This window comes from Bos indicus x Bos taurus, chromosome 13 (genome assembly GCF_003369695.1).
Source record: "Bos indicus x Bos taurus breed Angus x Brahman F1 hybrid chromosome 13, Bos_hybrid_MaternalHap_v2.0, whole genome shotgun sequence".
Lineage (NCBI taxonomy): Eukaryota > Metazoa > Chordata > Mammalia > Artiodactyla > Bovidae > Bos > Bos indicus x Bos taurus.
The window spans coordinates 30,346,723-30,417,654 of record NC_040088.1 but is presented as its reverse complement, the minus strand read 5'-3'; the positions used below and the strand labels follow the sequence as shown (position 1 = coordinate 30,417,654).

The 70,932-nt window shown below is 48.6% G+C and overlaps 2 protein-coding genes and 1 non-coding gene across 4 annotated transcripts; all 3 read right to left on the bottom strand.

Moving 5' to 3' along the window:
* Positions 1-20,679: 20,679 nt before the first annotated feature.
* On the bottom strand, positions 20,680-64,461 carry STK35 (serine/threonine kinase 35). Of its 2 annotated transcripts, XM_027559276.1 has the most exons (4): positions 63,724-64,460; positions 62,532-63,132; positions 50,497-51,246; positions 20,680-25,123 (listed from the first exon to the last, which is right to left on the bottom strand). In XM_027559276.1, exons 1-3 carry the CDS (start codon positions 64,027-64,029, stop codon positions 50,534-50,536), a joined length of 1,620 nt encoding a protein of 539 aa, XP_027415077.1. In that variant the 5' UTR covers positions 64,030-64,460; the 3' UTR covers positions 20,680-25,123; positions 50,497-50,533. The 2 variants fall into 2 exon arrangements, with proteins under 2 accessions (XP_027415077.1, XP_027415078.1); XM_027559277.1 differs by lacking the exon at positions 20,680-25,123 and having other exon boundaries at positions 50,208-51,246; positions 63,724-64,461.
* Positions 31,016-31,394, bottom strand: LOC113903313 (60S ribosomal protein L10-like). The gene has a single exon (XM_027559278.1). It carries the CDS (start codon positions 31,361-31,363, stop codon positions 31,031-31,033), a length of 333 nt encoding a protein of 110 aa, XP_027415079.1. The 5' UTR covers positions 31,364-31,394; the 3' UTR covers positions 31,016-31,030.
* Positions 31,422-31,556, bottom strand: LOC113903795. Its single transcript, XR_003514328.1, has one exon. It is a non-coding gene; the product is annotated as a small nucleolar RNA SNORA70 (small nucleolar RNA).
* Positions 64,462-70,932: the final 6,471 nt, after the last annotated feature.

Below are 70,932 nucleotides of genomic sequence, written 5' to 3'. Positions count from 1 at the left end.
AGCCTCCGCTTGTGTTGCGTTTGCAATTGTCCTACTGGCCATACCAAGTCACATGGTGAACATGGACAGAGGGAGGGGCACCGTGTTTCCATTCTCAGCATCTGCTGCTGGAGAGGATTGTTAGCGGTGGTGATCACCATTGTCCAGAGGAGGAAACCAAGGCGCAGAGCAGCAAAGTGACGCTCAGCCGCCCTGGGAACTGGCAGAGCAAGGATTTCTCAGCCTCCTGGAATCTCTTGTTTAGATCCTCTGGTTAAAGCAGGGCCTGCTTCTTTCTCTCTGATGTGAAACAAACTGATACAATAATCCTTCTTGCAATAAAGAAAAGCTACAGTGAGACATTTGTTGTGCAAAATTAGTGAGTCCCATTTCCTGTATGGAGAGCTGACCTGGAATAATTGCCTTTATGCACAGAAAAATAAGAAAGGGACCTGAGATCGCTTTCCAGGGCCCAGAAAGGTCACTTTGCTTAAAAAATCAATTACCTATTCCCACTTCAGAGAAAACACTTCATACACGCATTTTACATTCTAAGTAGAACCCAGTGCTCCCGGCTGAAACCTACCTGAAAATTCTTTTCAGGGACTGAGTGGCCAGACAGAGGTCCCCAGTTACCTTGGCTATTGGTGTTTCAGGTGGTGGAACGCAGTGGTCCCCTCAACAATGAACTACTTTTTCTATCCAGATGAAAACCCCAAAGTGTAAAATAAGCCTTGGATTTGGTTCCCCTCCGTCTGCCTGGTCGGCTGCCCCTTCCCTCTCCCCTCTGCACACACTTACTGGTCCTCTGGGTCTGCATGAGCTCTGCTGTCAGACAGATGCAAGTCTGATCCCTGTTCTGCCTCTAATTGTTTGAAATTGGCTAACGACGCTTGCTCCTTGGAAGGAAAGTTATGACCAACCTAGATAGCGTATTCAAAAGCAGAGACATTAGTTTGCCAACAAAGGTTCGTCTAGTCAAGGCTATGGTTTTTCCAGTGGTCATGTATGGATGTGAGAGTTGGACTATGAAGAAGGCTGAGCGCCAAAGAATTGATGCTTTTGAACTGTGGTGTTGGAGAAGACTCTTGAGAGTCCCTTGGACTGCAAGGAGATCCAACCAATCCATTCTGAAGGAGATCAGCCCTGGGATTTCTTTGGAGGGAATGATGCTAAAGCTGAAACTCCAGTACTTTGGCCACCTCATGCGAAGAGTTGACTCATTGGAAAAGACTCTGATGCTGGGAGGGTTTGGGGGCCGGAGGAGAAGGGGACGACAGAGGATGAGATGGCTGGATGGCATCACTGACTCGATGGACGTGAGTCTGAGTGAACTCCGGGAGTTGGTGATGGACAGGGAGGCCTGGCGTGCTGCGATTCATGGGGTCGAGAAGAGTCGGACAGGACTGAGCGACTGAACTGAACTGAATGACTTAACAGCTCTTGACCATGGTTTTCTCGTCTGTAAAATGGGCACTGCCACTGCTGCTGCTAAGTCACTTCAGTCGTATCCGACTCTGTGCGACCCCATAGACGGCAGCCCAAGAAGCTCCCCTGTCCCTGGGATTCTCCAGGCAAGAACACTGGAGTGGGTTGCCATTTCCTTCTCCAATGCATGAAAGTGAAAAGTGAAAGTGAAGTCACTCAGTCGTGTCTGACTCTTAGCAACCCCATGGAGTGCAGTCTACCAGGCTCCTCTGTCCATGGGATTCTCCAGGCAAGAGTACTGGAGTGGGGTGCCATTGCCTTCTCTGAAATGGGCACAATAAGAGCAAATCTCAGAGTCAGGGACTACAGCGTCTTAAGGGGTCTTCCAGGTGGCAGTGCCCTGTACGGAGGCACAGAGGAGGGATCAACATCAGTTAAGCACTCTCTGTGGCCTCAGCCTCCCTGACTGTTGTTGAGGCTAGGTTTAGGCTCTGGAGCAGAACTGCTTGGGTTCAAATCCCTCACCAGCTGGCAGATTTTAGGCAAGTCATTTCGATCTTTGCTTTGATTTTCTTATCTGTACAGTAGCGGTGCCTGCTTTAAAGAGCAGACATGTGGGGGAGCAAGTCAACTAATACCTGGCAAGTGCTGAGGCAGAGACTGGCTCCTCGCCCTGGGGGTGGGAAGAGGATGGGTGAGAGAGGGCGTTGGCTCCACTGCAGCACCAGCCTCCCACCTACCCAGACAGCCCATTCAGGGCCTTGGCGCTTGCTGCTCCCCTCCCCAGCCACCCACCTGGCTCACCCCTCACTCCAGCCAGGCCTCTCCTCAATGATCACCTCTGCACGGAACCTGTCCTGCTGCCCTGACCCCTCCACCTCATTGTTCTGATTGCTTTCCTTCCCAGCACTCATGTTCCTTTATATCTGTCTCCCTGAGCTGGGCTCTAAGAGCCAAGAAGGCAGATGACAGTGGGATGCACAGATGACTCTGGTCCCCAGCAGCTGGCCTGGGCCTGGTTTGGAGTAGCCCCTCCATGATCATGACCCTCACTCACTGACTCTGAGAGGGAGCCCGGCCCTTGACATGTGTGCGTGGTGCTACGAGGCCAGTCACCATTACCATTGCCTAGTAGCAGAAGAGGATGACAAGGCTGGCAGAGCCCCCGCCTAGCCTGGGTCACACTGTGGGCAATAGAGGCTTGGGCCTGGGCTGTGCCTCACCCAGCAGCTCAGGCTGTGAGCCCTAGTGCAGGAAAAGTCAGTGGGCAGACAGGCAGAGTCTCAAATGAGGCCTTCAGCCCAGGAGTATGTGGGCAGGGGTTATAGGTGGTGACCTCTTGGTGTCCCCACTGCCCAGGTTGGGCGAGGCCCTGGACATACCAGTGCCCCAGATCCTCCCAGGCCCTGGGTGTCTGTGCAGCCTCCCTTCAGGGCCAGTGGGCACGGTGAATGGGCGGTGGGGCCTGTCGAGGCGATTAGGGAGCACAAAGCTGAAGGGTTGGCAGCTCTGGATGTGGCTGGGGAAGCTTCTCCGGGCAAATGCATAACAAAGGCCCTGCCTGCCCCTCTCGCCCTGCCTGATGCCAGATTATGTAATGTGTTGATGCCGCAGGTGGCACCCACCCAACCCTCTGAGAACTCTGCCTACGCCCAGGAGATGGGTCTCAGGAGAGTACCCACCTGGCCCAACAGGCATGCATACATTTGCACACACACACCACTGTCCAAAGGGAAGCAGGGACTGGCTTTGGCATCAATGACTCCAGAAGTCTTTATTGAGCACCTGCTCTGTTGCAGGCACCCTTCTAAGTGCTGAGAATACAGCAGTGATGGGACAGACAAACTGACTGCCCTGGGGACATGGCATTCTGGTGGGAGAGATGGGCAAAAAACAGGACAGATAGATGGCAGGTGAGGTGGTGAGAAGTGCGCAGGAGAAAGACAAGACAAAGCCAGATGGGAGGGGAGCGGAGGGAGGACCCTGGGAGCTGGCCCAGAGTGGAGTGGGGAGACATTTCCAGAGAGAAACAGTGCAAAGCCCTGAGGGAGCATGGCCCTGCTGTGTGTTCTCAAAACCGCCCAGAGGCTGGTGGGGCTGGAGCAGAGTGAGTGAGGCCAGGAGGAGAAGAGACTGGCAGGGTGGGGACGGTGGTAGACTCAGGGCCTGTGTGCCACGGTAGGATCTCAGCTGGCATGCAGGGTTTCTGAGGGCGAGCCAGGCTGTAGGCACACGATTTCCCAACTACAAGAAGAACTGGTGGCCTGGCACCTCTTGAGGCCGTGGCCGGGGCAGGAGACGATGTCCTCAGCCACTGGGCTGCTTCTCCACACCTGCCCCCTTCCTGAGACTCACCCATGCTTTATTCTGAGCTCCACCGGGGGTGGGGGGCTCCAGGAGAACAGGGGCAGCAAGAGGAGCCGAGCAGGAAGTGACAAGTACCCTGCCACCAGGGGCCCAGGCTGGACAGGCCAGGTGGGACTGTGGCTGAGAAGAGAAAGAAGTGCCAGGGACCCCTGGTGCTCAGAGATCTGAGCCCTAAGCTGACTCGCCCAGCTGGAAGGACCCCTCTGGGCCAGCTACCCGTACACTACCTGTTCTCCTTCAACTTTTAACTCTAGCTTCAACTTTACACTGACAGAAAAGTTAAGAAACATGCTACAAACACCCATATACCCTTCAGCTAAACTCACCAGTTGTTAGAATTTGCTGCAATGCACACACTCTCTCCCCTCCTCCCCTCTTTGCTTCCCTTCCTTCTTCCTTCTCTCCTTGAAGGGGGCTGAGGACAGCTAGGATGGAGGTATATAGATGGAGCTATCATACCATTTCACCTCTAAATACTGCAGCGTGTACCCAGGTATGGCCCAGAAACGAGGGCATTCTTCTGTACAACCAAAACACCAAACACCAAAATAACCAAAATGTTTCATGTTCTTACAATACATTGTCATCATCCATTGTTACAATAAAATCAGCATGTATAATAACTTCATAGAGCCCAATTCTGAATTCCCCAAATGTCTTGATAATATCCTTTATAGCTGTTTTATTTGGACTTTTTTCAACCCTAGATTCCATCAAGATTAGGAACATCACTTGCTTGTTTAGCTCCTTTAGCGCCTGACCTAGAATGGATCCTGTCCACTTCAACTCCCACACTGCCTATTTTTTCTTTCATGACGTTGATAGTTTTAAAGAGACAGCCCAGTTGTCACGTTGAATGTCTCTTCATTTGAGCGCATCTGATTGTTTCCTCGTGATTAGATTCGGGCGGAACATTTTGGGCAGTAACACTACAGAGGTGAGGTCGTGTCCTCTCCAGCATGTTATGTAAGGATGGAGCCACGCCAGTTGTCCTGTCATCAGTGATGTTAAATGTAGATCTCTGCACTCTCAAGTTAATTTTCCACTTTGTAAACAATTAATATGGGTAATGGATGATGATATTTGATACTGCGAATATCCTGTGCAAATTTTCCCCAAATTTTCCCCCAGTGATTTCAGCAGCTATCGATCTCATGCCTGAATCAATTATTGCATTGGTGGCTGCAACATGGGAATTTTCCTATATTGGAGTATAATTGCTTTACAGTGTTAGTTTCTGCTATACAACTAAGTGAATCAGCTGTATATACACGTATCCCCTCTCTAGGACTTCCCTCCCACCCTGATCATCCTATCCATGTAAGTCAACACAAAGCTCCGAGCTGAGCTATTACTCTTTGTACGTTTTTCTGTAAAGAAAAGTTTTCCTCTCCTTCTTCTCCTCTCCCTCTTTTCAAACGACATTTTGTAGTATTACCACGCATTTATGGATTCTTTTATTATTACTACTGTTCAATGTATTAAAAATCCATTACCATCATTGTTCTTTTTGATGTTCAAATTGTTCCAAGTCTGACCTGTGGGAGTCCTTTCAAGCTGACTCTTATATCCCCCAACTTCTTTAAATAGCAATTTTATTGAGGCATAGTTGACACAGAGTAAATTGCACATATTCAAAATGTGCAATTTAATAATTGCTGATGTATGTACATAGCCATGAAGCCATGTTTATAGTCAAGATAGAGAGCACATATACCACTCCCAAAGCCACCTGCTGCAGCCCCATTTTCATTTCATAGCCGTCCCTCCAGCCCTCCACCATCCCCAGGCAACCACTGATCCTGCTTTCAATTACTATTGCTGAGTTTGCATTATCTAGAGCTTTATAGATCCTGTGGATCATAGAAAAAGCAAGACAGTCCCAGAAAAACATCTAATTCTGCCTTATTGATTACGCCAAAGCCTTTGACTGTGTGGATCACAACAAACTGTGGAAAATTCTGAAAGAGATGGGAATACCAGACCACCTTACTTGCCTCCTGGGAAATCTGTATGTAGGTCAAGAAGCAACAGTTAGAATTGGACAAGGAACAACAGACTGGTTCCAAATTGGGAAAGGAGTAAGTCAAGGCTGTATATGGTCACCATGTGTATTTAACTTATATGCAGAGTACATCATGTGAAATGAAGGGTTGGATGAACCACAACCTGGAGTCAAGATTGCCAGGAGAAATATCAATAACCTCAGATAAGCAGATGACACCACCCTTACGGCAGAAAGCGAAGAAGAACTAAAGAGCCTCTTGATGAAGGTGAAAGGGGAGATGAAAAATCTGGTTTAAAACTAAACATTCAAAAAATGAAGATCATGGCATCCGATCCCATTACTTCATGGCAAATAGATGGGGAAAGAGTGGAAACAGTGACAGACTTTATTTTAGGGGGCTCCAAAATCACTGTAGATGATGACTGCAGCCAGGAAATTAAAAGACTCTTGCTCCTTGGAGAAAAGTGTTGACAAACCTAGACAGCATATTAAAAAGCAGAGACATTACTTTGCCAACAAAGGTCCATCTAGTCAAAGCTTTGGTTTCTCCAGTAGTCATGTGTGAATGTGAGACTTGGACCATAAAGAAAGCTGAGGGCTGAAGAACTGATGCTTTTGAACTGTGGTGTTGAGAAGACTCTTGAGAGTTCCTTGGACTGCAAGGAGATCAAACCCATGCCCTAAAGGGATGGATTGAATATTCATTGGAAGGACTGATGCTGAAGATGAAACTCCAATGCTTTGGCCACCTGATGCGAAGAACCGACTCATTGGAAAAGACCCTGATTCTGGGAAAGATTGAAGGCAGGAGGAGAAGGGGACAACAGAGGGTGAGATGGTTGGATGGTATCACTGACTTGATGGACATGAGTTTGAGCAAGCTCCAGAAGAAGGTGAAGGACAGGGAAGACTGGCAGGCTGCAGTCCGTGGCGTTGCAAAGAGTCACACATGACTGAGGGACTGAACTGAACTGAGAGCTTTATGTATGAGAAATAAAATACTGCCTGCCATATCAGAAAACAAAGGATGTTGCAGCCATTGAGCCATTGCATTACAGCTGCCCAAGCGGTGAGCCCTGAGGGAACTCAGAATGGAGACACACAGGGGCTGCCCACTGCCAAGCCCATCTGGCAGTCAGCCACAGAAGCCACCCCTAGCGGTGCACCCAGAGGAAACTCAGGATGACAGCCCCAGACAGCTGAAGTGAAAGTGAAAGTCGCTCAGTCATGTCTGACTCTCTGCGACCCCATGGACTATACAGTCCATGGAATTCTCCGGGCCAGAATACTGGAGTGAGTAGCCTTTCCCTTCTCCAGGGGATCTTCCCAACCCAGGGATCGGACCCAGGTCTCCCACTTTGCAGGCAGATTCTTTACCAGCTAAGCCACAAGGGATACTGGAGTGGGTAGCCTAACCCTTCTCCGGGGGATCTTTCTGACCCAGGAATTGAACCAGGGTCTCCTGCATTGCAGGCAGATTCTTTACCAATTGAGCTATCAGGAAACAGCTGAGGTGTACATCAAAGGAGTGATTTCATCGAGCCCAGGCTCTTACATCTACTCATACATAAAAAAGCACTACATCCCTTAACTTGAGATGTCTGTTTTTCTCTTATTAAACAGTAATTCTTTGATGTTCCTACTACCTGGTCTTTTGCTGAAAAAACTTCTGTATCTCCTGACTCCCCACCTAGCCTTTCTGGAACAGTTTTCTCAGCGTTATCTGAGATGCTGGGTCCTGGGCTTAAGTCTTCAGAAAGTCTGCCGAGTAAAACAACTCTCAACTTTTCAGTTCAGTTCAGTCACTCAGTCATGTCCAACTCTTTGCGACCCCATGAACTGCAGCATGCCAGGCCTCCCTGTCCATCAGCAACTCCCAGAGTTCACTCAAACTCACATCCATCGCTTCGGTGATGACATCCAGCCATCTCATCCTCTGTCGTCCCCTTCTCCTCCTGCCCCCAATCCCTCCCAGCATCAGAGTCTTTTCCAATGAGTCAACTCTTCGAATGAGGTGGCCAAAGTTCTGGAGTTTCAGCTTCAGCATCAGTCCTTCCAAGGAACACCCAGGACTGATCTCCTTTAGAATGGACTGGTTGGATCTCCTTGCAGTCCATGGGACTCTCAAGAGTCTTCTCCAACACCACAGTTCAAAAACATCAATTCTTCAGCATTCAGCTTTCTTCACAGTCCAACTCTCACATCCATACACGACCACTGGAAAAACCATAGCCTTGACTAGATGAGCCTTTGTTGGCAAAGTAATGTCTCTGCTTTTGAATATGCTATCTAGGTTGGTCATAACTTTCCTTCCAAGGAGTAAGTGTCTTTTAATTTCATGGCTGCAATCACCATCTTTTAGGTTGTGTATTTTTTCTATCCACAATGTATACAAAATCACTCTTTTGTATGACTTTAAAAAAAATGTCTGGTTGTTTTTATGTCTAGTTCCTTTTACTCAGCATGGTACTATGAGATTCATTCATGTTATTGTGTGTATTGCATTCATTCGTTTTTGTTGGTGAGTAGTACCCCATTGCTGGAGAAGGCAATGGCACCCCACTCTAGTACTCTCGACTGGAAAATCCCATGGATGGAGGATCCTGGAAGGCTGTAGTCCATGGGGTCGCTGAGGGTCGGGCACAACTGAGTGACTTGACTTTTACTTTTCACTTTCATACATTGGAGAAGGAAATGGCAACCCACTCCAGTGTTCTTGCCTGGAGAATCCCAGGGACGGGGGAGTCTGGTGGGCTGCCGTCTATGGGGTCACACAGAGTCGGACACGACTGAAGCGACTTAGCAGCAGCAGCAGTACCCCATTGCATGGATATATCAAAATTTGCTTATGTGTAAGTTGATAATGTTGATGGGGATTTGGGTTGTTTCCAATATGTGGCTATTACAAATAAAACGTTTATGAACATTCATGTAAGTCTTCATATAGATGTGTATTTCTTCTTCTCTTGGGTGAATATCCAGGAGTGGAATAGCTTGATCATATAGGAGGTTTATGTTTAATTCTTAAGAAACTATCAAAAGTGTTTCCAAGGAGGTGATACCATTTTCCATTCCTTTCAGCAGTGTATACGACTTCCAGTTCCCCCACATACCCACCGAGATTGCTATGGTCAGTCTTTAATTTTAGCCACTGTGTTAGATGTGTAGTGATTATCTCATTGGAATTGTATTAATGACAAGTGATTTGTCAGGATGCTATTTGTCATTTATTTTCTCTTTCATGTGCTATTTGTCATTTATTTTCTCTTGTTAAATGTCTTTTCAAATCTCTGGCCAATTTTTTATTAGACTGTTTGCTTTCTTATTGTTCAGTTTTGAGAGTTCTTGAAATAGTCCAGATACCAGTCCTTTATTAAATATATGCTTTGTAAAAATTTTTTCCCCAGTCTGTTTTGTCTTCTTTCTCTTGTGTCTTAAAATGCAGAAGTTTTATCTTTTGATGTAGTTCAATTCATCCATTTGTTCTTTTATGAATTGCGCTTTTGGAGGCATTTTTTTTTAATTGGAGGATAATTGCTTTACAATATTGTGTTGGCTTCTGCCGTACAATAACCCAAATCAGCCATAAATATACTTATACCCCCTCCGTCTTGAGCCTTCCTCCGACCCCTCCATTCCGCCCCTCTAGGTCATCACAGAACACAGGCTGAGCTCCCTGTGTTATACAGCAACTTTCCACTAGCTTTCTATTTTACACATGGTAGTGTATAGGTTTCAATGCTACTTTCTCAATTCATCTCACTCTCTACTCTCCCCTCTGGGTCCATACGTCCATGGACTTGTAGCAGTCAGCCACAGCAGCCACCCCCAGCCTCTATCCCTGTCCTGCAAATCCGTTCATCAGTACCATTTTTCTAGATTCCGTATATAGTTGGTGGCATGTCTTTTAAGAGGTACTTCCCTAGCCTACTGTAGATCACAAAGACATTCCTGTCTTCTTCCAGAGGTTTTATCATTTCACGTTTCACCTTTAAGGTTATGATTCATTTTGAGTTAAATTTTGTACATAGTGTGAGGCATACATTGAAGTTTTTTTGTTTGTTTGTTTTTGATGTGTATCCAGTTCTTCCAGCACCATTTGTTTAAAAGGCTATCCTTTCTCCATGGCACTGGCTTCATAACTTTGTCAGAAATCAGTTGTTCAAATATGTGCGGGTCTGTGTTTGGACTCTATTCTGTTATACTTATCTACATGTCTATATTTTTGCCAGTACCATACTGTTCTGATTACTGTAGCTTCATAATAATTCTTGAAATCAGATAGTGTTAGTCTTCTAACTTCGTTCTTTGTCCAATCTTTTTTGACCATTTTATGTCTTTCCATATGAATTTCCATATGAATTTTAAAATCAGTTTGTCAGTTTCTATAGAAAATTCTGCTGGGATTTTTATTGGAATTGCCTTGAATCTATAAATGAATTTAGGGCAAATTGCCATCTTAATATTGAGTGCTCTGACCCATGTACCAACCAATACAGTTGAGTCTCTTTATTCCCAGTAGTTATTGTCTATACAATCTCCATGAACACTAAATTGGTGAATCTGAGCCACTGCTCCCACGGGAAATACAGGGTTAGGTCCTGTGAGCGTCTAATCACATTTTTGTCAACTGATCAATAAGTAAACTTGCTGTATGTGTGTTTCTGTTAAAAGATGTCTTTTGTCATATCTTCTGGTGATTTATTAACAATGAATTCACAGTCAACAACATTATAACTCAGGCCTGAGTGAAGTTTATCTGACATAACAAGTTTTTGCAAAAAGGCACCTCCCAGACTTCTTGTACAGAAAAGCACCGGACAGCCTTTCCCCACTATTCTTGGGGGATCATTTTAAAATTACCAACAAATAGTACAAATGTGGAAACATAGCATCAAATAGGTTGTGAAAAGGACACTTGCTGAGGGTCTGAAACAAGAGGCAGAGCGTCACCTTGTTGACCTCAGCTGGGAACATGTGCGTCAGGCGGTCCTGGGAAGCCTGCAAATCTGCAGCAGCACCGGCATCACTGACTTGGGGTCACAAATGAACTTAAAGAGCGTGTGAATCTGCAAATGTAGAATCTACAAATACAGAAAAGCGACCTATATCTCTCCATGTGTAGATTTTCTTTAATTTCTTTCGGCAATGTTTTCTAGTGTTCACCGTACAAGTCTTTCACGTGTTTTATCCCTAAGTCATTCATATTTTTTGATGATACTGTAGATGGCATACTTTTCTATTTCAATTTTCAATTATTCATTGCTAGTATACAGAAATACAATTGATTGTTGTATATTGATCTTGTATCCTGGAACTTTGCTAAAGTCAATTTTAGATTCCATTGGATTTTCTATATAAATGTCACATGCTAATTAAGAGTTTTACTTCTTTCTAATCTTATGCCTTTTTTTTTTTTTTTTTTAAGTTTTAAAGAACCTCTTTGCACTGGCTAAGAACTCCAGTACAGTGTTGAATGGTAAGAGTGGATATCTTTTCTTGTTCTGATCTTAGGGGGAAAGCATTCTGTCTTTTACCATTAAGAATGATGTTGCTGCTGCTGCTAAGTCGCTTCAGTCGTGTCCGACTCTGTGCGACCCCATAGACGGCAGCCCACCAGGCTCTGCCATCCCTGGGATTCTCCAGGCAAGAACACTGGAGTGGGTTGCCATTTCCTTCTCCAATGCATGAAAGTGAAAAATGAAACTGAATTCACTCAGTCATGTCTGACTCTTAGCGACCCCATGGACTGCAGCCCACCAGGTTCCTCCATCCATGGGATTTGCCAGGCAAGAGTACTGGTGGTAGTTTTTTCATAAATTCCCAAGGAAGGACAAACTTGTATGATGTCTAGACTGTGTTGGAAAAGGTATAGTTCAGTCACCAGAGAGCAGAGAAGTTTGATGATTTAGCCAGCTGGAGCTGGTCTGAAACTTCTGAGCAAGTCATAGGCATCGCTCCAGAGTGGATACATGTGGGGGAAGAGAAAAGTCAAGTTGCTCGGTCGTGTCTCTTTGTGACCCCATGGCCTATACAGTCCATGGAATTCTCCAGGCCAGAATACTGGACTGGGTAGCCTTTCCCTCCTCCAAGGGATCTTCCCAACTCAGGAATCGAACCCAGGTCTCTGCATTGCAGGGAGATTCTTTATCAGCTGAGCCACCAGGGAAGCCCAAGAAGACTGGAGTGGGTAGCCTATCCCTTCTCCAGAAGATCTTCCTGACCCAGGAATCAAACTGGGGTGGTCATCAGGCCTTTAGCCAACAGTATCATGGGCTCTAGGAGACTGCAGGTGGCCTTCAGACCACCTGGGCTGCACATAGGCTTGCGGAGGGGCCACTACTGGGTCTGTAAACTCCAGGCCAGAGGCAAGTGTGCACAGACTATGAAGGGGCCGTGGTTTCAAGAGGGCTCTGGACAGGTTATCAATGGGCCGAGGCTGCAGTCACATGTGGACCGCGTTCTGTGTCCTCAGCTGGAGTTGGAATTCACCTTCTGTCCTGAGCTGGGAATTACAGGAAGACTTTTCCTCCTGCCATGTCCCTCCAGAGTCTTCTACTGAGAGCTTAAATTCATGGTCACCTTAAAAGGGAAGTGCTTAAAGGAATTCTGTTGTTTACCATAGAGCACATATTGAAGGAAAATTTAGAACTGAGAGGCAATTAATTAATACCTGACAAAGGTGGTCAGAGCTCACTGTTTTAACCACTCCCCAAAGCTGGCTGGGGAGGGTGTGTGATAGTCTCATGAACAGGGTTGGGTGGAGGAAAATGGTCATAGAAACTGCCCTGGGAATTGAGTCTGGGTCCTGAGAAAAGAAAACTGGCAGGGCTCTGAGGTGAAGGCAACTAGCTCAGCTCCACAGCATCTATGGCTGATCACCTTTTGTCCTCAGATTACTGCTCATCTGATAACCTAGGAAAACAGAGGATTACTTTTCTGTGTTGGAATTGGGTGACCTTGTCCCCTGGGTCCTGTCCACAGGCCTGACTGCCTGCCCAGAACTATGAGACACAGACGTGGGCAGGCCGCATCCCACCTGGGCCTGGGGCCAACCCCAAGTCTCTTAGCCCCTTGGATCCATCTTGCCTGGACCAAAGTTCTCAGAATACGTCCTCTGTGATCCCCTCCCCTGACCCCACACCTCTGCCTAGCCATCTTCAGGACGGTCAATGTGGTGCACAGCTGGAGGCACAGGAACATCCCTGTGATGAGGGAATCAGGTTGAGATGGATTTCATCTTTGAATCTGCAGTGCCCAGCAGAATGGTGGTTCAATGAATGATCTGATCCAGGCAGCAGGAAGAAAGCCAAGTAGGTGTTGAGGAGCTTCACGACCCACTCAAGAGATCCCAGTGCTTCTTATTCAGTGTTCAAAGCACTTTATTTGTATTAATTCATTGAACTCTCTGAATAATCTTGCGATGGTATTTATTATATTCTCTAACTTAGAGGTGAAGACAATGAAGCTCAGAGAGGTTAAGTAAGTTGCCCAGGATCACACAGGAAGTGGCAGACCTGGGACTCTACCCAGAAAGCGTATTTCAGACCCCAGTCTTAATTATCATAAAATACTGCCTCTTCAGCCATCTCTTGTCTATCCTCAGTCCCAGAATAGCAGTGGATACATAACTATTGACTAAATACCCAGCACTGGGTAGTTCCCCAGTACTACACAGGTGGCCACTCTGCCAGCTCTGAATAAGGTGCCCTTGTATCTCTTCTGGCTAATTTTTTTCTCTCCTTTTTGAGCCCAGATCTGCAGCACTGTTATTAATAATGATAATATGTGTGTGTGTGTGTTAGTTGCTCAGTCGGTCTGACTCTTTGCAACCCCATGGACTGTAACCCACCAGGCTCCCCTGTCTGTGGAATTATCCAGGTAAGAATACTGGAGTGGGTTGCCATTTCCTTCTCCAGAAGATCTTCCCCACCCTGGGACTGAACCCATGTCTCTTGTGTCTCCTGCAGTGCAGGTGAATTCTTTACCATCTGAGCCACCAGGGAAGCCCAATAATGATGATACCTTACCTTTATTAGATGAGCCAGAGGCATCCTCAGTACTTGCCTTCCCAGTATCCAGTCTTCCCTCAACCTTCGTGACAGGTCCACTGCCCTCTCTTGTCCCAGCCTCCTCGGCAGCAGATGTGGCCCTGTGCTAATTTGCCAAGTCAGTGAGATACAAGTGGTGACATGGGACTTCAGGGAAGCCTCCAGAGAAGGAAGGGCGAGCTCTTTTCCTCCTTCCCTCTTTGCTATCACTTGGATGAGGAGACAATGCCTGAAGCTCCAGCCGGCTTCCTGGACTGGAAAGTGACCTTAAAGATGAACCTGACTGGGAAGCTACTTGTGGAAGGTGTTGCAGCAGGAAGTCAACAGGAGATGGGAACCCTGATGACTCCATATCACCAGCACCATAGCCCTGGACTGCACACGCCCCGTTATGTTTGTTTCAGCTGCTGTTCTTTGGGGTCTCCGGTTTAGGCAGCCATACTGAAACCTCAGAGACACAGATGCAGCTGTCACTTCCATTTTACATATGGGGAAATTGAGTCCTGAAGGAGGCAGAGCCAGCTGGTTTGAACCAGCGGGTCTCATGGCAGGGCCTGTGTGCGGCTCCATTAACTACAGGTGCCTCCCAGCAGAACGCTAAATGCTCATCACACTGGGTAAACACTAGCTGGAGGGTGGCGGGGCTTTGCCAACATGGGGAGCAGGAATTTGAGGGCTTTGGCAATGGCTTTGGTCTGCTGGCGGGGGGGGATCTGCTCTCTGTGTTCTCACCACATTTGAGTTGGCTGAGCTGGGGCCCTGCAGCATTTTGGCAGGGTACCCAGACCGTGGTTATTAAATTCCTCATATTCTGATCTGCCCTCAAGGAGCCAGTAGACTAAGCAGAAGCAATTATTGGAGTCTTTTGCAAGAGGGAAGTGATTCTGGCCCCATGTGAAACAGGATAGGATGGCTAAAGTCCCTGGACAGGGAATTAGGATCTAAGAGCTGCAAAGATTCTCTTGTTTAGCATCTCTCAAAGTGGGCTTCAAAGCATTTTCCCAGAACACTGGTGTCAAGAGATGTCATTGGCATTCGATGTGGAAGCGCTGATGATCCACGAAGCTTGAGAAACAGGACTTCTCAGAGCCTTTACGGTGCGTTAGGACATGGAGTGGAGCATTGCTTACTGGTATCTGAACTTTGAGCCCCCTTCCTTTTTTTAAGAAGCACCTTGCAGGATGTTTCTGCTCTTTAAAAAATACCATCAATATATATTATTTATGGCTAATTTACTGCATGCCAGGTGCTATACTCTGGAATATACACGCACTGTCATTAATCCTCAGAAAAATCCATGAAGTGGGTAATGACACTACTGCCATTTTACAGATGAGGAAACAGAGGCTCAGAGAATGATACATCATGGTCACAAGGCTGTCAGTGGTAAAGGGATTATCCTAACGTTTCTGTCTGGCCCCAGAATCCACCATACTATTCAACCCAGAGAGGAGAGAATTTGCCACATCCTGCAGCTGGCAAGAGGCCACGCTGGATGTGGGTGCAGGTTTCTGGACTCCTGTTCCGATTGTATTTCATGCTTTTCTAGATTCGAGAACATATGTCCATCTCCCTGCACTCTACTTTCCTCCCCCACACCCAGAGCTGCAGCCAACAGACCAGCTAGAGATGAAGCAAAGCCTCTGGGCCTGGTTCTCCCCCATCACCCTACATGACCTCTCACTCACCCCTGTGGACATAACACGTGACCCAGGGACACAAGTCTGAGCTGGACCCATCAGTTCCAGGCCATGCAGTCTACCACAGGTCCAGCTGTAGACTGCTCTGGATATGCGGTTTTACATTTTTAAATAGTTGAAGAAAAATAATATTTTGTGACACTGTAGTGGAAATCATGTGAAATCCAAATTTCAGTGTCCATGACCAAAGTCTGATTGATTCAGAGCCACACTCACCTGATTACATACTGTGTGTGGCTGCTTGTGTGGGAACACGGTGAAGCTGAGTGGCAGCAACAGGGCCCAGGGCCTGCAAAGCCTAAAGTACTTACCTCTTGGCCTCTGACAGAAAAAGCTTAAAGATTAAATTAGTATCATCATCCACAACTGGTGATTCCTCCTCACATAGCTTGTTTTTTTCCTGCTTCTCAGGCACTGGTGGGAATGGGTGGACTGTGACTAAAACCTCAGGAGCAGACAGGAGTTGCAGGCCAAGCCACAAGGGTGGCCAGGCTCAGGAGCCCTGGTTCAAGTGCTGTGGCCTGCCCTACCCTGCAGGCCCCTGAGCAGGTTCCTCCCATGGGGCCATGTTCCTGCAGGTTCGATGTGCCCTCATCCATCTACTTCATAAACATGTGCATGCTAAGTCGCTTCAGTCATGTCCCACTCTTTGTGACCCCATGGACTGTAGCCCACCAGGCTCCTCTGTCTATGGGTTCTCCAGGCAAGAATACTGGAGTGGATTGCCATGCCCTCCTCCAGGGGATCTTCCTGACCCAGGGATCGAACTTACGTCTCTTATGTCTCTTGCATTGGCGGACTGGGTTCTTTACGACTAGTGCCACCTGGGAAGCCTATAAACATGTGAAAATGAAAGTGAAGTCGCTCAGTCATGTCTGACTCTTAGTGACCCCATGGACTACAGCCCACCAGGCCCTCTGTCCATGGGATTTTCCAGGCAAGAGTACTGGAGTGGGGTGCCATTGCCTTCTCCGTTAACAGCGGCTAGGCATATTATATTTACTTGGAGCTGGTATACTTGGTGACAGCCTTAGTGCCCTCGGACACGGCGTGCTTGGCCAGCTCCCCAGGTAGCAGCAAGCGCACGGCGGTCTGGATCTCCCTGGATGTGATAGTCGAGCGCTTGTTATAAAGCGCCAGGCGCTATGCCTCGCCAGCGATGCACTCGAAAATGTCGTTGATGAAGGAGTTCATGATTCCCATGGCCTTGGATAAGATGCCGGTGTCCGGATGGACTTGCTTCAGCACCTTGTACACGTACACGGAGTAGCTCTCCTTGCGACTGCGCTTGCGCTTCTTGCTGTCCTTCTTCTGGGATAAACATGTAGTGAACACCAACTATGGGCCATGTTGGGTCCTGTTTAATGTATTTATATACATTCACACACACGCTACCCACTCCAGTGTTCTTGCCTGGAGACTCCCAGGGATGGGGGAGCCTGGTGGGCTGCCGTCTATGGGGTCGCACAGAGTCGGACATGACTGAAGCGACTTAGCAGCAGCAGCAGCACACACACGCTTGTATATTATACACGTGTGTGACACATAAAACTTTCTGCTAGTAGTTAAGTTCTATAAAGAAAAAGAAAGCAGGTTAAAGGGCTTGAGATAGTGATGGGGTGTTTCTTTGGATAAGGGGACCAGGAGAGCTCTCTCAAGGGCATGAGCAGAGACCTAACTAGAGCAATGAAGCGATGCCTTCCAGGCAGCAGGAATATCAAGTTAAAGGCCCTGAAATGGAAATGTCCTGTGTGTGCTTCTAGGAGAGCAGTAAGGCTGAGATGGCTGGACGGTAGAGCCTGAGGGGTGCTGGTAGCAAAAGGGTCTAGGGAGGATGATGGAGCAGGGCCTGACAGGCCAAGGAGAGGGTCTGGGTGATCCCATGAATACAGTGGGAGCTCAGAGGGTTTGTGCCATGAGCTATTTTGATGATTTAAAGGGGAATCTGCCATGCAAAGGCTGGATTGAGCAGTGGGTCTCAATGCCACAAGCTCTCCTTTGGGTCCTCAGGGTGGGATATGATGCAAAGACCTCCTGGGTAGCAGGAAGATGCTGCAACTCTCCAAGTTGAAAGGCTAACAAAGGCTGGGTGCTGTGCCCACTGCAGCCTGTCAGGGCACTGTGGGCTGGGGACTGCAGTGTGGCCTGGAGAGAGCTGGGGGCTCAGGTCAGACCACAGGTTGGACCAAGTGTGGCATCAGGCCTTACCTCGTCCAGCACGTCTCCACCACAACCACCCTGTAGCTGAATGTCCATCTGCCTCAGGCCAGGCATGCCACGACGCACCTGTCTTCTCTGAGTCCTTCCTCCCCTGGATGTGGAGCCCACAGGCCCCACTTGGTTCACAAGCAACGTGCTGGTGGCTGGAGCAGCTATTTACCGAATGACTGAGCCAGAGGCTGGAATTGGAGGGACATGTGGAAGCAGGGCAGGAGGGGATGGGGAGTGCAGGCCTGGATGTGTGACCTCTCCTTACCTGGGGGAAGGGCGCCCAGATCCCCCTCTCCAGAGACCCCATGTCTCAGTGGTGTGCCCAGGTTCAGCACTCACACCCACACCCACACCCGACACAGTGAGCCTCTCAAAGCCCCTCCACTTTGATCCCAGTTCTAATGAACCCACAGTGCCTGGGAGATGGGGAAAGAAATGCTCTGGAGTGCCCACCATGAAAATGTTCAGACTTGCCAACTCTCACACGAAGGGGATGTTTACTACTTTGCAGAAGAGAAAATCAAGTCAGAAAGGTGATCTGCCTCAGGGTCAAGGAGCCAACAAACAGCAGAGCCAGTTTGTGTTCTCTGAACTCTGCCCCCCATGCCTGCTGGAGTAGTGACTGGATGGGAATCTGAAACGGAGAAGGCAATGGCAACCCACTCCAGCACTCTTGCCTGGAAAATCCCATGGACGAAGGGGCCTGGTGGGCTGCAGCCCATGGGTCGCTAGGAGTCGGACACGACTGAGCGACTTCTTTATTTTTTCACTTTCATGCATTGGAGAAGGAAATGGCAATCCACTCCAGTGTTCTTGCCTGGAGAATCCCAGGGACAGCGGAGCCTGGTGGGCTGCCATCTCTGGGGTCGCACAGAGTCGGACACGACTGAAGCGACTTAGCAGCAGCAGGGAATCTAAAGTAGCTATTCACTGTTCTCCCTTGTCCACCATTAGCGGTATAGGGGTGTAGACATCTCTTAACACCCAAGAGGACGACTGCAAAAAAAGACAGTAACAAGTGTGGGAAAGGAAGTGGAGAAAGTGAAACCCTCTGATATCGCTGGTGGGAATGTAAAATGGTGCCCCCTCTTTTTTAAAAAATTGGTTTACAGTGTTGTGTTGGTATATCCTTGTGGAGACCAGCTTGGCAGATCCCCAAAAGCTGCTGTTACCACTGGATGCAGTCTACTGCCGGGTATGTATGTGCCCAAGAGCATTAGAACACAGGTCCTCGTAAACACCTGTACACGAATCTTCATTGTGGCCTTATGTGTAATAGCCAAGATACTGGAAACAATCCAAACGTCAACCAATTGGTGAGTGGATAGATAAAATCTAAGATGTGGTATTTCCATACAATGGAATACTATTGAGCAATAAAGAGGAAGGACACCCTGGTATATGTAAATAACAGGGATGAGCCTTGAAAACATTATGAAGTGAAAGAAGCCAGACACAAAGGGCCACCTACTATGTGATCCCATTTATATGGAATATCCAAAGAGGCAAATACAGACACAAAGGCAGATCAGTGGTTGCCTAGGTCCAGAGCGGGGTGTGTGTGTGTGGGGGGGCCGGTGTGAGGAGCGTGTTTGGGAAGGGATGACAGCAGGTGGGCATGGGTTTCTTTTTTGAGGTGATAAAAATGTTCTGGAATTAAGAGGTGATGGCTGCATAACTCAATATACTAAAAACCACAGCCGTGTACCCTTCAAAAGGGTGAAATATCTCAGTAGTTATTTAAAAACAAAAAAACCAGAATGCTTGCGGGTTGTTCTTCAAGCTCCAGGTTAAGCACAGAAGTGTCCTTTGCTAGAAGCTTCATCCCCAGCAGCTGCTGGACACCAAGGCTTGAGCCTGGAATGCAGCCCGCTCACTTTCAGATTAGGCGGGGAGCCTGTCTTATCTTTTCCTCTAAACCCACATTCCAGAGTCCTGACTCTGTCCTCCTGCAGCTCTAGGACTCCTGGGCTTACCAGATCTCCTCAGGAAAAGTCTGAGTGGTAGGTCCCATGTCAAACACCAATTCTTTCCTGATTTTTAAGCTTTACAGACGCTGTGCAGTACCAGGAGTGAGGGTCCGGAGTTCAGCAGACTCCCAGAGAATCCCAACTCTGTCCCTTTGGGAAAAGGAAACTAGAGACCCATTTTTTGAGAGCCTTCTAAATGCCAGGCCCAGGACTACGTTCTTATGGAGCCCTCAGCTGCTCTGAAGGTAGCGATCACCACCGTCACTGAAGAGGAAGGGACATGCAGCCCGGCTGACACCTGTCCCAGCGACTCGTGGCACGTGGCTTTTCCTGTTCACCAAGTGTTCACCCCGCAGCCTGGATTTCTCTGGGCTTTAGTGTTCTCCTCAGCAGAGGGGCACAAACACCATGCAGGTAACCAAGCATCTGAGTTTTAATGCCAGTCCTCACTCTTCATGGAACGTGCTCTGTGCTGGCCAGGCAGAAGGCGATGGGCTGTATGCTCATTCTTCCCTTCCCCAGAACCTCCAAGGCCAACCGATGCTCTCCGCACAGGGCTGCTACCCCCACATGGCTGTTCCACCCTGCTCCTCTAAACGGCCACCTCCCGGCTGAGCTTCCCAAGAAAGTCCTCTTCCCCTTGTAGCCAGGGTTGGGAGACTCCTCTCATTTCTACGCTAAAAGTCCCTAGGGGCAGAACTTGCGGAAGCACAGAGCTGGGGCTGGAAGGAAGGGTCTCTGGCTGTCTGGGCAGCTGGCAAAGCTGGCTAGGCCTTGGACCCCTGGGGAGAGAACAGCAAGCCTGGGGTGGCTTCTGGCCCCAGGTGTGGAGGGGGAGAAGCCCACTCAAGGCCACGAGGCATTTTCTCACCAAGCAGCAGAGAATCCTTTTCTCTTGCTGCTCACCCACCAGGACCCACACAAGTTCCTCTGCACAGGAGACGACAAAACCACAAGGCACTCCGTTTCAAATCACATATGGCTTCTTTGACCCCATCAAATAACTTTATTCACACAAACGTCCCTTAATTTACAAAGCCTCAGTCATTCATACACATTAGGGGGATCCACAGTGTTCAAGGAACTTAAATATAATGTATCATACCAACCCAAGTAAACCAAGTACAAAAAATATTCATATATAAAGTTGTTCACACGTAGGTCCTAGATTACCAGCTTCTGTGCAAAAAAAAGAAAACAAAGAAAACAGATTAACTAGTCTTTGAAACTAACCTTGTGCCTGGGTTAAAACCTCCCTTGCACCCAAGCTGGCCCCACACGAGTGTAAATCACTCCAACATCCTCCCTGCTCTGATGGAAAGAGGCACCTGGAGAACAAAGACTTCTTTAAAATGTCCCTAAATGGACTCCCTTCCTCCTGAAGCCTCTCAGGGAAAAAGATGCAGGGGTCTCCTTCCTGTTTACCCCCCAATCTTAGGGACTCCGGGAGCCACTGGCAGCGGACTCAGCCCTTGACTGTGTGTGCTGACATTAGCCAACCTCACGACACATCCTGGTGCTCCACTCCCAGTGCCTTCTCTCCAGATGGCCTGGCCATTGAAGCCTGGCAGGGCAGGATCGGAAATGGCCCACACTGTTCCTAAGGCTGCGCCTCAGCCCCAAGCCGGGGGTCTGGAGCCTGGAGCCGCACAACTCAGCTCTTCTCAGGTTACCAGGTCTTGGAGACTCCAGCGGCTGGGCCCCCTGCCCAGGCTCAGGATGGGGAAGGGGCAAGAACCTAAAAGTCCCACTTAGAGGCAGAGCCAAGACAGGCAGGGAGAGGTCGGCACAGAGGAGTAAGGTGGGCGCGCATTTGGTGGGCAGGGCTGGGAGCCTGGGCGGCAGGAGCAGAGAGTTAGGGGGTGGAGGCTTGATCCTACCTCTCCAAGCTTCCTAAGGATAACCTGAGGCTGAAACCCAGATATCCATCCAAGTTAGAGCTGTTTTCTAAAAAGGTAAACAGCAACACCAGAAAAAGAAAGAAGATTCCCACAATGTCTGCTCTTTTCCTTTTTTTAGAAAAGGACTCAAGCAAAAAAAAAAAAATCTTATTGCTCCAAACACTGGTTTTCTAGGAAATAACTGATATGTTAAGGAGAGAGATCTTGGAGGAAGGGAATGAGAGGCAGGGAATGAAGGCTGTGAGGAAGGTGGCAAGTGGTCTTAGCACCGCAGGGTCAGGGGCAGAGGGCTTGTGGGGCCTGTGCCCCAGCCCTGGCCCCCTGCCTTCACTCGCTCTGGGGTCACCATGGGCAGTGCCACAAAGGAGGCCAGGAGCCGTAGAGTCAGATCTCTACCCAGCAATGGGCAAGCTTCTCCTCCAGCTGTAAACAGGGTATTTCTTAAGTAAACATTGAATACACTCCCTCAGAAAGGCAGCCATGGGGGGCATGGATCACAGTGGGTTAGGGGGAAGAATTCCACTTTTGACCCATTGCCTCTGGATGAGAGGAGGCTAAGGTCCACGGCCTTAGTCCCTGTGCCCAGGAGGGGGTCAGATGGAGCTGGCCTTGAAGGCCTAGAAGAAAGAGACGTGCATCCTTCTGGCTGGAGGGAAGAGGTGGGGATCTGCTGGGGAGTAGAGCAGAGCGCACACCCGTCTGCAGCACAGCTCTGTCCTCAGCGAAGCTGCTAGTGGTGCCCTGTGGTGGGTGGGGACACTTGGCTGGCTACAGCTGAGGAAGGGATGGGGAGGTCGCGGGGAAGCCATCCTCCCACGTGGCTATGTGTATGGGGGAGTGAGTTTAAAGGACAGATGGACACAGACAGGGAGACAGAAGCCATGTACTAAGCCAGACGGTCTGGCGGAGAGGGCAATGGAATAAGGCACTATGATCTGTCTTGTTGATTCCTCTCACTGAGGGAGAATGAAGCTCAGATCCTCCCTCCAAAGACTCTCCTTTCCACAGATCCCAGGAGAATAACCGACAGTTATTTTAAGGACTAGAGATTTCTACAACTTGCACAGAACTAATAAATTGGTGGTGCTGAGATGATGTGCCCCAGGGCAGCTGCCAGGCCCGAGACCCAGGTGAAAAGGCAGGAAGGGACAGGTGGCTGACCCCAGCGAGAAGAGATGCAGAGTGGCTGAGCCACAGGCAGCTAGCTACCCAGGCAGAGCCAGCCTTGACTTCAGGCTGCCTTCCACTGGCTGCTGGGTGCCTGAGGCAGACGAAGTGGAGAGCAGGGGAGGGGAAGAGACAGGCACTTGGGGCTGACAAGCTGGGCCTCAGGAGCTAGGGAAGGAGGTCCTGCCACCAAGCGAGGATGGGCTGGGAGTCCTGCAAGACCAAGGTACGTGGACGCTGCTACCTGACCGAGGCCACCCACCTCGCCCAAAAGGTATGGCCACCTGGGACCTTACTCAGAGCTAAGACACCTGGGGAGGGGAGAGGGGAAAGATAAGCAAAAGGTAAATATCCTGTTAGACTTGAACCCTCGCTAGGATTTCAGAGTGCGGGCTGTGGCCAGGGAGAGGTGGGGGCGCCAAGTCCAGGGACTGCTTCCCCATGTGCTCGTGGACAGACAGCTGCCCCCAGGGGAGGGCAGGGAGGTGGGGCAGAGAAGGGGACCAACTGCAATCAGGGGCTGCGCTCTTCCAGCTGCAGCTCAGCGCATCCCCAGGGGAGAGAGGGGCCTGGTCACCACCTGCCGCCTTGCCGGACCCTGCTAACCACAGCCAGCCATCTGCCCAGGAGGAGGAAGAAGCCTTGAGAAAAGGCGGAAAGAATGTGAGCAAACACATTGCTGAGTTTGCAAATCTGGGCTGATGCTGTGCTGGTCTCTTCCAGACTCCTAGGGTGGAAGGACAGTGGCTCTGGGGGGAAGCCCCCCTTGGTCACATACCAACTTAAATGCCCTCCAACATCTCCACCTATCCATTCTACACGGGTTTAGAGAAAACAACAAAGATAAACACAAAAGAAGAACTCCTTTTCCCTTCCTTGCCTTGCTGTTCTGGGGTGAGAAGCCTGTGGAGCAGCTGAAGGGGCTTCTGGGTATGGGGCAAGAGGAACAGCTCTCCTCCTGGCCAGGGGAGAGGACACGCCTCTTCGAAAGCCCAAGAGGGAGGCTGCGTGAGCACTGATGGAGAGCGGAAGAAAGGCTACACAGACAGACACTGGAGGTGGGGTCGGGAGTCATGGCCACCAAGCCCACGGTCACCTGATGGCTGTGGTCCACCCGCTCAGCCAGGTCCATCCTTTCCCATCAGACATGTTCACACTGAGGGTGGGCACCTAAAAGGAAGTCTCTGCGGGGAGGGAGACGACGCTTGGCATTGTCACCATATATGACAGCATGGGGCCTGGCTCACAGGGCACACGCTGCACTGTGAGGAGTTAACAGCCCGTTTAGGACACCCTGTTCTTATGGCAGTGGTCACAACTGGGTCTCAGGGGGCTCTGACACCCTGGACATCTGGCGGGCACATCTGGGAAGATGATCCTGGAGGCAGGAGGTGGTGGGTGCTGACTTCACAGGAGTGACAGATGCCAGCTGAAGACCCTGCTGTATCCTAGGCAGAGGTTTGGCACGACATTTTTTCCCAGGGAATCATCGTCTGGGAGGAAGATCACTGACAGAAAGGTAGGCTTGTAGAGCTGGGGTGGGCTGGCCGCTCAATTACCGGGGAGTAAGAGATGGTCACCTTCTGGCCCTCCCCCATCAGAACCCCTGGTTATGAAGGGCAGTAGAGGGAAACGATTCCCTCTGTAAGTCCTGGTGTGACTCTGGGTTTCCAACCGCTTAAAGAAGACAAACTCCAAACAGGGATCTTCTTTCTTGAGTTCTCCTGGCCAAGCTCTGGTCTTCCCCTTCTCGGTGGTTCTTGGCCTCTGATCATCTCCAAGGCCCAAGGGCCAGCCAGGAGCAGCCCACCAGGGAGTCCAGCAGTTCCTGCACCTGGTGGGGAGGCGGCACAGAGGCCTGCTTCTGTCCTCATGCTCCCTGATCCAGGAGAGGTCCCCAGATTCTCCACGGAGGGGTAGGCCTTCTCTGGGGAAGTGAGGTGTTATAAGCAGAACTAAGAGATGGGTAAAAGAAAAAAGACAGGGAAAATAAAGGACAAAAACAATATAGTTCCCTAACCCCTTATAAAAATTAAAAATGAAATTTATACATATGCTTTGTCCATATTGAGTTTCTTTAAAGAAAGTGGTGCCTGTCCACAGCATAACTTCCTGCTCTTCTGAAGTCTTAATCATTTAAATTAAAAAAAAAAAAAACAAAGGCAGGGGGACAAAAAATAAAAAATAAAGCAAAAGTAAGAGGAGGGGGAAAACCCAAACGAAAGCTTCACATTGCTGGAGACCCGGCTGTCAGGAGATCACCAACCGGCCAAGCCGCCACCTGTGCCCTCTGCTGAATTCTGTGCGAGACACGATGAGACTGTGGGTCCCGAGGGTCAACCTGAAAGACAGAAGGCAGGGAGTGGACGTGGGTCAGTGGGTGTGGGTGCCTCCAAGCTCCAGATGCCTCCCTAGGTGCCAGCACCCAACCCAGATGAATTCAGGAGCTGTGCAGGGGCGGGGTGGGGGAGTTGGTTTCACTCTCAGGGGTGAATCCAGCCTCACTACAGCCACCAGGTGCCGGACACGCTATCCCCACCTTTCCAGATCAACTGTGATGCAGGCTAAGCACCACACGTCAGATCACCTCACTGCCTGAGGGGCAGGCTCCGGCTGGAAATCCACATGTGAGGCCCTGGCTACAAATTTGAGTCCCTCTCTCCTGGCTTCCCCACCCTGTTCAGAGAAGATGAACAGGATCCTAGTCATCTGTCCCCAAGCCGTGGCAGCCAGGATGCCCTCATCCCCCCTACCCCCCCTTCCCTAGTGACTAATCAGGCTGCCCTGAGCATTCACAGCAACCCTCTCATCCCATTTCAGAGACAAGAAAAGTGAGGCTCAGGGCTCTGAGAACCTGCACTAGGCTACCCGCCCAGGTCATAAGGAAGGCCAGAGTCCCACAGGCAGTGGCGCTGTTCATCTCACAGCCACCCGCTCGGCCCTGTGCTCAGGACACTGCCGTGCTTAGGAAGGAGGCTGGAGCCAGAACTGCGGCCAGTCCACAGGCTCTGCCACTTGACTGTGAGCAAATCTGAGTCCTCTGGCTCTTTGGTCTGGTCACTGTACCACATCACAGGTATTATGAAACCCAAATAAACTAATATGTGGAAAGCTTACAACAGTGCTTAGCTGTACTGTTACTAGCTATCTGGGAATGGCAAGACCAGTGGCCTATGCTTCAGGAACCTGTTCTAGTGGAGGCCTAGAATACAACAGCCTGCAGAGATTATCTCTGGGCGGTCCCCACCCTGCCCAGCCCTACTTTCCCAGTCTGAGCCTGAACAGAGCTAAGCATAGTCTAAGCCTGGCAGGCGGGCCACCCAGGGTGGTAGTGTTCCGTGGCAACCCATGGTCTCATCAGTTTCTAAATGCCCATCTGAATGACCGAATCAGACCAGCCTTACCCAGAGTGCTTGACTCCCCCACTGGCTTCAAGGCTCCGTGAGCTGCTGCAGTCCGACAGCACGGCGTGGGTCCCAGCCCCACCTCCGACCCCCATTACCTGACACGTGTACACTCAGAGCACACTGTAATCCTCAGGTCCCGGGGAGGTGCCTGGCTATCCTCACTGGAGGCGGCAGGATATGGTGACATTGGACAATTTACTTCTCCAGGTCAGCCTTCCTTTCCTCTTCTGTGAAATGGGGGCTCTTTTTTGAGGTTTGAATGGAATACGACTGTGTGAAGTACCTGGCCTACGGCAGGACCCGACTCCTTGCCGAGCCCATCCTCTCCCAGCCATTTGTCCCCAACCAGAAATTACGAATGTGTCAGGCTTACGAGGCCATGGCCCTTGGCCACTGAACCATCCTAACTGCCTCCAGCCCCGCGAATGACGGCAAGGACATGCACACCCCTGGAAGAGTATGACAAAGCCTTCTAGAAAGCAATTTGGCAACGTTTTCAGAGCTTCAAATGTATTTAGACCCTATGATTCCACTTCTGGAAATCTAGTTTAACTGAATATACTAAATATGGAAAAGACTTTATGAATAAAGATGTCCACAGAAGCAGTATTTAAACTGAAGCAATAACCGCAAATCCAAAAATGAGAGATTGAAGCAAATGATCCATCTACTCAATGATACATTACAGAGGAAATGAGAAAACTGTGTGGCATTCTAAACAAAGTGTGGCAGAAGCATTTCCATGGGTTAACTGGGAAAAAAAAAGGCTTTGAAGTTCTGTGACATACAGTATGATCATAGCTATGTAAAAACCAAAAACCTCCAAGTATAAGAAATCTGGCAAGAAAACACATCAAAACACATCAAAATGTACTTGTCACGGGTGGATTTTCCTCTTCCTCTTCTCTCCCTCTGTATTTTTAATACTGAGTACACATCACGTTGTCACACTGTACTTTTTAATGGGAAAAACCATGTCCTTTGATGAATAAGAAAGGTCCCTGGGAGAGGTCCCTAGAGTAGTGAGGGATCCCAGAGCCCAGACCCAGGCTCTTCTCTGGGCTCCTCCACACACAGTGGATGGTGGAGAATCTCCACACCTTCAGATGAGAGACTAGACTGTGGGACCCTTCCTCCACGGCACAGGGGAGGCATGACCTGGGGTCCCTGCGTGAAGTCGTGTGAGATTGGATGATAAAGGCACTGGAGAAGTTATCTGATCTCGGAAGGAGAAGCTGGGACCTCTTTGCCCCAGCCTTCTTTTGTGCTGCTTCTGTTGCCCTGCCTATTAATCCCCCTCAACAAACCTCCACTGGTGGGTCTTGTATGCCAGTTTTTGACTTGGAAAAATACAATCATCACAAGCACATCCTGGGATGGTCCTGCAGCCATCCCCAATTCCAGCTTCACTCAGTAGGCAGAGTGCCTTCTCCCTGCTGCCACCCGTAGATGAAGCAGAGCAACCAGAAGATGGGGGAGGGAAGGCTTGGGGGGAACTTCACCATGTAAGACATTAAGTCCTTGTGAGACACAAGGCCTGGGAAGTGGTACGGTCACGCTGACATAATTTTGGAATCAGTGATGTCCTTTTCAACACTGCTTTCCTCCCTCCCCTGGCTGGACCCAAGCTGAGGACAACCTCAAACGGATGACCGTCAGTCACAACAGGAAGGTGGCCCATGGCAGCTGAGAAGCAGTGCCGGCAGGGAAATTCAGAAGCCAAAAGTCTTTTACATAAGAAACTAGTAGAACAGAGTGTGTCTGAAGAAGGTCAAACCATGTGCCCAGCACTTCGTGAGAGTGCCGGAGACACCAGCCTAATGACTGCTGTAGCCACTGGGTCCCTTGCCAGGACACGGCTGACATTTCCACAGGCTCCTCCATACTCCCTCCAGCTTTGGCACTGGCCCTCCTGGTAGGACATCTCAGGACAATCCACAGGTCTGCCTGCTTCTGCCCAGTGGGCAGGGACAAGAAAAATACGACCCTTTCTTCCATAGAGAGGATGCTGGCTTTGCACTCTTCTCCATCTCCCATAAGAGAAGGTGCGCCTTCCCCAGGGAGCCCATGGCTGCAACCTCCCTGGAAGACAGCAGGGGTGGGGGTGGGGGTGGGGGTGGGGGTGGGGTTCCCTACAGCCTGGAGTAGGAAGGGCTCAGACCACATGGTTTGAGGTAAAGCAGCAGCAGGCCCTCCCGGAACAATGAATGGTCTGAGCCCAGCCCAGTGGGCCCTCGGGATTCCTCCTAGCAGGTGCCACCCCTCCGTTCCCTGACTGCCTGGACTGCAGCCTGACTGCCTGATTCTTGGCATCAGTCACGGCTTGCCTTGTCCGTTTCGATTGGAACACTGACTGACCATAGTAGAGCCCTCCAAGTAGGCGAAGCCATCCCTCTGAGCACAGTGAAAACTGGTGACGTGGTTGGCCTGCAGGTCAGGTGCCATCGGCACTGCACTCCCGTCTCCCACCTGCCCGATGAGCTCACCCGTGAGGAGTTAACAGGGCAACAGACCCAGAGATGGAGCCACTTGCCCCACAACAGAGCAGCAGGACCAGCCCTCAGCCCCTCTTCTCCAGCCTCACAGCCCAGAGCCTTTCTACTACGAGCCTCCATTTAGTGCTTCCCAAGCCAGCTCCGTCAGTGGCTCTAACAGTCCGTATTTGAGATGTCTTCTGGGGGGAAGGTGCCCAGGAAGGTGATGGCAAATTCTTCCCCTTTTTACGTGAGCTCTAGAACTAAGTTCCCTCAGCACATCCGACTTCCTTATTTCTCTATGATTGTAACAGCAATCACTTGGTCAGCACTGATTATGTACCAGGCATGTTCTACGACATATAAATGTAGGCCACGTTCATAGGTAACAACTTAGTAAGGCTGTCAATCCTCTTACACGCTGCTTCCTACTCACTGGACACACATGTTTTACATCTATTGCCTCCTCTCACTCAACCACCATACTACGTAGGAGCTGTCGTGGCCCCAGTTTCAGAGACAAGGAAATGAAAGTCCAGAGAAAAGATCTGCATGGCTAATAAGTGGCGCAGAAAAGGGCTGAGCCTAGCTCTGACTCACTCCAAAGCTCCTGCTTTTTATTACATGTAACATCCCTCCCTAGAGAGACAAGAAGAGCTTAAGTAGAGTTTAAAAGCCATTTAATCCCTTCGCCTATAAACAGACTCACTCAGAAAAGAATTGTGGAAGGCTTGGCTGAAGTACCTCTTCTGCATGGGTCTGGGGTCCAGAGCACAAAGGGGCTGTGGTGCCAACCAGGCAGTGAGCAGCCTTCTGGCAGCTTTCTCTGCCAGCCAAGCAGTTGCCTTGTCTGTCCGAGGAAGCTGAGGAACCAAACTGCTCCCGTTAAGGCCATCAGCGGGCTGGAGAACAAAAGCTGGGGAAAGCAGAGGTAGGAGCAGGCAGCCATGGGGCTGGGGACAGAACAGGCTCACACAGCCAACTCCCTCCCCTAGTCCTCGGCTCACAGACTGGGAACAGCCGGGTGAATAGACGATTACCCTTTATCCTAAAGGTATGGCCTTCCTATGTTGGTCAAAATGTCACTTCTTTGATGAAATGATAATGAAAAGTAAATGGGAGTGGTTTAAAAAGTTGTCTTCCATATCCTATCTCCAGTTCTCAGCTTTTAAACTCTACTGTCCTTCAAAACATGTAAGTCTGGCAATCACAGGATTGAAAACTATCTGGGAGCCACAGCTACACTTTAACTTGGCACTTTCACCTCAGCCACTTACATTACCCAAACCTCTTTTTCCCTCCTAACAAACAGGGAATCTATTTGCCCTCTGGGGTCAGCTGTGAGGGGTGAGGATTCCCAGCAGTGGGGCATGGAGGGAGCTCTCTACCTTATTAGTTATCTTTCTCTCTCTAACTCATCTGGAGTCAAAGCTTAATTTGGGAACTTTCTATGTTTTCAAGTTGTTTAATGGACTTCCCTGGTAGCTCAGACGGTAAAGCATCTGCCTACAATGCGGAAGACCCGGGTTCAATCCCTGGGTCGGGAAGATCCTCTGAAGGAAATGGCAACCCACTCCAGTACTCATGCCTGGAAAATCCCATGGACGGAGGAGCATGGTAGGCTACAGTCCATGGGGTCGCAAAGAGTCGGACACGACTGAGCAACGTCACTCACTCACTGTATTTTCATAACGGAAATTTAAGAATAAGGCCAGGCAGGGTGGTGGTGGAGCGGGGAGGGTAGCTTTTCATGGCCACACCTTTGCCCCAAGGACAGGCAGATGGTGGCAAAGGTATCCTCAGCACCTTTCAACCTGCTCAGGCCTAAAGGTGGATTTTTGAAGTCCAGGGACCTAGAAATCTGAAACACAAGAGTCCTTGCTCTGTGCTGCTAAGCTGAGTGGGGAACAACTGAGCCACAGTCCTCACAATACTCTACTCTACAGACACATCTATCCATGAAAAAGGCTCTCCTACAGATGAGGGATTTTAGTCTCAAGAGGTTACATATCAAGTTGTAAAAGGTTAAATGGTTGGTAAAGGGTGGTTGTTGTTCAGTTGCTCAGTTGTGTCCAACTCTTTGTGACCCCATGGACAGCAGCACGCCAGGCTTCCCTGTCCTCTACCATTCCCAGAATTCGATCAAACTCACGTCCATCGAGTCGGTGAGGCCACCCAACCATCTCATCCTCTGTCATCCCCTTCTCCTCCTGCCTTTAATCTTCCCCAGCATCAGGGTCTTTTCCAATGAGTTAGCTCTTCCATCAGGTAGCCAAAGCGTTGGAGCTTCAGCTTCAGCATCAGTCCTTGCAGTGAATATTCAGAGCTGATTTCCTTTAGGGTTGACTGGTTTGATCTTCTTGCTGTTTAAGGGACTCTCAAGAGTGTTCTCCAGCACCTCAGTTCAAAGGCATCAATTCTTTGGGATTCTTTACGATTAGGGATGTATTTGACCCCACAGCCGTCTGGGATGAGTCGCTTTTCTGCCACCATGTTCTCAAATTCATCCGTGTTGAACTTGGTAAATCCCCACTTCTTAGAGATGTGGATCTTCTGGCAGCCAGGGAACTTGAACTTGGCCCAGCGGAGGGCTTCAATCACATGTTCCTTGTTCTGCAGCTTGGTGCGGATGGACATTATGACCTGGCCAATGTGGACCCTGGCCATTGTGCCCTGGGGCTTTCCAAAGGCACCGCGCATACCTGTCTGGAGTCTAGATTGGGAAACAGCAGGCCAGTCATGAATGCCCACTAGGAAGAGTTGTCTCCAAGGTCCCTTAGGGCAACCTGTACAGGCAGCAGGTTGCATACACTACCAAGGAGGCTGCTATTTGCAGCCACTGCACACTGGGCCCCTATGGGGAAAAGAGCACAGTCGGCTTAACTGGCTGCAAATGAATGTTGAGTTTTAAGCCAGCTTTTTCACTCTCCTCTTTCACTTTCATCAAGAGGCTCTTTAGTTTCTCTTCGCTTTCTGCCAGAAGGGTGGTGTCATCTGCATATCTGAGGTTATTGATATTTCTCCCGGCAATCTTGATTCCAGCTTGTGCTTCATCCAGCCCAGCATTTTGCATGATGTACTCTGCATATGTTAATAAGCAGGGTGACAGTATACAGCCTTGACATACTCCTTTCCAATTTTTGAACCAGTGTGTTGTTCCATGTCCAGTCCTAATTGTTTTTTCTTGACCTGCATACAGGCTTCGCAGGAGGCAGGTAAGGTGGTCTGGTATTTCCATCTTTTTAAGAATTTTTCACAGTTGGTTGTGATCTACATAGTCAAAGGCTTTAATGTAGTCAATGAAGCAGAAGTAGATGTTTTTCTGGAATTCTCTAGCTTTGTCTATGATCCAATAGATGTTGGCATTTGATCTCTGGTTCCTCTGCCTTTTCTAAATCCATCTGCAAGTTCTCGGTTCACGTACTATTGGAGCCTAGCTTGAAGGACTGTGAGCACTTTGCTAGCGTGTGAAGTGAGTGCAACTGTGCAGTAGTTTGAGCATTCTTTGGCCTTGCCCTTCTTTGGGACTGGAAAGAAAACTGACTTTTTCCAGTCCTGTAGCCAATGCTGAGTTTTCCAAAACTTGCTGGCATATTGAGTGCAGCACTTTAACAGAATCACCTTTTAGGATTTGAAATAAAAACCAAAAAGATGTAAAGGGTTGACTGGGATTCAAATTGAAACTCTGGTTCTCTCTATTCTTCTCTGCCTCTCATGTATTTATCAGAAAATAGTCACCTGACTGGCATACACAAATCGTGGTGTCATTGGGTGGGAAGCCAAGAATTCACCCTTACCTAAGCTCTCCCAACGTCCTAGCTGGTGGTCTTAGCACTGCAGTTAATGATGTTTGTGAAAAAACTAGACATCGTGCAAGGCCTGCTATACAAAGCTTCCTTTTGTTCAGGCAAAGGACCCTGTAGGAATTATCTCCATTTTATGGATAAGCGCATCGAGGCTCAGGTTATTCATTTCCAGCATATCATTCTGGGGAAGCTCAGAGGCAAGGTAATCTCAGGGTCACAGAGGGCTAGCCTCTCGTTCTAAGCAGGATTAGCTTCAAAAGGAGTCATTTTCATTTGTTTTACATACTGGACAGCTGGCTTTTCATTAAAGATATCAACATGCCAGCCCTGGCCAGCGGGGGCGGCGGGGGGGCGAGGGGGAGAATGGGGGGCTGTCAGCGGCTCCTGGACTAGTGTCTAATCTGTCAGAGGGACTGAGGCCAGGGAGCCAAGCTTTCTAGCATATCACTTCTCTGAGGCTCGGCTAAGCCAATACTGGTGCTCAGCATAGGGCAAAACCGGGGACGACTGTACTGTGGACACGTCATAGCACAGCATATGAGGTCGAGGTCCTATCGTCAGGGTAAAAGAAAATGGAGCAGACACTACAAATGGGATAACGATGTCTCCAGGTACCCAGAAAGGGCACGGTGTCAAGGAAAGGGAAAGTTCAGAGAGCACCAAAGCCTACCCAGCAGGAGCTTCACAGCAGGTTTAGACAACCTGGAAGGCCTTGGCGCTGGACTCTGTGGCCTCTGAGTCCTGACCAGGGGACCAAAACAAGGCAGAAGCCCAGGAGCAGGTCCCCAGTGTGGCAGGAGTGCCATTCAAAGAGCACAGGTTACAGACTGGCACAGTCAGTGCTCTGTCAAGGGCCTGGGTTTTAAAGTAGAAAGATCTAAAGTTTACACCCCAGCTCAGTCAAGTCTCAGTTTTCTCAACTTACAGTGTGGAAACGTCTATTTTGCAGGTGTGAAGCCCAATGATGGGCTCAGTGAGACACACAGCAGAAACCTAAACAAGCCTCAAAGACATCCCCCAAACCAACATCTCTTATCCACTCAGGCAAAAACTCCAGACAAGACGAACTGGCCTCGTGTCAGTCTTCTCTGGAGGCAACAGCGTCTGTCCTGCTCTGAGGATCCATCTTCCTTTGGGCCTCAAGAACCGCAGGTCTGGTTGTACCGCTTCCTTCCCTGCCCCTTGCTATCAGCTCAGATGGCGCATGCCTCCTCCGGGAAGCATTCCCAGGGGCCCGGCCACCTCAGGGACTCTTCTCTGTTCTCTGGTGAGCAGGCACAGGATGACCAGAGACCCTCCCACTAACCACGCTCCACATCTTCTCATCACCCCCTAAAAACAAGCTTCCTGTGGGAAAGGGGCAGTTCCGTGCTTCCCTGGAGCCTCTCAGGTTGCCAAGTGCAGAAGGATCTGGAATATTGCGTGATTGATAGGAACTGGGAGTTAGCACTTGGCAATAAAAAATTAATTTACGAACTTCATGGACTCATTCATTCAACACGACAGGAGCTTAACATAAAAATATGGCTTTGAAACCCCTGCCTCTGGTTGAGTTCTGACTGAACATCCAGCAAGCCAGGTGCAAAGATGGATGCTCACCCCACCCCAGGAGGCTGGCCACCTCTCCAGACTCCAGTGGCTGCAAAGGGACAAGCTGGGGTTTGGCTGGTGCTGTTTTTCTCCCATGCTACACTGTGCTCCCCCAGTCTGGTATCCCCATACCCTCAGAAAGAAGTGGGCACACAGGGACGAAGGGTTTTCCTGACACAACAACAGCCTATCAGCGACGGAATCAGGAGGCTCCTCCACGACTACCCCTCTTACTGACTTCACCACAGAACGCCGGCTCTCACGGGAAAGAAGACAGCCCACAGACTGCAAACAAGTCTGCGTCAACTGAGATGGAGCCTGAAACCTGGCTGTGGCTAGCTGGAGCAGCCTGGCTTCATAAAACGTCCCCAGTCTAAGTCAGTCACAGTAAAAGGTTAACGAGAAGGACTGGAAGACTTGGCCTCAACTCTGCATATTTCCCAGATCTTAAAGTCCCGCTGTAGCCTTCTTCTAGGCCCAGCCATCTGCCAAAAAACGTCCAGCAAGTCCCCTTAGCTGACATGGCTCAAGAGGCTGTGGGTTCATACCTAGCCCCTCCCATTCTCCACACTGGGAGGACATGGACTGTGGAAACAGGCGGCGGGACAGGGCAGCCCCGTGCGGAACTAAGCAGCAGCCCCTGTGCAGCCAGAGGCCTTCACTTTGCCTAAGAAACCATCCCTCCCATTTTCACATCCTCCTCGCCTACTGATGCGCATCCAGTGCAAGTGCCCCGTGAGTTCTCCGAAAGGCAGACTGTCACCCAGGCTGTGACAGCACGAACACAACCGGAGGAGCGTACCCCCACGTGGCAGTCTATTGAGACACTGACCCGCCTGGTGGCGAGAGCACAGGCGGGGAACCTGGCTCCCAGTCTCATCAAGCCCGCCCCCAAACTCTTTTCTCGGGACCCAGTTTCTCCACGTGCTGAGGGGCTTGGGACCAGGGGTCCTTCTAACCTCAAGAATGGGCAGAAACCCTCCTGAAGGCACAGGACACATCTCAGAGTATGTGAGTCATGTGAATTTTTCTGGGGAAATATCCTCAACACGCAGAGTCTGAGGAGTCCAGGACCCAAGGAGTACTGAGAACCAAGATGAGCTTTGTAGGCTCCGTCTCCATTGAGGAAACCCTCTAGCTAGAAGGCAGCATGGGGGCGTCTCAGGCAAAGGAGGACTGGGCACTGTGCGCTGGGGGTCAGGGTGGGAGGGCGACTCCAGCTCCTGCACCGGGGCCCCTCCACACAGAGCAGTGGGATGGTGAGGCCCGTCTCCTACAGGCTTTCAAGTGGAACCCAAGATGCCCTTACAGTGGACAAATGTCACTAAGAGCAGGTGGGCTCTATGCACGTCAGTCAGCTGAGCTCAAGCTGTGCCCCATGCAGCAGAACAAGGACCCATGCTCTCATGGCAGCAAGTGGCAGGCCCAATATACAGAAAGGCACAGCTACAGGGAGACAGGGAGTGAGCAGAGCTTAAAGCCAGGATGGTGTGTGGATGCAAACACAAGGCATCTTTATCTCAGGAACGTCCCAAATTCAGTCAGGGCAGCCAAGAGTACCATGCAACTGTAGCATGGAGACTCGTTCATATTACAGCAGTGTTTGTGGTGTGACCACTGCTGACCTGATCAATACTGTCTTAAACCTTCTCATTCCCTGAAGCATGCTGCTAGTATTTATATGTTTGCCAAATGTACGAAAAGAAGAACCATGGGGCAAGACCTAAGATTCTGCGATTTGGAGGTCTCTATGGATCTGCGTGCAGTCACCCACCTGGGTCTGAGGACCCAGATCCAATTAAACCCAGTCTTTTTGGCCTGGAGAATTCACTGGGCTGTCAGGGTCTGGGGGTTGGGGATCTCCCTAAACCAGCTCAGGTGGTGAACAGGTCCAGGTGGAACTCATTCAAGACAAACGAAGGGGGAACTTTTTTGTCTCCAGAAACAGCCCTGGTAATTGGCAGTCAGCTAGGGAGATACCCTAATTCCGCCCCCCTCAACTTATTAAATAAGTGCGAGGATGAAATGAAAGCTGCCGACAGCCTCAATTGGCCCCTAAAGAGACTGGGGTTCAGATGTGGCTGCTGTGATTAGCAGAGAAAGGGCTCAGGGGAGAGGGTGGGCTCCCGAGAGAGTTCTCCTCACCTCTTGGGCCCTTAGCCAGGAGGAAGATGTCTAAGGAGCTGTCAGAGCTAAAGGGGAGAGGAGGCTCACCATATGGGGATGGAACAATTTGTGGTTGTGAACGGCACAGGTCGTACCCAGAGTGGTCTGGGCCAAAGGAGACCATATGGACTCTGGTTACAGCAAGAAGTCTGAAGCCCAGTGTGTCGAGGGGAACTCACGAGGGGCACTTGCTAAAGGCTTGGCACTCTCTTAGGGAAAAGAAGGGCAATGAAAATTGTTAGTGAGAAATGAAGCAAAAACGAATGATTAGCCTGAGAGATTTGGCAAAAACAAACACAACAAGGAACTATACAGAGGCAGCCACCACTTACTGAACTCCTGCTGTGAGCGAGAAACTGCACTGGGCTCTTCATGTTTCTTGTGCATTTAGTCCTCCCAACAGTATACAGTAAGCATCAGTGTTAAAGGGGCATCATTTAATGGATAAGGAAATAGGGGCCTAGAGAAGTTAGGTGACTTGCCCAAAGCACTTCATTGATAAGAGGCAGAGCTGTGATTCAAACCTAGGTGTATCAGCATATCAGATTCAAAAGCAAAAACGGGAGCACAGGGTCTCTACTCACAGGGCAGGCCTTGTACCTTCTGAAGACAGGGACTTTTGGGTGCAGCATCTCATCTCCCTCTCTATCTCTGCGACAGACTCATCTGTCAAAACCCGAGCAGTGCACACCACTGCCACCTTTTCTGCAGGATGAGGTTCACTCTCCTTAGACCAACATTCAAGGCTCTTGGCAGACGGCGTTACTTTCCTCTCCAACTTGAGCCTCTGCATGGACCAACCCAAAGATCTGCTCCTTCTACAGATCCCCAGCGGTCTGTCTTTGCTCACACTCCTGCTCAGAAGACCTTGCCTGCTCTCCTCTCTCCAAGGGCCACCTGAAGTCACACATCCTACTGTTGCCACTACTTCTTCAACAAAAAGCCAGCACATGGTCCTGAGTTCCTGGGAGCACCGAGACACCACTGTGTTGCCACATCTTTGGAAGCTCGATGGAAAAGGGCATGGATGCCCGAGCTGTAGCCTGGAGCTGGCGGGCACTAGCCATGTGCCCTGTGGGAGCAGGGTGGACACAGCACTTAGGAAGCCGCCCATGTGAGGATTTAACAAGACAGTAAATGGGGAGGGGATGAATCTGGCAAACAGCCTGTGCTCAGTAAGTTTAGGTGAGAGAAGGCGCTCCCTGGCACCTCCCCCACCACGCCTGACAGATGATAAAGGCTCCAGGCTGCAGCAGGCCTGATGCTATTCAGAAGCAAACACAGTGCATATAAGACCAGCAGCAAGCTGCAAAAGCTCTTCTTAAGCATTTGTTAAACAAGTGCAAAAAAGGACTCAGGCTCTCTTGGGTTCCAGAAAGGAGATCTGTGGAAGGCAGGTGGGGCCCTTCTCCACTCCAAGGCCTATACAAAGTTCAAACCAAGGTGTGACAGGACAGCTGAAGGGCTGAACTTAAGGGAAGGGCCACCCCTCTGCTTCTGGTATTTGCACTTAGAAACCCGAAGGCAACAGACTACAGACCTTCTCTCTTCACCTCCTTCCTCAGTATTCCTTTCCTTAACCCCCAATACAGAGTATTTCCCAATTTACAAATTGGGTGGCTCTCAAAATCAATTTCGTAGCCAACAATCATGATTCCGATGTATAACTATTAAAAAAAGAAAAAAAGTGATGCCAGAGCTGACAAAGATGCTCTTTGTCAGAACAACCAGCCTACCCATGTGACAGGACACTGCACAAGTTTTCAGCTCTGAAAAGCAAAAGTAAATGCAAAAACAAAACACTATGTTCTTGAGACATAATTACAGCAGAGTGAAAATGCAAATAAAGACCCAGAAGAGCTAGACCCATCAGTCAACTAATCAGAAGCTGATTACAAAGAGAAGGAAGAACACAATACAGCAAGACGCAGTCACCAAATGAAGGCTGTGAAGGCGGCCCTGGGTCTATGGAGGTCACCTTGAGCCCAAGAAGGTGTTTCATTTTCAGTGTTTTTTTGGGCAGGGGCGGAGAGGGGGGACAAGAACCTGCACACATTCTGAGATACTTCTCTGTTACTGTATTATGCACAGCAAGAGCTGGTACGAAAGAACAGCAAGACTCAACAGCTGTGCGGTACCTACTGCGTGCCCAGCACCCCTAGGCTAGTTTTACATGAATTTTTCAATTTACTCCTCCTGAAAAACCTATGGGCAAGTGCTGGCAACCTCACTTTATAAGTGAGGACTCCCAGACTCAGCTGTCTAAGGTTTAGATGGACTGAGGCCAGGAGAAATTTTCATCTCCACGGCCCATGCCAGGCACACAGCAGGTGCTTAATACATGCCTGTGGAACAAGTAAGTGCAACTTCCTAGTCTGGTTCAAAGCTATGTCTACAATTCCACTCAAGAGACAGAAGCCCGTCTCCAGTGCCATCACTTCTCCCTTTCCTGTGCCTGCTGGCCCTCAACTTCCCCTTCCTCTTCTAAGAGCCACCTCCTGTCCCACAGTGGCCTCACACGATCTGTTACTCCCCCGAAGGACTCTCGCTCACTGTTACTATGGCGTGGAAGCCCCTTTTCCCAGGGTCTGGGAAGCCTGAGGAGAAGTTCAATTGCTTTCCTTCCCCCTCTCTGACAGGAGGCCACAGGGCTTCACCTCAGTCTCAAGACACACGCACAAGGAAGAAACTATGCCAGAATCTGGAGTCCCCCTCCTAGGACCACACCCACCGTGGACCTCTGAACATGCCGGAGCTGGGCCGAGTGGTCCTTTCATACTACTAGTTTTCTGGATGAGGCATCCAGGACCCACTGTGTGTGACCTGTCCAAAGCCCCACGCTAGGGTAAGTATATTAGACAGAGCCCGGATTGGAACCCGGCAGCCCCTCCTAGTTCTCAGGCCTCGATCCAAGCTTCCTGCGGGGCCGTGGCGGGGGCCGGGGAGGAGGAGCAGGCAGGTGTCACAGGACAGATTCTGGATCTGTTAAGCAGAAAACTTCTTAGCCCCAACACTCCCAGTTCCCGCCACTGAACTCCACCGGCCGTGCAGAAAGAGGCTGCAGATTCTGAAGATGCACCTGGGTCGGCCTATGCTGTTACTACCGTAACGGCATTTCATCTCATCTCAGTGAAATTCTAAAGAGCAAGTGGGAAACTGGAGTTCTGGGGGCTGCTGTCCTCCTGCTACAGGGCTTCCAAAACACCAGCCTGGAGTGATGTGCTTCCGAAGGCTCTCTGTGATACGCCTGGTAGGTGCCCGTGCCCCGAGATGCTCAGGGTGGGGGGACGGAGGATGATCTCTGGATCACGTCAGTGGTGACATCTGGATTTCAGGTTAGGCAACTGGCCTAAACTCCCAAGCAACTCTTCTTTTTTTTTTTTTTCGTGGAGGGAAGGTAGAAGTCACCCTGTTGTTTGGTTTTGGGTGTGGTATATTCACACTCATTTCTGCTGTCCCATACAAACAAACGATTCCATCCAAACATTCATCACATCCAAGCCTGCAATCTGGTTACTAACAACAAATCAGTCTTTGGTTGTGACTTCCAGCTCTCCTTACGTCTGGTACAAGGCTGGGCTGGGCTGGAAAGGCCATGCATTCTGCCAAGATCTGACAGCCCTCCCCTCTTTCTGTCCATGCCTTAGCTCTGCCCTAGACTGGAACTCTCCGGGAGGACATGTCTTAGACATGTCTGAAAAAAGCAGAAAGGAAAAACACAAAAGGGTGCTGTACACGATATTTAAGAGCTTCCTTTTTGCAAAAGGATGGAAGTAAACACAGAATGAGTCAACTGGCTCACATCATCTGTGACTCTTCCATTGGAACAGAAGGTTAATACCAAAACCCAACGTGATATACCATATACCCCGCCTGCTTTCCACTACTTCTCCAGGGCCAGGTCTCAGAATGACAAAAAGCCAAGGTTATCTACCATTCATAAGATTACCTGTCCAGGCCCCACATTTGGCTCCTTTGTGCAGTCTGGGAAAATAGAAGCATTTTCATCTTCCTCATTATGCCCTAAGGTGTGCCTGGGTGGCTCTAATCCATTCCTCCTGAGTCCCCAGACATCACTTTCTTTTACAAAGAAACAAAATACAGAATTCTGACCTGTGTACGATGCAGGCTGAGTTACAGCTTTCCCCTGGCACCTCTAACTGAAAGTGAAATTCCTTTAAAGTTAGGAAATTCATTGCAGTATTTTATGGTATTGATTTATTTTAAACTCAGCAGGCAGTTTTAAGGCCTGCCATGCCTCTGAATCCTAGAAATGCTGAAGGAGGTCTCCATTTCCTTTGATTCTGTAAAATCACAGAAGACTCACTAGTGGAAATGAAAAGAGGGGCTGAGAGCTTATATGCCACTGCCCTAGTTTATCAAGACAGACCTTGGGCATTCTCTCCAGGCCCTGGTCTCGAATGCCCCTCTAGTTGGGGATTTCACTACAACAGTCCTCTCTCCCCTCACCAGCCAAGTTCCTATACTCAACAAGGCCACAGTGTGCCAGGGCGAGTTTCAGACAAACCCTGAGATGTGATCACCTCACTTACCACCTGGCTTACAAAGTGCCCCTAAATCTACCTTCAAGAACCAGCCCAAGGCACCACCTTCTCCAACAAGCTTTCCCTCCACTCTCTGCAGGCTTCCTATATTTCTCCCCAGCCACGCCTACTACAATTAAGTGTTCTCAAGTCCGTGGCTAACTTGGGAGTCTTAGAGGACAACAGTGGGGTCTATGCTATCAAGACCACTGCTAGGCAAGTGTCTGCCATAAGAAGGCTCTTGCTCACCAATCTGACTTGGCCTCAGAAATTACTCAACACAGGGCTGCAGACAGCTGTATCAACAACAAGGACAAAATCATGAAAGCCCTCCAGTCTGGTCAGTAAATGAGCTGGAAAATGGGTCAGGGAGAAACTCAGTAACCCTTGCATTTTGCTTTAGATCCTCATCAACCTTTACCTAAAGCTCACTGAGAATGGGCTTCTTCCAGGCCCCAGGGATCAGAGACAACAGGATGCTTGTGAGTCCCATCAGAGCCCTTCCCTGTGCTGGTGTGTAGACTGTCCTGTCCCCGCGGTGCCTGTGCTTTCCTGCTGCCCCACCTGGGGCGTGCTTTGGGTCCCCCGCTTTCCAATGTTAACCTCTGTCTGCTTGTGTGGCTTCTGCCTACCGTTGCCTGGCCCCTGGTCCTATGGGCGCCTCACCATGCCAGTCTTGCCTCGCCTGCCCATGTTTGAGGCTGTGTCAATGTGACATAAGAGGAATCAACGTGCAGGTGATCTCACCTGAAGGAGAAGGTGGCCCTGCTGCGGTGTGCTGTGCCAAGGCCGTCAGGCTATGAAGGATGCCCACAGGCAGCACTGCTGCTAATACCTGGGGGCCTCTCGTGTGGAGCTAACAGGATGGGGACCCAGCATCTGCCTCAAAATATACACACACCAAAGCTGCTTTTAAAGAGGTTCTAGGAGGCAGGATTGAACAGTGGAATTTCCAGTCAGGTACCTAGTCTCAAATTCTGACTCTCAGAACTGTAGTGAATTCTCAACTTCCTCATCTACAGAATGATGGCAGAGAACAGAATAGTTGCCCAGATGATGTGATAAATAAGATACTGTACGTAAAGTGTTTAACTCAGGACTGGCGATAAAAGGACAGGGCCTCTGCCCTGCACAATCAGAGGGCCCCTGAAAAACAAGTTTTTATAACCAGAAGCTGCTATTGCTGGGGGAGTATCTGTGTCCCTGGGGTAAGAGGAAATGGGAGTTGAAAGGACCTCAACCATCAGGAGCTTGGCTCACAGCTGGAGGATTATAAGAGCTATTTTGATTTGCCCAAAGGGATGCTGCCTAGCCTAGGAGGAGCCAAGGATGCCAAGGAGGAGGAGAAAGTGAGCAACAATAGCCCTGGGGCAGGCCTGTCCCCTCATGGATTCTTTGATGTCCTGCAGAGCTTCAAGGGACAGATTATCCTTGGGGGCAACCAATCCCGTTACATAACAGACAGCTCGGCTTCCTCATGTTGATACAGCAGGAGCTCAACAGACAGAGAGGGCAACAGCAGGGGCAAAAGCTGGCACCCAGGGAGCGGCCTGGCCTTACTACCACCAGCGTTCCCCGACTGAAGCTCCCAGGAAGCACCAGCAGACGGACGCAGAGCAAGGGGCAGCCTGCACACTGCATACTGGCGGCACCTGGAGCTACCAGGTCTTCAGTGAACCCCGAGCTTGACGTTCCCGGGGAAAAGAGAAGCAAACCCACACCCCTCTGCTCCCACAGTTCTGTAAAAGCTAGTGAGACAGGGTAGGACAAGGCTGGGGCCCCCACTGATAGACAGGGACTCAAAAGAGGCTCAGCAGTTCTAGTTCTGCTTGAACCTAAGATTAACAGTCACTGTCTAAATACCCTTGCCAAAAAAAAAAAAATAAATACCCTTGCCTCCATCTCTCTACTTTAACTAAAGCTTCCATTCTTTCCAAGGACCTAATCATCTACTTCAACTTCCCTGGTGACTCAGATGGTAAAGCGTGTGCCTACAATGTGGGAGAGACTGGGTTGGGAAGATCCCCTGGACAAGGCAATGGCAACCCACTGCAGTACTCTTGCCTGGAAAATCCCATGGACGGAGGAGCGTGGTAGCCACAGTCCACAGGGTCGCAAAGAGTCGGACACGACTGAGCGACTTCACTTTCACTTTCAATCATCTACTTCAGGGTGAGGTTGGCACTTTCCTCTTCTGTTCCTCGCATCTTCTCTCAGGGCTGTTCAAGATTCTCCCAGATACTAAAAGGGATGCGCCTCTGGGGTATGAGAACCAAACTTCGGACCTTGGTCTCTTCAGCGGTTGCACTGACTCTGAGAAGCCTTCCTTGCTCACTGTCCTCTGGGCTGCCTAGTTGCTTACCAGCACACTCTGAACTTTCTCAGAGTAGAAGAAACCACCTCCCAACTGGAAACTGACTAAGTGCCAGGCACTCAGGACCAGGTTACTCATCTCAGAATGTGTGGTGCTAGGGAGGCAGCAGTGCAATCTACATGATGCTCAGTTGTTTGTTCAATTTTGAAAACATTTGAGATGTATACACAATTCCATACACATTGGCTAAAGCTATGGATTTAGACCTAGGTTCAAACCTAGGCTTTGACCCTTACAAGCTCTGTGGGCTGCAGGAAGTTACTTGAAAAGAAGTAAATGAAATAATGGTCATAAAGCACCCGGCCCAGGGATGGTCATTATCATCATCATCTCTGGCACTGCTACGCTCCATCAGAGCCTGAGACTTCTAGACTCAGGAAGTAATGCTCTGAGTGGAGGTCTCAGAAGCTAAGTGTTGTCCATGGTCTCCTCCTGCCTCTTCCCACAGCGAGGGCAGTCCTGGGAGAGAAAGGCCTGTCAGTTCCTGGGTTAGTTCTGATGCTTGGGTCAGGAAGCTGCTCTCGGGTGCAGGCTGGACACTAATCTAGTCTTGGGTTCTCAACCACTCACTTAAAATCTTTCAAAAATTTATAGCCCCACTCCTACCCTAAGACAAAGTTTTGAAGACTTTGTCATTTAAAACAAACCACATTAAATACTGCACCCCCCCCATTTTAAAGTTTTTAGTCTTATTTTTGATGAACTTGATACCTATAAGGTGACATAATTTGGGTTTAATTACAGCCAAAAGGAAGAAAATAATCTGAATGGGTTTCTACAGCTTTACTGTAAGCACGTGCTGCTGCCTGTGAGATGAGCAGATAAAACTTTTGAACCTCCAGCGAAGGGGCTCAACTAGAGCGCCGTGTTAAAAAACCTCAAATTCATAAAAGAGAAACGAAACCTGAAGGCCAGGTCAAGCGGCCAACCGGATACCCAGCATGGCAGCCCAGAGCCACATCTTAGGACTTCAGGCCAGTGAAAAATACATCATTTATTATTTCAACATTACTCTTCCCAGGTGGCGCTAGTGGTAAAGAACCCACCTGCCAATGCCCGAGATGTCAGAGAGCCAGGTTCGATCCCCCGGTGCGGAAGATCCCCTGGAGGAGGAAATGGGCAATCCATCCCAGTATTCTTGCCTGGAGAATCCCATGGACAGAGGAGCCTGGCGCACTACAGTCCATGGGGTTACAAAGAGCAGGACATGACTGAAGAGACTCAGCACACGCACACATTACTTCAAGAAATTAGGCTCAATTTCTTTCTGATGTGGAGCAGCCACCAAGATAGCATATGGTACAAAGAACATTTTCTATGACCCTCAGATCTACCAACATCTGAGTTCCTTCTTCAGGTCTGAACTGCCCACTCCACATAATGTCATTCAAGGCCCTGGCTTCAAAAGGCCCTAGTAACAGGTCTGTGTATCAGACAGCAAACTTGGCCGTGAATGCAGAGTCCCTTATCCCTCAACACCCTCCCTGGTAACATGCGGGCGGTGGCACCTGGAACATTAGTTTGGCTGGCTTCCTGCTTTGGGTAAGGCTTTTGGCTGGCTGGTAGGGACCATTACGAATTATTAAACAAAGGTGACAAATAAGGGAGTAGTAGGACCCATCACTGAATAACCTTTTACAAAATAGATACATTTTTCTGGAACAAGCTATTGGACAGTTGCCTTGACTATAGCTTTGCTTCAAAAAAGAAACTATTTATTTGGTAATCCTCAGAAGCAAGGCAACTAAAGACCACTGTCTTCAGAGATAAGACAATGCTTCCACCTCAAGCCCAAGTGGGTATCTAAAACTCTACCGTTTAGTGTTTCATTTAGACAGTTTATACAAGGCACTTTCACAGACTCTTGCAATCCCCCCAACAGCCTCACTCAGATAAATATGATCTACTCCATTTCACAGACGATAAAACCCAGAGAGGTAAATAACTTGCCTGAGGTCACACAGCCTAAAAAGCACAGATGGGACTCAATTCTAGACAGTCCACGAGGCAACACTCCTTTAAGAGGAATCCCATGTTTCCAATCCAAAGTGTATTTCCATTCAAGGTTTGCAAAACACTGAAACCATTTAGCCCCAATTTAAACATTACTCTGAAATCTACAGTCCTAGATTGCTGAGGCATTCTTTCATCATGCTGATACTTGGGACAACCGGGTTTCCGTTATGCAGCTAGAATGTGATCCATGACCACAGGTTTGGTACGAAAGCTGGCCAGGAATCAAGTCACACAAGTTCTGACCATTCATTTGGAACTTTGAATAATTTCTTCTAAGTCTCTCCTACTTCTCAGCTCCCCATCATGGTAACAGGAAGAGGCATCAAAATCTCTTCTGCTGCTTGGCAATACATGAAGACAAAACTTTTCAGTTATCTGTCTTTTTCACTTTCATTCTCTTATAAGTATATGGTGAAGTCTTCCAGAAGTTACATGATGAGTGATGTAGCACCAGGGTACACAGCGGAAGCAAATGAGAATTCAGCTGACTATCAAAGCAGATGCTGATTTGCAAAAATAGAAAACAATGCCACCCTACTGACTAAACATGGGCTTTCCCCAGTGGCTCAGCAATAAAGAATCTGCCTGCAATACAGGAGATGCAGGTTCGATCCCTGGGTTGGGAAGATCCTCTGAAGAAAGAAAAGGCAACCCACTCCAGTATTCTCACCTGGGAAATCCCATGAACAGAGGAGCCTGGTGGGCTACAGTCCATGGGGTCACCAAAGTTGGATGGAATTTAGCAACTGAACAACTCACTAAATGTTTTTGGAAAGTTGTTTTTCATAAATTATGTGTGATAGCATGTAACTAAATTATTCATTTGAAAGAAACATTTAAAACATCCTTGGCCATCTCCACACTTGTACTTCTAGACCACTCTCTCCCCTGAACTTCAGACTCCTCCACCTGCCTACTTAACTTCTGTACTTGGATTCTGAACAGGCATTCCAAACTTTCAGATGATCAAGACCTAAACTCCTCCACCCAAACCTGTTCTTCCCCATCTCATTTGATCCTCTCTATCCTTCCAATGGTTTACGAAGCCAAGAACTTGGAGTCATCCTTAATTCCTTTCTCTCACATCTTATGTTCAATCTAGCACGAAATCCATCGGTTGACTTCAAAATTCACCCCAAATCCGATCATTATCTTCCCTGCTCCACTGTTCAAAGCCATCTTTATCTCTCACCTGGGTTATCAGAGTAACCTCCCATCCTATCCCCTCGCTTGCCCCCTCCAGTTTACTTTTAGCACAGTAGTTACAGTGATCCTTTCAAAAGATCAGATATCACACAGCCGAAAACACATCAATGACCTTTCATCTTACTGAAGATTAAAAGCCAAAATCCTTAGAGTGGCCTACAATGTCTCTTCTGTTGTTCAGTTGCTCAGTCTGAGTCTTTGTGACCCCACTGCTGCTGCTAAGTCGCTTCAGTCGTGTCCGACTCTGTGCGACCCCACAGACGGCCTCCCACCAGGCTCCCCCGTCCCTGGGATTCTCCAGGCAAGAACGCTGTGACCCCACAGACTGCAACAAACCAGGCTTCCCTGTCCTGGAACTTGCTCAAACTCATGTCCATTGAGTCAGTGATGCCATCTAACCATCTCATCCTCTGTTGTCCCCTTCTCTTCTTGCCTTCAATCTTTTCCAGCATCAGGGTCTTTTCTAATGAGTTGGCTCTTCGCTTCAGGTGGCCAAAGAATTGGAGCTTCAGCTTCAATACTTCCAGTGAATATTCAGGGTTGATTTCTTTAGGATTGACTGCTTTGATCTCCTTGCAGTCCAAGGACTCTCAGTTGACTCCGAATTCTCTCTCCAGCTTCTTTTCCTATACTCACCTCCCTGATCACTCTGTCTAGCCTTCATGCTGTTATAATGGTTATTGCTTTTGAGATTTTCTTCCTCCAGAAATCCTAGTGCCTTACTCCCTCAACTCCTTCTAACCTTTGATCAAAAGTCACCGTCCTTAAGGAGACCTACCCCGATCTCTTCCACCTGGAAGTACACCCCCATCCCTCACCTCTCTGCATTCTAATTTCACTTATCCTGGTCTACACCACCTCCACCCCGACCCTGCCCTGCTAACCCATAGCTAACAGTTATGTCTGTTCATCTCTCCAGGAAATATAAGTTCTACAGTTGCAAGAATTTGTTGGCTTTGTTCACAAATGTTATCTTTTGGGTCTGAAATAGTCCCTGGCAAACAGTTTCTCAATAAATATGTTGAATGAATATACAGAACTAGTTTCTCCATCTATATATAAAGTTTGATTGGCAGAAAGGGGAGTTTAGACTCTACAGATCTTCCCAGCCCAAGCCTCTGATTCTCTAACCAGCCAGATACTCATTTATACCACAAGTGATCTGAACCTGTGACACAAGGTTCAGCTCCCGGTCACAAAGACTTGGGCCCTGAATCCGGCCCAAATTCTAAGTGTTCAGCTAAACAGAGCAGGACAGGCACCACTGACCAACCCCTGTCCCCATTAGCTGTCAGAGTGTGGGACACTTGGCCATAACTATGTTCCCGATCTTTTCTCAAGGTCACTTATTTCTCCTACCTGAAACAATACTCCTATTTAGCTTTAACTTTGCCCTGCAACGCAGCACAGATCCAAGGGTGGGTGTCCAAATGGGAACCACAGTTTCAACTAGTTAGGACAACCCCATAACCCTAACCCAAATTCAGGTCCCTCTTCCAATGATGACCTTCTTCGTACCCCAGGGCACACTTGAATTCTAAGCAGTTTTTTAAAAGTGGAAAAGATGAGGTGGGAATTGCCAGCATTAAAGTACTGTCCAGCCAACTCTTTTTAGGCTTGAACATGGTACTACCCCAAACCTAGCTTTAAGAATGCTGGGCAGTAGGACAAAGTGGCCTGGCACCTGGAAGATAATAAATGTTTGTGGAATGGAAGAATTAAACCCGGAGTGACTCACTTGAGAAGTTCACTGACTCAGCATTAACCAACTCCAACCAGAAATCTAAGGGTGACAAAGGGAAAGAGGGGACTAAGAACCCACCCGGGTAAGGGAGGGCTCTGCGCCCCAGGTGCTGAGGCTCCTTGCTCATGACCACAGGGATCGGCTTCTACCTATCACCTCCTCTCAAGGCTTCAGCAAAATCTAAGACTAGCTTATTTTCAGCTTGCCATCTTGTTATTAAGAAAAAAAGGGGCTGGGGAGGAGGGGGCATGAGTAAGATGTTGCTGTTTAGTCGCTAAGTAGTTAGTGTCTGACACTTTTTGCAACCCCTCATGGACTGTAACCCACCAGGCTCTTCTGTCCATCGCCTTTCCCAGGCAGGAATACTGGAGTGGGTCGCCACTTCCTTCTCCAAGGGAATCTTCCCGACCCAGGGTTCGAACCTACATCTCCTGCATTGGCAGGTGGGCTCTGTACCACTGAGTCACCAAGGAAGCCCCTATTTTTAAATTACTAGGATCTTAGGTAAATGACTTAACCTTTTGCAGGGCTGCAAAGATGAAACAAAATGGTACATGTGAAAATACCTGGCATTCAAGGTGATCAATGTCCTTTTCTTTTCCCTTTAAGGAAAATAAATCAAGTCTGACCAATACATGAGCCAGCAAGTATATCAATCTCCCAGTATCTCTTATTTCCACACTGGCCAGCTGCCTTGCTAATTCTGCCCCAAAGATCCAGGGCATCCATCCATCTACCCTCAGTGCTATCCACTTAGGTTCAACAACATCTTCTTACTAGTATGAATCAAACAATTGGTCCAACTGGTCCTCTAAACTCCAGTTCAAATCAGCACGCACATGCTGAAGTTCTTAATGCACTGTTCTGCTCCAGCTTATAGATGGCTCCCAAATGCCTACTAAGTCAAGGTCAGATTCCAGGGTCCCATATTTCACCTTATTTCTAACCTTTGTGCCTTTGCTCACATCTCAGACTCTGGTCCAACTGCACTCCCACTGCTGTTCCTGGTATACACTTCCATATGCTTTTACCTCAGCTCTATTCCTGCTCTTGCAGGCCCTCAACTACTCCCTGTCTTCATCTTTCACTACCCCAAACTGCTAGGCTGCCGCTGGCTTCAGCTCCCTTGCAGAGACTAGGCCTTTTACCCGAATGCTCCCCTCTGCTTCCAGTTCCCTACTCTTGTCTCTGGGCACCATTCTCTGGAAGGTCAATTTCCTTACATCGTAAAGCAACTATGATAAATAATGATTTAATGGTTCTCTCCTTGACTAAGCTGCAGAAGTCCCAAGGATGGGGCATGTTTCCGATTTTGCTTATCATCATTTTTCCAAAGCCTAGCACAGTACTTGACAAATTAAAGTCCACCACCAATCTGTTAAATAAGCAAAGATTTCTCTATAAGAATTCACTCACCCACAGTTTATAGTATCTAAAATGAAGAAACCATTTGCTATCTGAAGTGGGAGAATAATTACATTATGGCACCTATAATGGAACATCAATTACTTTCCAGTAGTCATGTATGGATGTGAGAGTTGGACTATAAAGAAAGCTGAGCGCTGAAGGACTGATGCTTTCAAATTGTGGTATTGGAGAAGACTCTTGAGAGTCCCTTGGACTGCAAGGATATCCAACTAGTCAATCCTAAAGGAAATCAGTCCTGAATATTCATTGGAAGGACTAAAGCTAAAGCTCCAATACTTTGGCCACCTGATATGAAGAACTGACTCATTGGAAAAGACCCCGACGCTGGAAAGATTGATGGCAGGAGGAGAAGAGGATGAGATGGCTGGATGGCATAACCGACTAGATGGACATGAGTTTGAGCAAGCTCTGGGATTTGGTGATGGTAGGGAAGCTTGATGTGCTGCAGCCCATGGGGTTGCAGAGAGCCGGACACAACTGACTGAACTGAACGGATGCTTTCAAGGAATGACATGGGGAAATGTTCAGGTTAGAACTGAATGGAAGAACAGAAAACTAAACCTAAAACAGCATGATCTAAACTATGCAGAATTGGATGTACACGTAGAAGGATACAAACTGGGGACAGCGTTTATTCTGAAAAAAATTGTCTGTACTTTTGCACATTTTCTACAGTAAGCATTTATTGAGAAAAAGTGTTTCTAAAAATCTTAAGAGACTCAGTTCAAATGCAGTGTCCACTCAAAACTTCTCTAGACTTTCTAATTTGTACTCAAATAATCCCATGACTCCTCATGGAGACTTGGGAGGAATCTGTGGTATCGAGCACTTTATTTCTCTTCCACCCTGCATTTCCCCCCAACTCCATTCCCCATCTCTCCTCCCATCCCTCAGGGCCAAGTCTGAGGAATCCAGCAGTCCAGGAAGTGCACATGCAGAGCAAACAGAGGTACACTCACCTAGTTGAAAAACACCCAAGATGCTTTGCCCTGAATTTTAAGCAGCACATGTGACCTGGTCCATTCTGGTTTCAAGTTCAAAGGCATCAGGCCGGTCCTGTGGGTTAGCAGCTAACATATCTTTCAAGAGCTGCTTGATCCCCTCAGACATGGAAGTCCTGCGTTTCTGGGGGATGTGCAACTCCATCTTTGGGTTTTCTAGCAGCGCCTCACCAACAGGGACGATCTCAGTCCCCTGTTTGATATAGGTCCCCAGGAGCTCCTTCTTGGTCTCAGAGTCAATGAAAGTGATTCTTTCTATCATTGCCCAGATGATAATGCCCAGGGCAAAGATGTCAGCCTTGGCTGTGTAGTGTCCCTCCCAGACTTCAGGGGCCATGTAGAAGTCTGAGCCACAGGCTGAGGACAGCCAGTACTTATTCACATTCACATTTTTGTTGTCTGGATTGCCCTCTTTACCTCGGGGGGCCAGACCAGCACAGACCTTGCTTAGTCCAAAGTCTGCCACCTTGAGGATGGGGGTGCCAGACCGCTCTGTGATGAGGATGTTGTCTGGCTTTAGGTCCCTGTGCACGATGTGGTTTTTGTGCAGGAAGGCAATGGCGCTTGTGAGCTGCAGCATGAAGCTCTTGTTGGTGGCTGGGTCCGGCCTCCGGGACAGGACATACTGATTCAGGTCTCCACCTTCACAGAACTCCATGACAAACCAGAGATAGCAGGGTTCCTCAGCATAACCCAGGATCCTTTCTCCTAAATCAAGGGAAGACCAGAAAGAGCCTGAGTGAGATGGACAGTCACACCACGTACAGACTACAGAGATGCAGTACACGGGAGGAGGAGCGACAGTGCTGACTGCTTTGATCCAAGGACCAGCGGGACTGGCAAGGGGCTAACTACACAAGAAGGCCCGCCTCTACTCACTCAGGGGAGTCAGGGATAACACGAGAAGGGAACCCGGGCTTACCGCTGATCAGCCAGGAGTGCACCCTGCCCAGTTTCCGCTTCTGCTTCTTTACCTGTCAATGGCCATGTGTGAGGCACAGTACCAATACAGGCACCTGACATTCCATTCAAAATTTACCAGCACCGTAGAAGGAAAAAAGTAGGCCCATCTAATGGAATGAACCCAAGGCTCACAGAGACTTAAGAGTGCACAGACTCAAATCTATGACTGCAGAGCCACTGCATTTCATTATCCTGTGTCCAAATAGGTAGCATACTCCAGGGATGCTGCTGCGATGAGTGAAAACACGTGAGAAGACCGTCAAATGTCTGTTACCCCATGCGAGGCCAAAGGCCGTCCCTCCATCCCTCCCTGCTTTGCACAGGATTCTCGTCATCAACGTATCTAGAATGGCACTACAATGTTATTTCAGATATCTTTCACTCAGTGTGTTCTGGTAGCCCCCCACACACCAAGCACCAGTTAGATACGTGATAGGCCCATCTCTATGAAGTTTAGTTTGAAGAAGAGAATAGATCTTTAAAACAGCAAGCATCCTAAGTTGTGCATCGGCATCGAGGTCAAGTTTTATGAACAATGAAGAGGGGGCAGGAGTCACCAGATCTTAAAAAGTCCAAAGGGGCAGGACTTGAGTGACCCTAAGAGACAGGCAGTAAATCAGCAGGGGAACAGCCAGATGGGAACTCTAGGCTGAGACGGGATGGATAATGAAGCCCAGGAACAAAAGGACCAGAGAGGTGTAATGAGGAAGTCTGAAGTGGGTATAAGATATAATCAAGTTGTGTGGGCTTGAAACTCTAGCTCTGCCTTCTCCAGAAAGTCTTTCCTTTTGAAGCACAGAAACTCCAGGAAAGCTGGTGACTGGCACCCAGACAAATCCCAATATCCTTTATAAAGCAGTGACAGTTCACTGAAACCTTAGCAGGAAGCTATCTGATGACTGCAAGAGCCCAAATAGCTTGAGCCTAAGTAGGCAGGTGTCTCATCCTGCTGATGAGGAGGCTGGGCCTGCCCTGGGTGGTCACACGGATCTTTCATGACAAGTCCTCTGACCCCTAACACGGTATCTTCATTCTACCAAAAATGAAGGCTGCACCCCGTCACACAAATCTCTGCCAGAAGGTTCCTTTTACCATTTACTTTATTACAAGGAGAACAGGTGATTCAGATGAGACCCCACTAAGCCCCCAAATCACCAAGGCACGCAGTCAACAAAAAGCCAGCGGTTTGGGAGTTTTAGGTTGATGCAAGAAGGTGACTAGATGGACAAGGCAAAAGCTTTAGGTTTTTGACCATCATCTGACAGACCACACTGCCCCTGTAATTATATAATTTGTTTATATTGCTCACAATCAAAAGCAATACAGGTAGAACCAGTTTAGGGCAGATGGATTTTTTTTTTTTTTAAACCAGTTGTTTCCCGTCTCCTAATCCTCTTTCTAGGTCATCAGCTCTAGCGGCTTGAGGCTCTGTCTAAAAAGACTGCAAAATAAAGCAATGATTTGAGCCCTGATCAATCTAGACTCTAGAGTAAAGATCCATAAAAAGGAGACCACGAAATGTTTGCTGATGGTAGAGCCAGAAAGGAAACTATTAAAAAGCCATCAGACTCCTTTTGCAAAGGCCACATCAGAAAACAGTGAGACTTCTGGTGGGGTAACAGAGGGTGGGGATGATTATTTTATATACAAAGTTGGTAACTATGGCAACTGAAGTAAAAAGAAAACAACTCTGCAAAAATGACTACATAACTGTTAAGCTCAGGTTATGAGAATCCAGGGAAAGAAAACAAAAGGTGAAAAAGCGCCCTTAGTCGGTGGGTGGGTGGGTGGGTGGGTGGATGGAGACACCCAAGACTGCGGGACTTGCTCTGGAGAATAAGCTAAGGTCAGGAGACACCTGAGGAGGGGCCTGTCTGTTAAGATGCCAGTGCTGGACAGGAAGCAGACACATCAGTGAGCGTGACGGAATGGAAGGTGGGGGACACGGCGACATGTCCCAGGGACAAACAGCACTTCTCTGCGCAGGCAAGGGCCTTGGGCTCATTTTATGAGAGGGTGCAGCATGTTTTCATGCAGGAATCCCAGCTGCCCACAAAAACTAGGAGAGGCATGTCAGAATTCTGGTCCCTTCCTTCAGGCAGACTGCCTCCCTGGGCCTCTTTTCAGTGACCTCACATCACAGCAAGCTGGAGGGAGGGCACTGGATGCGCTGGGCGCATTTCTGTCGAGAAGCCAGCAGCAGCAGAGTAAGAGAGGGCCGGAAGTCAGGTCCAGCTTAGACCCCAATTCTGCTCCGTGGTTTACTGGGTGACTTTGAGACCGAGTATGATGGGCAGTTGGCTCGAACAGGGGGTAAGTCCCTGAACCGCTCAGCCTCCATTTTCTCATCCGTGAGATGAGAACGCCATGCCACGTTTTCCTGAGGGAAGCCACAGTCAGCAGAGTTTAAGGTGCTGTGGGGGAATCACACCCGTGCCATCTTCTGCACCATCATTCCCGCAGACCTCAGCCAGGGCCCCGCAAGTCACTGATTTCAGCCCTCCCAAGTGCTGGAGGCCAGAGAATTCACCTCTCACATATCAGGCGAAGAGGAAACGGAGACCAGAAAATGACACTGGTGATTACATCACATTTCTCAGGCTCTAACAGCTAAAACTCATATGCTACCTAGAGCAGGCCACTTTCACGGGCATTGTATTACCTCCTCCAAGTCCAGTAGCCAGAAGACCACAAGATAAACTTTGTACTTCAAAACATAACCTGTGCCACAGTTCACAGGGATATAATTAAAAAAAAAAAAATCAAGCAGGTGTCTCACATCTCATTACTCATGGGCATAAGTAGTGTTCAAATCGTCCAACAAAATGGGCTCTATCGAGAAACTTGAGGCCAGCAGACTAGGCATAAGGATAAATCAATATGAGCTATGGAAAGGCAGGCACTTCCTGGAAAGGGATACAAAATACCCAGAATTTTATGAGCCTGTTTCCAAGCATCCTCCAGAAATTAGACTTTTTTAAAAAAATTGAAATATAGTTGATTTACAATGTGTGCCAATCTCTGCTATATAGCAAAGTGACTCAGTTATACACATACATTCTTTTAATATTCTTTTCTATTATAGTTTATCACAGGAGACTGAATATAATTCCCTGTTCTATACAGTAGGGACTTGTTTATCCATCCTATATATAATAATTTATTTACATCTGCTATGCTCTAGTATAAGTACATGGTCATACTAGAGTACATACTGCTTCTCAGACACTAGAGATGTGATAAGCGGCAGTCTCTGCCCTTATGAAGGCTTCCAGTCCCTAGAAGCAGAATGACTGCAGCTATGTGAATAAATAGGAGGCAGTTCTGCCTGAGGAGTAGGGAAAGGTGGTTAGGATAAGAGAAAGGAAGGCTGAGAGTAAGTGGCTTATGTATTGTGTCTCCCAGGATGGAGAGAGTGAGAGCACCCAGCTCAGGGGGCTGCATACTTGCAGCGAGGGACCCATGTAATCTGGGGTAATCACAGAAGAGATGTGGTAGGAGACGGGAAGAAATGAGGCTGGAGATGGCCTGGAGTCAGGTCAAAAGAAAGGGCGTCTGGCAGACAAAGAATGTGAACTCTAAGAAATGGCAAGTGACTAAAAGTTCTTGAACTATTTTAGAAAAATAAGCTACTTATTGAAATTAAGAAGTCACTAATGTTAAGTAAGGCATACCATTTAGGTAAGACATCCAAGCTGACAACACTCTGGCTTGCCACTAAGTGCTGATTTCAGAGATGTCAACGTGTAGAAGAACACATCTGAGAACCAGGTTCCCTCTGGAGGCAGGAGTTAGAAATGGAAGACAGACTAGCGGCCAAGAGACGCATCAGAAGAAGCAAGAGCAAGGGAGGAGGCAAGAAGGGGATGGGAAAAGGTCTTGGATATTTAGAATCAACAGAACTTAGCAATGTATCATGTGTCTGTCACATGTGACAGGAAGGAAGAAGCCAAGCCTCTCCTCACTCCAAACTCGCATCTACTCACACAATCCTTTCACAAGTGAGGAAACGGAGGCTACGGTCTCACTACAGTCTCACAGAGGCAGACCTCAGCGTCTCCACAGCCTGGGTTTCTAACCATGATGCTTTCCTGCCGCCTCTTGCTGCCAGCAGCAGAAGTTAACACCTGGATGTCCCATTTCCCACTTGGATGCAATTCCTTAAGTACTCTTATGTATGCCCCCAAGGAGTTTAATATTCATCAAGGCCAATCACACAACATGCTGATGCATTTTTCATAAAGGATTAATTATGATTTTGGTAAGTATGCTGAGATAATTCAGCAATATTTATCACAAGTCTTCAAAATGCTCAATGTGACATAAAAATCCCATTCCAGGAATTTATTCTAAGAGAAGAGAACCAAAATGACAAAACAAAAATCTACCAGCATCAAAAAAGCTGCACACCAAGCACTAAAACATGCAGAGCTGATCTCCACACAGCACAGTAAAAGTGAGGAGGCAGAACGACCGTCCACGAGTAGGTAATGATTAGTAATGGCGTTGCCAACTTAGTTGAATGCTTACAGGGTCATGCTTTACTTCAACAAAATTTACTTAGCCAAAAGAGAAAGGTCATGTAACACATCATAGGCACAGTTAATGTGAAATAGGAAATAGGTACAAAATTTTTAAGTTATGTTCAAAAAACATTATAAAGGAAGCCAGAATTGAGGTTTGAAAATTTGTTATGACCATAGCCATCCCTATTTTGTATTAAATAAAAAATTTAATATATAACTTTTAACTGAAGAAGTGGCTCAGAAGATCAGTCCCAAGAAGATGCCAGAGACAAGGACCACCCAGCACGTACTCCCAAGATGAGCTCATAGACCAAGCCCTGGTCCCGGCCTCAATGACCTTGAGCTGTGTCACTATAAAGAGGTTGGGTCCAATGTCAACACCACAGGCTGTGTTCAATTCAAAGTACTTCATTAATCAAATGTCACTGTGCACTAGGGAACAGACCCCCTCCGAGTGGCTGCCAGGGCAAGATACAGTGTCCAACAGAGGCTGCAAGGCCAATGCTGAAGTCTCTGGCCCAGTGGTCCTCCTGGGGTCAAAATCACCCACTCTGACACTGTCATGGCTACGTCACCCCAGGCCAACTTCTAAAAAAGACCCCACGAATGGTTCATTTCTCATAAACTTGGAAGAGACACGTACCCCAATAGGCGGGAATAAGGCTTAATTGTGACACACAAAGCATCTTGCAAGGTGCCTGGACACCAGGGCAGATAACTATCCAATATTAATCATGTTAATGCGTCATAAAGCAGGATAGTCATACAGCAGCATGTCAAGAACTGGAAAGAACATCTGGATATAAACCTAGACCCTGACCCTACACCGCTACAAGTTACTAGTAGTATGACAAGTTACTCAAGTAACGCTACAACACTGTAAGTTACTCAGCTTGACGGATCTTGATTTTCTTGTGTGTAAAACTAGGTAACAGAAACTCTAACCTAAAGTGGAGAGGATTAAATGAGAGGATGAACCATGAAAATCTAAGGTTAGTTATTAGGACTCGGAACATTCCAAGGATCTTGTTAAAAATGCAGATCCCACTGGCCAGGCAGACGGGCCAGTAACCCAGGGCAGCCCTGGTGGTTTCTCTCCCCATGTGCAATGGGCCCTGCCAGGCCGCCTTCTGATTTGCCCCTTTATAACTCAGCCTTCCCTTCGCTCAACTTAGTCCACATTCCTGCCAGCTGTCCCCCCAGAGCGCCTCTCACGGGCTGCAGTCAAGTATCACCAGCTGTGCTGTGCCCGTCTGTCTCCTCCCTTAGACTGGGCACCACAGTGGAACAAGGCCAAGTCTCTGGGCTCCCACGATGTACCTCAACACACTGAGTAGGTGATCAATAACTAGGTGAAATGAATCAAGATGAGAGCTCTTAGCTGAAAAGGCGTAAAACAGAGAAATAACAGAACGTTCTAGTATAGGACCTGCAGAATATGTAGATTAAGACAACTAAGCAAGCATCCAGAATTTGTGAGTCCGTGAGGAGGGCCACTGGTTAAATACCACTGAAAGCCAAGTTCAAGTTGAAAATAAATTGATGTTCTATTGAGACCCTAAGCTCTCCTTGACAGTTTGTTTATGCCATAAAAGGTCCTATCCAACATGATCCCAATTAATCAAACCTCTCAAGTAAGGGCTGCTTCTATCTCCTGGGGCTGGTATCTAAAACCCCCACTGCACATAGAAGGAAGGCAGTCTGCCAGTAGCAAGAGAAAATAAAAGTCTGCATGGCTGTCCCAAGACAATCAAGAGAACAGAAAGGAAGTAGAGGGTCCCTGGCAGCTGAGACATAGGGGAGGCACTGGTAGAGATAAGTAGTGCCACAAGTACTGGCTAATACAGAATCGGAAATACACAGTAGTCATTGGTTTTTCAGTAAAATATCATTACACCCATTTAACAACCAAGAGAAATACGAGAGCTCAGACATAAGCCACCTGTCTCAAAGTGCAGCACAGCTTTGTGAAGGAAATCAGGCTTGATCCAGAACGCCAGGGCTTTGAGCCTGACTTGGCTATGGCTTAGCTGCTTTATATCGGGCAATTTCACCAACCTCAGTGCCTCAACTGTCCTACCTATAAAATAGGGATCATCACAGTATACACTTCAAAAGGTACTTGTGAGGACTAAATCAGTTAATTGGTAAGCCTTCAGAACAGCTCTGCGCACACAGCAATCGGTGAGGTTTAGCGTTTTGTTGAACAGGGTGAAACTGAGGCTAACAACTTCTGACAATACCAGTGTTCTACTGTATCCCACTTATTTCCAGGGCCCCTAATGCCGCCTTTTTATCTATGTCAGGGTAGCCAAAGATTACCAGTCAGCTCTCTGCCTCTACCTAGGGGATCCTCTATACTCTGAGGCCCCAAAGCTGCAGTAGAGAATTCAGAGCTGCTTTCTAGGGGCCTGGAAGGGGGCAACCCAGCTCTGAACCCAAGGTTTCCCTGGGTTCTCAACGCCTGAGAGGAGTCTGAAGGCCAACAACATATCCACTAAGATCCTGGGCCCTCCCTCTGGGATCCTGGCTCCCCCTCAGCTTACTGAGGTCCACCTCCCTCGCTTCCTCAGGCCTCTCTGCTCCCAGAGGGAACCTCTACTATTTTCCAGGAAACCCACCACTTGTGACCTTTCACCTTTCACCCTTAAGAGTAAGACCTTATAGGGAAGTCTTCCGCATGCCTTGTGGAGGAAACTTTGTATAGCTTCTTCTAGAACAGTATGTGGCTCATAGTCATCACTAGGCATCAGGGTGCAGACAAGATTACCTCCCAGGGGCCAAGATTCCCACCCACCTGAAGACCCTCAAGGTATCTTGAATATCGCTACTGCTGCTAAGTCGCTTCAGTCGAGTCCGACTCTGTGCGACCCCGTGCGACCCCATAGACAGCAGCCCACCAGGCTCCGCCGTCCCTGGGATTCTCCAGGCAGATAATCGGTCAAATGGAACAAGTTTTACCAAGCTGGGATAAGCCAGGTTCCTAGCTTTTCCAAACTTCTAATTCTTCAGTTTTATGAATCTCGAGGGTTTGTCCTGGATTTTCTTTTTGGTCCTTTTTGTTGCTATTTCTTAGAAGGATCAGTGTGTACCTTAGAGACAGCATCCGAATTTCTGAGTTTGACAGTGAGCTCAGGCTTGGCTGCCATCTTTTAAGTGGCAGTAACCTTGAATTAAGTTTTAGGTGCAAAAGACAGGGTGCTTTGGCAATGAAAACAAGGGAATAAAAAGCAAACCGTAAACTCCTTTTTAACGAAAAGTTCTTAAAAGCTAAACAAAGCCACCAACCCATCAACCAAATAATTTACGAGACTGTTAATTTGTTTTTTTAAAAGAAAAAGCCTGACAGACTGGTTTGAATACTACCACTAACTCACTTGGGGTAAGTCCTGTCCCTTTTCTGGGCTTCAATTTCCTCCCCTGTGAAACAGAAGGCCAGATGAGACATCTAAGATGGCTCACTGCTGACTGTCAAACTTCTGTTCTCTATACAATGCTCTGGGTAGGACCTTTTGGTCTATATTCAGAGAGAAAGGAAGGACATAAAACACAGAAGTCTACCAAAGTTGGACAAGATGAAGAACTGCATTAAGAAGTCCTCTACCCCTTTTCTGACACTGGTTTATTCATACATAACTTTTTAAAACTATAGAAATGTCTTCGGGTAGAGTTGACACTGGAGTGGGGCTTGGGGACAGGGACGAACCAGTCTCTTTTCAGCTGAATTATGAAATAAAATGCACTTTCTTTCTACCTATCCGTGTGTTCTCAGGCTCCCTTCTTTCAAAGCCCACCTTCCCTGCTACCTCCCGGTTCTCATTCTTGCTAATCTGCACAACACAGTACAAAGCTGTTGTTAATGAGCCAACCAGCCTTTTCCTCCTCCGGTGACCCCGATTAGCATTTGAGTTTTCTACAGCTCCTCAAACTTTTCAAATTAAGTTCCCTTGGGGTTAAGAGTTGTGCTTTTTTTTTTTTCCCTCTGCAAATACCACTATACGGACCTCAGTAAGTTTGTGGGTTTGGTTCATTGAGACTTTAAGGGAGATTAACACTTTTTAGTCTGTTATTTATTCTAAATTACAGGAGACTGGTCAAGAGGCGACCACAAAGGACATTCTGTTTACAGACAGAGCTGAACCAGGTTATCTGCAAACTGAAGGAATCTGCCCCGGGGTATATCAGGACTGCTAAATTTTGGAAGTTGAAGTCAGGGAAACTTAATTTGGGGTAATCTGGATACTTATTGTTCTCCACTTTAATACTGACAGTAAAAAACAGGCTTATTAACTGCTTATTAACACTCTGAGCATCAGCCTATAAGCAGAGGCAATATACACTGCCTTTACTGTTCTTTCCCTGGGCCCAGAACATTAACTGACCCATAGCAGAGGCTCATATATTTAAGACTTCAAATAACGGAAAGGGATGTATTAAGTGTGTGGCCTAAAGCAAAATATTTCATTTCTTTTAGGTCTCAGTTTTAGTCACAAAGGGAGGAAGAAAATATCACTGTTTCTGTCAACTTGGCGCTGCAGACAACCCAGGAAAGACAAAGTGTTCCACGGTCCACTTGGGGAAACTTGTACAGGAACTTTGTGAATCTTGAAGGGGATGACGCTGGAAGGTTCACAATGTAGCCCGGATTTATTGAAGCAGCGGCTCTCTCATCTGGAGCACTTGTGGACATTCCCAGGCTGCACAGCAACCCTATGACAGAGGAACCCTCTCCCTATGAATAAAAGACTGCTCCCCACAGATTTGAAACAACCTGTCCCATGTTTCATGCAGTCAGCTTAGATAAACCATGTCTAAAAGCAAATCTAAACCCCAAAGCCCATGCTAGGCTGCCACTGTTTACTGTGGAGTTGCCAAAGCCAAGACTTCCAACCCAGGCTGGAGTTTCAAGACTGACATGGGGGACCCTTTGGCAAAGCAAATTGCTACATCCCAAGAAGTGGTGTAAGACAAAGTCCAGACCATTCATTAACCACAGAGAAGACAGTCTAAGAGTGAACTGAAGAGCTGGAAGAATCTCCTAGAAAGTCTTTTCAAAACAAATATATTCACTGTGGAGAGAGGGTGGGCTTTTCAGGACAGATGGGGCAGAGATGGGCATAAAAAGTGGAAGCCTATTTTGAAAAAGGACCCCAGGTAATATTGAGCATGTTCTCAATCCTCTATAAAACTGATTTGAAGTGGGTCAAGGAGTTCTCTTGAGATGGGCCTTGCAGAATCTTGAGATCAGGCAAAAGCTCCAAACAAAATGCGCTAGCTGATCCCACCCCACCCCAGATCCTACCCATCCTAAGGTCAGATCTAGTTCATCTTCAGGGGAGAAGAGCAATTGTTACCCCTCTTAAAAGGACTGAGACCTTGAATCAAGACAAATCTGGGATCACATCCCTTAAGCTATGAAAAACTGTAAAGAAAGCAGGAGGACAACCCTACCTCCCTTACAAGCTGATTAACCTTCATCAACTTACCTTCAAGTTCATCTCTAATCCTTAGTTTCTCTGTTTATAGAAAGAGGAGAGGATTTACTTTTAAAGTTATTACCTCCAGTCACTGTAAGAGATCTAGGGCAGAGCTGGGGCTCAGATTAGCAACCTCTCCCCTGAGAACACTGCTCAGGCCTTCCTAGCCCACTGGCTAGGAAGAGACCCCCGGCTACTTGAAGTGTGAACAAGACACGTGAGCACTCAGGATGCACACACCCCCTAACTGCAGTTAAAACCATCAAACCAGACTTGCCCTCCCCAGGACTGCAAAACCCCTTTGCCTCACTGAGCCCTACCTTTTCTAGAAATAAAACCACTTACAAGTCAGCCTCAGAAAGTTAAGGACGTGTAAAACAAGAGGATGTTTTTCGATGTTGTTGTGTGACAGTTCTGGCCCACCTGTGGGGTTATTATGCTGCAGGTCCCAAGAGGACCTAGCCTAAAAACCACCAGTTAGCTTGAGTGCCCTGGGAAGAAGAGCTGGGGGTCTCAGAAGAAAAAGACGAACCAGAGTCTGCAGGGTGGAGCCCGAGGGTTCGGGGATTTTTGGAACCAGACAAGGAGTGGGTGTGGGTAGGTCCAGCTGAGTTTTTTTCTTTTTGTTTGCTTTGGGAGGGAAAGAGAAGGGGCCCAAGCCTGTGAAGGGGCTCGGTCGGTAGTTCTTCCACTAACTCTGAACCCAACCCCCTGCACTTCCAAATCCGACCTTCAAAGTGCTAGACGTTTCATAATAATGGCTCACACTTAAGGAGCACTACTACTACAATGGTTAGCACTTAATGAGCCCTTGTTATGAAAATACCAGCTAACCTTAGGGCTGGGAACTGATTCCAGATTAGGAGAGGGGAGGGAGGACTTTTTGCCTGGCGCGGAAAGGAGGGTGTGTCGGGTCCAGGGTGACAGGACTGGGACCGGGTTCTAGGGGTCCAGGGGTCAGTTTGGGTCTGGCCACCAGACTCGGGCCCAGGCCCGGCGTGGCCCGGGCGGCCCTCGGCGCTCCTACCTTTGAGCGAGGTCTCCACCAGGCGCAGGTAAAGCTGCGAGCTCTTGTTGCCGTGGCTCATGCGCTGGGCGAGCCCGTTGCGCTGCAGGACGCACTCTTCAAACTGCACGACATTCTGGTGGCGCCGCTTGAGGCTGGTCAGGGCCCAGAATTCGGCCAGCGCCAGCTCCACGTTCTCGGGGGCGTCGCAGCGGATCTTCTTGACCGCCACCCGGGCCCCGCTGCGCCCGGCCACTGCCTCGTACACCACGCCGTAGCTGCCGCGCCCGATCTCCGCCAACAGGCTGTAGCGCGGCCGCGCCGACCCGCCGCCGCCCTCCGGCCGCCGCCGCGCCAGGTAGGCCTCGCCCGGGGCCTCGGCCGCCACCGGATCCATGGCCTGGGCCGCCGCCGCCGGCCTCAGCTTCGCGCTGAGCGCCCGCGGCACTGGGCTTCGCCTTTTCCGCTCGGGGCTTTGTGTACCTCTGCGAGCGCCGTCCTCCTCCCCCGTTTCCATGGCTGCGGGCGGCGGGGGGAGCAGCAACGGCGCTGCCCGGGACCCCCCTGCCTCATCCCTCCGTCCGGCCCCGGGACGCGGAAGAGCGGGACCTTGGATTGTGACCTGCGGGGGAAAAAGTCGGTTAAACGACCAGGCCTAGGCGGGGAGGCCTGGAGCGTAAGCCTCAGGGCGTCCCACCTCCTCCTCCGGCCGTTGCGGCCCCTTTAAGACGGAAGCCACGGCTGCAGAGCGAACGGGGGAGGGGAGGGGAAAGCGGGAAAGACGAAACCACGGAGCACTGGCTCAGAGGGGGGAGCCGGAGAAAAGAGCAAAAAGTCCCCGCCTTTTCAGTTAATTTATCGTGTAGCAGTACGAAAAACAAGAACCAGTAGTTTCCAAGACTGATGAAAATCGCCTTCAGAAGCAATTCAGACTGTGGAAATCTTTTTCCGCTGCTTGGCTCCCTCTGGGATGCCCCTCCCCGCGTCCCGCCCAGAGTTCTCCCGGGTGTAAACAGTCCATTGAATTAAGCCTGAGCAGAGCCCCGCGGACCGACCCAAGTCCCGCCGGACTGCGGGTGTAAGAGGTTGGCTTAAAAGTTCGGCGTCCCTGAACGCGCCCAACCTGGGGCCCAACTGCCCTCACAGACGCCCGAGGCGGCAGGCGTAGTTCCAGCTTCGGTGCTAGCTTTTACGCCGTGGACAGCGCGCTTACCTGGCCGGCGCCCTTCCACTTCCGGGCAGCGCGTTTCCCTCCTAAGGCCCCCGGCTGGGGATGGTCCGCCCCTGGACAGGGCTGCCTCGGGTACGGAGCCGCGCGGGAGGCCGCGGCCCGAGTCGGGCGTGCGACGGCGCCTGCTACTGCACGAGTCACGGCAGCAGTGCTCTCGGGGGACAGCTGGGCGTCCGGGCTCCCGCGGCTCTCCACGTGTTCGCGCCAGCTGAGCCCTTTACGTAACCTTTTTATATAAGCCGCACGTCCGGCCCTCAGTCGGGCCAGCGGAGGCTCCTGGTGGCCCATCCCCCGGAAGGCCGGCTGAGTGCTGCGCCGCCGGCGTCTTGCCAGGGTCGGCCGACCAGCCGCAGCCCGGCGCACCCACGCGGGGCGGGGGCCCAATCACAGACGAGAACACCCAACCAACAAAAAATAGGCGCCAAATTCCCGCGATTCGGCTGTGGCCTCTGGTCTCCGCAGCCGCCTGTGCACCGCAACCTCCTCTCTTCGTCCGCGCTGCGAGAAGAGCTGCCCGCAGTAGGCCCTAATAAATACTGATTGGTCGATTGGATTGGTCCGTTTAATTGATTCATGGGTCTTGCCTGGGAACCGCCCGGACTGGGTTGGACTCCATATCCAATCTCCTATTAAACCTGTTGATCTTGGGCAAACCATTGCCTCCACTTGGAGCCTCAGTTTCCTCTTCTGCAAAATGGGTAGACTGGCCCTTACCTCCCAGGATTGATAGTCCCAAATTAAATATATTTTATATAAAATGTTAATATGTAAATATTTAGATGTAAATAGAAAGTGGCTAATTGGCAGGGCTGAGAGCCCTGAATGTAAGCTCCGTTTAGGTAGGAATTTAAAAATATCTTGTTCACTAGTGCTCCGTATTTGTAAACTGAATCTACAGATATTTATGGAGTGCCTATAATGTGTGAAAGTGAAGTCGCTCAGATGTGTCCGACTCTTAGCGACCCCATAGACTGTAGCCCACCAGGCTTCTCCATTGAATTTTCCAGGCATGAGTACTGGAGTGGATTGCCGTTTCCTTCTCCAGAGGAGGATCTTCCCGACCCAGGGATGAACCCGGGTCTCCCGCATTACAGGCAGACGCTTTACCATCTGAGCCACCAGGGAATCTCCCATAATGCGTGAGGCGCCCGTTTTTTAAGTTGCTTCCCAGGTTGCTATGATAAAGAACCCGCCTGCCAATGCAAGAGACATAAGAGATGCTGGTTTGATCCCTGGGTGGCGAAGACTTCATTGAGGAGGGCACGCAACCCACTCCACTATTCTTGCCTCGAAAAGCCCATGGACAGAGGAGCGTGGTGGTCTAGGGTCCATAGGGCCACAAAGAGTCCGACAAGACTGAAGCGACTTAGCACCGCATTCTCGCTGGGGAAAGAGCACTGAACAAGACAATCTCTACCTTAGTTGAGGTTCTGTGCCTCATCAAATCATACGCTGCTACTGCTGCTGCTAAGTCGCTTCAGTCGTGTCCGACTCTGTGCGACCCCATAGATGGCAGCCCACCAGGCTTCCCCGTCCCTGGGATTCTCCAGGCAAGAACACTGGAGTGGGTATCAAATCATATGGGTGACTGCAAATTAGTTAACACACTTTGTGTCTCTCCTCCTTATCTGTAAAATGCGAAGAGCAGTATGTGAGAATTCACTGAGTTTAGAAGGTTAAAGCACTTAGGACAGGGCCTTCGCACACATTAAATGTTAGATATTATTAAATAAATTAATACACAGAATCATTTTACAATGTAAGTGTGGTAGATGAAAAGAATGAGCTAAAGAGTGCCGGGGGGCTGGGGACAGGCCACTTTTGTTGGTGTGATCACTAAAATAAATTTTGGGGGTAAAATTTCAAATTTACATATAAATTGCAAGCATGGTAAAGATTCTCATACATTTTTTAATCAGGATAATAGTTTGCTATATTTTACTACATTTGCATTGTCGTATTCTCTTGTGTATTTGTGTATGTATTATATATAGATGTGGGTGTACTTTTTCCCCCCACACCACTTTATGTTTCAGACATCATGCCCCTTTAATCCCAAATACTTCTGTGTGTATTTCCTAAGAACATGAATATTGTCTTGCAAAACCTTGGTACAACTATCAAAATCAAGAATTTTGACAATAAAACGATTTTTAATACATCTTCCATACTTAAATGTTGCCACTTGTCCCAAAAGTATAGCTATTCCCACGATCCAATCAGGATCACATATTTACATTTAGTTGTCATGCCTCTTTGGTGGTGGTGGTTTAGTTGCTAAGTCGTATTAGACTCGTTGTAACCTGCATGGACTGTAGCCTACCAGGCTCTTCTGTCCATGGAATTTCCCAGGCAAGAATACTGGAGTAGGTGTCCATTTCCTCCTCCTGTGGGTCTTCCCCACCCAGGGATTGAACCCAAGTCTCCTACATTGCTGGCAGGTTACCATTGAGCCACCAGGGATTCCCCATGCCTCTTCAGTTTCTTCAGAAAAGCAGCTTTTCTTTGTCTTTGTGACCTTAACGTTTTCAAAGAGTACTGGTGAGTTATCTTCTGCTGCTGCTGCTGCTAAGTCACTTCAGTCATGTCTGACTCTGTGCAACCCCATAGATGGCAGCTCACGAGGCTCCCCCATCCCTGGGATTCTCCAGGCAAGAACACTGGAGTGGGTTGCCATTTCCTTCTCCAATGCATGAAAGTGAAAGATGAAAGTGAAGTCGCTCAGTCGTGTCCGACTCTTAGCCATCCCATGGACTACAGCCCACTAGGCCCTCCGTCCATGGGATTTTCCAGGCAAGAGTACTGGAGTGGGGTGCCATTTAGATATGTCTGATATTTTCTCATGATTAGAATCAGGTTATGCATTTTTGGTAGGAATGGTACCAAAAGAAGTCAAGTCCTCCGTGGACCGCATCAGGAGGCATGTGATGTCGTTTTATCCCAGTACTGATGATGTCCACTTTGATCACTTGGTCTCTGCCAAGGTACTCCACTGAAAAGTTACTGTTTCCCCCTTTTTAGTTATTAAGTATCTCACGGGAAGATATTCTGAGACTGTCCTGTTCTGCCTCAGATCCTCACCCAGTTTTTTTAACCATTCATTGATGATTCTTGCCCGAATCAGTTTTTCCAATGGTTACAAAATGGTGGTTGGAGAGCCTCTAGTTTAGTTTGCTAGGGCTGCCATAACAAAATATCACTGACTGGGTGGCTTAATAAATTTATTTTCTCACAGTTGTGGAGACTGGAAGTCCAAGATCAAAGTGTGGGCATTTTGGCTTCTCCTGAAACCTCTGTCCTTAGTTTGTAGATGCTGCCTTCTGGCTATAAGGCATAAGACCATCCCTCTGTGTTGGTTATCTTTTCCTCCTCTAGAAAGGACACAGTCATACTGCGTTCGGGCCTACCCTAACTGGCTCATTTAGCTTAATCACCCCATTAAAGACTTTATCTCCAAATATTCTAAGGTACTGGGGGATTGTGAATTCCATGGTGAAGTACAGGGAAACCTGGCATGCTGCAGTCCATGGGGTCGCAGAGAGTCGGACACGACTGAAAGACTGAACAAGAAAGGTACTGGGAGACTGTAAATTCCACACGTGAGTTTGGCAAGGGTGTGGAGGGGGAGAGTGACACAATTACGTCTTTGACAGTGACAGGAACTGGAACCTCGAGGTAGCTGTGCTCGTGGAAAGGCATTTCAGAAAGAGGGAATAAGTACAGAAGCTGTGAGACAGGAACATGATTGATGTCAAATGTAAGCCAGTGGGTGAGAATGTGAAATGGTACAACCACTTTGGAGAAAAAAGTTTATCAGTTTCTTATGTTTACCCTATAGCCCAGTAAGAATTCATTAATACCCTTACATAAGAGTGTTTATAGTGGCTTTTTCTTTAAGAGTCCCAAATTGGAAAGCACTCCAATGTTCAACAATATTTGAATGAATAACCAGATTGTTGTATTCTTGTACCAAGAAACGCTGTTCACTGGGTGAAAAAAAGGAATGAAATATTGATACAACAACATGGCTGAACCAAAATAATTATGCCAAGTGAAAGAAGTCAGGTACAAAAGTGTATATACTGGATAATTCTATATATAATTCTTGAAAATGCAAACTAATTTATGGTGACTAAGAAAGCAGATTAGTAGTTGGGGTAGGGAGGAGGAGATGGAATATAAAGGAACTTGATAAACTTTTTGAGGGGGTGGATATGTTCGTGACCATGAAATTATCTTACTATACTTTCAAGAGGGGAATATGTTAAAAAAAACACAACTGTCTGCTTTAAATAAGTGCAGTTTTTGTACATCAAGTTTACAGCTTTACCTAAATAAAGCTACTTTATAAATGGGGGTGGAGGGGAAGAGTACATACTGTGTAATTCCATTAACGTAAACGCAAGCTGCACTGATCTATGGTAGCAGAAATCATATCAGTGGTCATCTTTGGGTGGGAACTGACTGCTTAGGGGCACAAGGGAATTTTCTGGGTGATGAAGTTTTACTGTATGTAAATTATCTTGCAGTAAAGTTGATTTAAAAGATGAGAAAACAAACCATACTGTGCCACCATGAACACCCATCTTTACTTAGAGCTTCTTTTTTATTAAATAATTTATTTTTATTTTTAAGATTATTTTATTTTCGGCTGCACTGGTTCCTTGTTGCTACCAGCGGGCTTTCTCTAGCTGCGGCACACAGGTGTCTCGCTGCGGTGGCTTCTCTTGTTGCAGAGCGTGGGCTCTAGGGCGCGCTGGCTTCAGCAGTTGCAGCATGTGGGCTTAGTACTTGCGTTGCCCAGGCTAGGTTGCCTCGCAGCATGTGGAATCTTCCTGGACCAGGGACCGAACCTGAGTCCCCTGCCTTGGCTGGCAAATTCTTAACCACTGGACCACCAGGAAAGTCTTACTTAGAGTTTCTAAGGGCAGACGGCTGCATCGCGCTCAGGCACAGCTCTGGCTCCACTCCTGTCCTCACTGGCCTCATGTGTTGAACAAGCCCAGTGGAGTCTCCCTTCCTGTAGTTTTCCTACTTGAACTTTCAGTTCAGTTCAGTTCAGTCGCTCAGTCCTGTCCGACTCTTTGCGACCCCATGAATTGCAGCACGCCAGGCCTCCCTGTCCATCACCAACTCCCAGAGTTCACTCAAACTCACGTCCATTGAGTCGGTGATTCCATCCAGCCATCTCATCTTCTGTCGTCCCCTTCTCCTCCTGCCCCCAATCCCTCCCAGCATCAGAGTCTTTTCCAATGAGTCAACTCTTTGCATGAGGTGGCCAAAGTACTGGAGTTTCAGCTTTAGCATCATTCCTTCCAAAGAAATCCCAGGACTGATCTCCTTCAGAATGGACTGGTTGGATCTCCTTGCAGTCCAAGGGACTCTCAAGAGTCTTCTCCAACACCACAGTTCAAAAGCATCAATTCTTCAGCGCTCAGCCTTCTTCACAGTCCAACTCTCACATCCATACGTGACCACAGGAAAAACCATAGCCTTGACTAGACGAACCTTTGTTGAGAAAGTAATGTCTCTGCTTTTGAATATGCTATCTAAGTTGGACATAACTTTCCTTCCAAGGAGTAAGCGTCTTTTAATTTCATGGCTCCAGTCACCATCTGCAGTGATTTAGGAGAGATCAGATCTGAAGCTCTGGGAGAACCATAATGAGTGTAAACTCTTTTTCATGCTGTGAGAAGGGCCAGGCTACTTGAAAAATTGTTGATAGCTTGATGTTTTTTCCCTACACTTTGGTTTGTTTAAGTTACAGAAATAACCTATTCTTATTATTATAACCAATAGCCAATATTTATTAAAGTTTTCTGTCCAGCACAGAAATTAACAGAGAATTCTCATGCTCATTCTGTGAGGTAGTTACTATCATTAGCTGCATTTTACAGATGAAGAGACTGAGAGAGGAGTTTGATTAACTGGGATTTGAACTGATACTTCAGGCTCTTCACACCACCTTACCCAGCTCAGCTTCCCCACGGTAAGCATTTACTTGAACAATTATGGCAAACCTTCTTTCACGCCTTTCTCCATCGACAAACAGCCCTACCTCCAGTTCCCTGGAGCCTCGCACAGTGCCAGACATGACTGGAGCTCAATATTTAGTGACAGAAGAGATGAAGGAAAAGGGAGGCGAAGCAGGGAGGCTTTACGTCCTTCCAGTAGAACCCTGCCTCTGAGGGGCTGACATAAAAAGTAATAGTGGGATTATGTGGTTCCTAATAACATTAGCCCTACAAAGGACAATAAAGCAGGTGAAGGAAGAGCAAAGGGTGTTCTATGTTAGAATGGAGGGTTCAGGAAAGGAGTTGACTATTGAGCAGAGTCCTAGTAGAAGTGAAAGAATCAGCCAAATGGATACTGACTAGAAGAACATTCCGTGTCAGGGGGAAGAGCAGGTGCAAAGGCCCTGGGATTGTAGCAGGTGAAGAGGCTGGTGTGATTGGAGCACAGGGGAAAGAGAAGAGTAGTGGGAAGCAGAATGATGATGCTTCCTTCTCATCCCTGGTACTTCAGTTCAGTTCAGTTCTGTCGCTCAGTCATGTCCGACTCTTTGCAACCCCATGAATTGCAGCACGCCAGGCCTCCCTGTCCATCACCAACTCCCGGAGTTCACTCAAACTCAGGTCCATCGAATCGGTGATGCCATCCAGCCATATCATCCTCTGTTGTCCCCTTTTCCTCCTGCCCCTAATCCCTCCCAGCATCAGAGTCTTTTCCAATGAGTCAACTCTTCACATGAGGTGGCCAAAGTACTGGAGTTTCAGCTTTAGCATCAGTCCTTCCAAAGAACACCCAGGACTGATCTTTAGAATGGACTGGTTGGATCTCCTTGCAGTCCAAGGGACTCTCAAGAGTCTTCTCCAACACCACAGTTCAAAAGCAAGGGTGAGAATACCCAAGGGGCAGCTGACCCTGGGTTGGTGGGGAGTGATTCTGTGAGGAAAGCATTAGGCTCTGGCCTGAGAGGGAAAGGTTGGGTGAGTGGAGAAGTGTAGAAGGGATGGAAGCTGACAGAAGGCTGAGGCTGCTCCAGCGGGCTGTGTGAGAGGGTAGTGAGAATGAGAAGAAAGCTTGGGGGTTGAGGGTTGGGGGCAGGAGATGGCAGGGGGCCATGGTGGAGAATTATCTGAAATAAATTGTAACAGGGCAGCTCAGGGGGGTTCCCAAGGGGGGAGAAGC

What these genes read in the sequence shown, in the direction of transcription:
- LOC113903313 (XM_027559278.1), bottom strand. Translation starts at nt 31,363, where the DNA reads ATGCGCGGTGCCTTTGGAAAGCCCCAGGGCACAATGGCCAGGGTCCAC.
- STK35 (XM_027559277.1), bottom strand. Translation starts at nt 64,029, where the DNA reads ATGGGCCACCAGGAGCCTCCGCTGGCCCGACTGAGGGCCGGACGTGCG. An exon ending in AGTGGAAGGGCGCCGGCCAG is followed by an intron (nt 63,133 to 63,723) that starts GTAAGCGCGCTG and finishes TTTCCCCCGCAG; the next exon opens with GTCACAATCCAAGGTCCCGC. An exon ending in GGTGGAGACCTCGCTCAAAG is followed by an intron (nt 51,247 to 62,531) that starts GTAGGAGCGCCG and finishes CCCTTGATTTAG; the next exon opens with GAGAAAGGATCCTGGGTTAT.